The sequence below is a fragment of the Mchenga conophoros genome, linkage group LG7 (assembly GCF_057382185.1).
Source record: "Mchenga conophoros isolate Kocher_MC1m ecotype Shallow Benthic linkage group LG7, M_conophoros_male_GT1.1, whole genome shotgun sequence".
In the NCBI taxonomy this organism is placed as follows: Eukaryota; Metazoa; Chordata; class Actinopteri; order Cichliformes; family Cichlidae; genus Mchenga; species Mchenga conophoros.
The window spans coordinates 58,699,488-58,771,576 of record NC_140532.1 but is presented as its reverse complement, the minus strand read 5'-3'; the positions used below and the strand labels follow the sequence as shown (position 1 = coordinate 58,771,576).

The following is a 72,089-nucleotide window of genomic DNA, read 5'->3' as shown; positions in this document are numbered from 1 at the left end:
TTTAATATTTTTTTAGAATGTAGTGGTTTAATCTTCATGTGTCTGGTCGGTTTGTCAAGATACAGCCTCTTTGCAAAAGTGTTTCGATGATTTCGGAGATGTCTGCCCAGTCTCACGGCAAAGCGTGGGATAGACCCGCTCGCCTCGCAAGCAATCCCACCGACAAAGCGCAGGCCCCGGTACACAGCTGTAGTAACCCCCGCTGACTTCTTTTACTGAGGTTATATTTATCGATGTTTTATTTCCTGATGTTCTTATGTGTCCTACGTGTTTCAGTCGCCAATTCTGAATTATAACTAACATTAAAAACATGTTTAAGGAGGAGAGAGAGCAAATAAATCTGTTTAACATCTGATCTTTGGGTTTTTGTTCAGTAATCAGCGTGACCTGTGTATAAACACATAAAAGAGATAACGTTGGTGTTTCCGTCATGTAGTAACTGCTGGCTTTAACTGTACAAAGGTTGTTCGACACTATGAAACACATACAGACTTCATGATGTTCGGCTAATATTTTTATTGTGAATATTAATCATGCTGACCTCGCTCTGTACACCACGCAGCGAGGTCAGCATATCCACGATATCCTCAGCTCCATGAGTTAACACAAAGTTTCCCAGCTGACTATCTAACTGCCAACTATTCCAGAGACGTGAAAATATACAGCATAAAGAAAAGTGTAAGAGACTCAGCAGCAGATTAGAATAACAGTTATACATTTAATAAATCACCAAATGAATCCAAGAAACGAGCAAACCTGTTCCGACAATTTGAATTTGTATTCCCTCAGCTGCAGACTCGCTGCTGTTTAAATGTTTGAAAAGGAAGATTAGATATAAAAAACGTCAAACATAGACTCAGTCTGCCTTCACATTTGATATGAGGCCAGCACGTACAGTGGCCTCAGCAGGCTATTACTGAAATACACGTGCTATATCTTAAACTATGATATAAACAGGGAGGTCCTATTAACATGTTTAGTTTTAAAGGACACCTTCCTGCCTTTAGTCTCATTCATGAGCAGTATTCGTTTTCTTCTAACATCCAGAAGTCTGCACAATGTGTTTCATAGTTTGTAACAAGCCTTTGACAGGTAAACATAACATGACCGAAAAAGCAAAAAAAAAAAAAAAAAAAAAAAAAAGAGAGAGAGAGAGAGAGAGAGAGAGAGAGAGTGTTGACATAAGAAGAGAAAATGCTCTCAATTATGGAGACAGGCAAATGGTTCATTTATGTTTGATGTGTGTTTATTCCTCCCTAAATATCGTCGGTGAAGTTTGCCATGCACGTCAGATTTTCCTGCGCATTTTTATACCTCTGCCAACAGAGAGAGAGAAAAAAATCACATTCTAACAGACAGCTGGTGCTTAGAATACAGTTGAATAACTATTAAAAAACAGATGATATTTAGATGATAGTTCAGTCTAACACATGTGCCAGTGAACCATTAAACGTCTGTGAAACTATGCAGTTATGAAACGTAACTTTAACCTCAGCCAAACCGATTTGCTCAGTTGTAAATAAAACAGCGAAGTAAACGTGACCCGACAGACAGAACCTGAGTGAATGAAGTCCAGCGTTTAACCACTGAGAGCTAAAACTCAGCTGAGGTTTGAAAGCTGTGTGCTGGTGATTGGACATTAGCCGCTGATAAAGCTGGCTCGCCTATAAAGTGCTCTGTAAGGAAACAAGCTCCAGCAGCTCTGCGCTCGGGGAAAATACTATATTTACTTATCTTGTGCAGTTAAACTGTGACTATCACCAGGTAACTAGGCGTGTTTCTTGAATTAGCAGCAGGTGTTAAACAGCTGACAGATGAGGAGGAGGATGCATGCAGGTAAACTGACTTGTGTCAAGCCAGCCTCCAATTCGAGACTTGCAGTCAAGCCAGCCTCCAGTTTGTTTTACGTTCCCTGTGTATTCAAAGTATTACGGGAATGGATGTGGAAACCGGATTTCAAAATAAAAGCCAACTTCGAGTGAATTAACAGATATGTTAAGAACATAATAACATATAATTTAGGCTTTTTTTTTTTTTTACAAACTCTAATGTTAGATCTATATGACACAGCCTTGTACCCTAATTGTGCCCTGTCACTATCAAGGCCATCTTATTTTGGATTTCAAAGTAAAAGCCCTGTGAATCTTCATTTTTGAACTACTCTTTCAATGATTTAATAATGCTCTTAAAAGCAAAAGTCGTATTTCCAAATACTATTTGAACTTTATATCAACACTTTCCAACCACAGTCTTTTTACAGTGATACCATATCAATATCAAGTCAGTCTGATTTTGCCTTTCATAGTAATGGCCCTTTGAAATTGTCCATAATTGACTTAATCTTCTAACGATTCAAAATGCTCTAAAATGAAAAATTCTTGTTTCCACAGGGTAATTCCACCTTAGATCAACAGTATACAACCTGACGATGTTACCACATCAATATCAAGTCATTCTGATTTTGCTTTCAAAAATAAAAGCATTTTCAAAATGCCCATATCTGAGTTGTTCCTGGAACAATTTCAAAATGCTCTAAAATGGAAATTTCCTGTTTCCACAGGGTAATTCCACCTTAGATCAACAGTATACAGCCCCACAGTGATACCATATCAATATCAAGTCATTCTGATTATGCCTTCCAAAATAAAAGACTTTTTAAATTGTCCATAATTGACCTAACTTTCAGTGATTTCAAAATGCTCTAAAATGGAAATTTCCTGTTTCCACAGGGTAATTCCACTTTAGATCAACAGTATACAGCCCCACAGTGATACCATATTAATTTTAAGTCTGTGGAAAGATGTCATGGTTGGTTTGCAAGCTGTTTTGTAATTTCTTTATTTAGAATGACATCTTTCCACAGACTTAAAATATAAACGTACTATCAATTACAACCTAGTGGCAATTTCAGCTTCCTTTTACATCATCTTTATGATTCAATTCTGTCATAATCAATTGAGTCTGATTTTGCTTTTCAAAATGAAAACCCAATATGTGTTGAAACAGCAATTTTCATTTTTAAAACATTCTGAAATAATTGAAAGAGTATATCACATATGGACAAATTCGACGGGCCATTAATTTGAAAGGCGAAATCAGACCAACATGAAATTTACATGGTTTTACTGTCGGGTTGGATACTGTTGATCTAAAGTGGAATTATCCTGTGGAAACAGCATCTTTCAATTTAAGAGCATTTTGAAATCGTTAAACGAGTAGGTTGTCTACGGGCAATTTGAAAATACTTTTATTTTGGAAGGCAAAATCAGAGTGACTTGATCTTAACATCGTATCTCTGTGGGGTTGTATACTGTTGATTTAAAGTGAAATTATTCTGTGGAAACAGAAAATTTCCTTTTTAGAGCATTCCGAAATCACTGAAAGTTAGGTAAGTTATTGGCATTTTCAACAGGCCATTATTTTGGAAGGCAAAATCAGAATGACTTGAAATTGAAGTAGTACCATGGTGTGGATGTACACTTTTGATCTAACATGGATTCATCCTGTGGAAAGAGCAAGTTTCATTTTTAGAGCGTTCTGAATTCTTTAAAAGAGTAGGTCGTATATCGGCAATTTGAAAAGTCTTTTATTTTGGAAGGCAACATCAGACTGATTTGATATTGATATGGTATCACTGTGGGGTTGGATACTATTGATCTAAAGTGGAATTATGCTGTGGAAACAGCAATTTTCCATCTTAGAGCATTTTGAATTCGCTCCAAGAGTAAGTGATATATGGGCAAATTGAAAAAGCTTTTATTTTGAAAAGCAAAATCAGACTGACTTGAAATTGACATGGTAACATCGTGAGGTTGTATACTGTTGATCTAAAGTGGAATTACCCTGTGGAAACTGAAATCTTCCTTTTTAGAGCATTCTGAAATCACTGAAAGTTAGGTAAATTATGGGCATTTTCAACAGGCCATTATTTTGGAAGGCATAATCAGAATTACTTGAAATTGATATGGTAACATCGTGAGGTTGTATACTGTTGACCTAAAGTGAAATTATCCTGTGGAAACAGCAATTTTCACTTTTAGAGCATTTTGAGTAGGTTGTATCTTGGCAATTTGAAAAGTCTTTTATTTTGGAAGGCAAAATCAGAATGACTTGATATTAATATGGTATCACTGTGGGGCTGTATACTGTTGATCTGGAGTAGAATTATCCTGTGGAAACACGAAATTTCCATTTTAGAGCATTTTGAAATCACTGAAAGTTAGGTCAATTGTGGACAATTTGAAAAGGCTTTTACTTTGGAAGGCAAGATTAGAATGACTTGATATTAATATGGTATCACTGTGGGGCTGTATACTGTTGATCTAAAGTGGAATTACCCTGTGGAAACAGGAAATTTCCATTTTAGAGCATTTTGAAATCACTGAAAGTTAGGTCAATTATGGACAATTTAAAAAGTCTTTTATTTTGGAAGGCATAATCAGAATGACTTGATATTGATATGGTATCACTGTGGGGCTGTATACTGTTGATCCAAGGTGGAATTACCCTGTGGAAACAGGAAATTTCCATTTTAGAGCATTTTGAAATTGTTCCAGGAGCAACTCAGATATGGGCATTTTGAAAATGCTTTTATTTTTGAAAGCAAAATCAGAATGACTTGATATTGATGTGGTAACATCGTCAGGTTGTATACTGTTGATCTATGGTGGAATTACCCTGAGGAAACAAGAATTTTTCATTTTAGAGCATTTTGAATCGTTAGAAGATTAAGTCAATTATGGACAATTTCAAAGGGCCATTACTATGAAAGGCAAAATCAGACTGACTTGATATTGATATGGTATCACTGTAAAAAGACTGTGGTTGGAAAGTGTTGATATAAAGTTCAAATAGTATTTGGAAATACGACTTTTGCTTTTAAGAGCATTATTAAGTCATTGAAAGAGTAGTTCAAAAATGAAGATTCACAGGGCTTTTACTTTGAAATCCAAAATAAGATGGCCTTGATAGTGACAGGGCACAATTAGGGTACAAGGCTGTGTCATATAGATCTAACATTAGAGTTTGTAAAAAAAAAAGCCTAAATTATATGTTATTATGTTCTTAACATATCTGTTAATTCACTCGAAGTTGGCTTTTATTTTGAAATCCGGTTTCCACATCCATTCCCGTAATACTTTGAATACACAGGGAACGTAAAACAAACTGGAGGCTGGCTTGACTGCAAGTCTCGAATTGGAGGCTGGCTTGACACCAGTGTAAACTGAGGGTCTGCTGAGCTGATCGCTGGTTTCGTGAGAAAAATGTCAGCTCGTTCTTTATGTTACAGAAGCACAGAGACACAAGACCAGGCGGAAAGAGACGATCGTTCGGTGAAAATGAGAATCTGCGAATGCAACATGTGGAACACGGAGAGTGGAATATGTAAACAAACCGGTTAATGTACCCCCTCGGTGCGCTCTGCATGCTAACTGTTAGCAGAGCTAGTGAAATCTCTGAAAACATCTGAGCACTTTTGCAAGCATGTTCTATGTTGACAACCTGACCAGACATACGGCGCGACATTCGCGGCTAAAACACTGTTAAAAGTGTAGCTGGTGACAGAAAAACGGGGTATTTTAAAACTACACCACCACCATTGCTGCCTGTGATTTGATCTGCATTCTGGGATAACTGGCTGCCCCAAGTCTACACAAGCAATCGATTATCTAGGATCGACCTGTTTTGACTTACTTTGCACGGCAACCAATCAAATGTTAGAGAAGCTGCATGGGCAGCGTTAACCCCGCCCCCTGAGTTTGATGGGTGAGGCTGACAGATAAAATTATTTCATGACGAGAGCCAGGCGCCAGGACTGCCAAAATGAAATAAATAAATATATCATTAAATAATTAATTAAATGTGTCAATAATTAATTAAATGTGTCAATAATTAATTAAAATGTGAAATACATAAATAATTAATTAAATGTGTCAATAATTAATTAATTAAATGTGTCAATAATTAATTAAAATGTGAAATACATAAATAATTAATTAAATGTGTCAATAATTAATTAATTACATGTGTCATAACTATTTATTTAATTAATTAATTCCAATTTTAATTAATTATTGACACATTTAATTAATTATTTAATGGTGTATTTAATTAATTCATTATGGCAGTCCTGGCGTTCCATATTTGTCCTCCCTGACCCTCAAAGCCAAACCAGCCATGAGAGCTGATGGGACACAATTTGTAAAAGTGACATTATCAGAAACAAAGGGGAGCAACAATACTTCATATTTGCATTCTTTAGAGAAAAGTATTTGAAAAGGCTGTCTGCTGTTTTGGATTGATGTTGTTCTCCAGAGGCTCAAAGAAGTAGGGCAGTGTCACGGGACGGCAAACTGTGGTGTATTTCAGGAACAGTTACATGCCTGACAACTACACTTCTGAACAGGTCCACCTTTTGATTTGCACTCAGAATGATTATATCAAAGAGTTTAGTTAAAAACACTAAAATGAAACCTGCAGACTTGCTTAAAGTGATTCGTATTCATGAGAAACTGGAACATCATTATCATTAAGTTTATTTCTTTCCCTGCTAAGCAAAGCAAGGCAAGGCAAGTTTATTTGTATAGCACAATTCAACAACAAGGTGATTCAAAGTGCTTTACAGAGACATTAGAAACAAAAACAAATAAAAAGCATGATTTAAAATTGATTAAAACAAGCAAACAAACTAACTAACTAATTAACAAACAAACAAACAAAGCAGTATATAAAATCAAAACAGATAAAATCAGAACAGTAGATAAAATCAATAGTTAAATATAAGTTTTGAAATTTAAGCTTAAAAGTGTGGATTTGGTGCTTTATTCAAATGCAGCTGAGAATAGGTGTCTTCAACCTGGATTTAAATAAACTGAGTGTTTCAGCTGATCTGAGGCTTTCTGGGAGTTTGTTCCAGATATAAGGAGCATAAAAGCTGAATGCAGCTTCTCCGTGTCTGGTTCTGACTCTGGGAACTGATAAAAGACCGGATCCAGATGACCTGAGGGATCTGGAAGGTTCATACTGGGTCAGGAGGTCACTGATGTATTTTGGTCCTAAACCATTCAGAGCTTTATAGACCAGCATCAGAACTTTAAAGTCTATCCTCTGACGGACAGGCAGCCAGTGTAAAGACCTCAGAGCTGGACTGATGTGGTCCACTTTTTTGGTCTTAGTGAGGACTCAAGCAGCAGAATGAGCTTCTGAATGAGCTGTAGTTGTCTGACTGATTTTTTAGGTAGACCTGTAAAGATGCTGTTACAGTAGTCAAGCCTACTAAAGATGAATGCATGGACTAGTTTTTCCAGGTCCTGTTGAGACATCAGGTCTTTTATCCTTGAAATATTCTTGAGGTGATAGTAAGCTGATTTTGTTATTGTCTTAATGTGTTTTTCTAAGTTTAGGTCTGCATCCATCACTACACCCAAATTTTTCACCTTGTTTGTGGTTTTTAGGTGTATAGATTGAAGTTCTCTGGTGACCTGTAATCGTTTTTCTTTGGCGCCAAAGACTATTACCTCAGTTTTGTTTTTGTTTAGCTGGAGAAAATTGTGGCACAACCAGTCATTAATCTCCTCGATGCATTTACCAAGAGCCTGTACAGGGCCTTGGTCTCCTGGTGACATTGTGATATATATTTGTGTGTCATCTACATAGCTATGATAGTTTATTTTGTTGTTCTTTATAATCTGTGCCAGTGGGAGCATGTAAATGTTAAACAGAAAGGGTCCCAAGATGGAACCTTGGGGAACTCCACATGTGATACTTGTCTGCTCAGATGTGAAGTTACCTATTGATACAAAGTATTTCCTGTTTTCTAAGTATGTTTTGAACCAGTTTAGTACAGTTCCTGAAAGACCTGCCCAGTTCTCCCGTCGTTTGAGTAATATGTTGTGGTCAACTGTATCAAATGCTGCACTGAGATCCAGTAAAACTAAGACTGACATTTTTCCACTGTCTGTATTCAGACATATGTCATTGAACACTTTGGTCAGAGCAGTTTCAGTGCTGTGGTTCTGTCTAAAACCTGACTGGAAGGCATCATAGCAGTTATTCTGTTTTAAGAAGTAATTGAGCTGTTGAGAAACTGCTTTTTCAATGATCTTACTTAAAAATGGGAGATTTGAGATCGGCCTGTAGTTGTTCATTTGTGTCTTGTCAAGATTGTCCTTTTTCAGTATAGGTTTTATTACAGCAGTTTTTAGTGATTCTGGAAACACACCAGACATTAAAGAAAAGTTGATGATCTGTAACAAGTCTGACTCTAAAGTCTTTGAGACCTTTTTGAAAAAAAAAAGGAACACCAAGTCTTGCCCTGATTGGCTGATATAAGTGACAACAGACCTGTCGCTGTGTCAGTCTGTGTACATAATCCTCACCTGGGTGTTGCTGTTCAGTGTAAGCAATATCATTTGGATTTTATTCCTCTGATTTATTTCTCTGTGGTTGTGCTCGTCTTCAGGGTCCAGAGAGGGACAAAACAGTATCAGTGGCCTTGTCAGTAGCAGAACGGTTTGTCTTGAAGTCTTAGCGAGAAGTAGGAGGTACAGCAGGGGGGATAGAAGCATCTTTAAAAAGGTTGAAAACTTCTGTTTATTGCTCACCATTTGTTAAACTAGGGAAGTTTAAGCAGTGCATGTGTGGATCTGCACACACATGCAGCATTTGCTTGCATTCCATGTATGAGCTAGCCTCAGTCAAAACAGTGACGACACATACATGACTGCCTGCTGTTTTGCATTACTGTGTATCTACTGTGATTCATGCATGCTGTACTGTGACTGAGATAATAGTGTATATGAGACACACTTGACAACAACATTGATCAGGATGTGAAAAAGCTACCAGATACAAGTTGTCAGCAGGTTATGGCTGACTAACCACCCTGCCTTACATCACTCTGGGCTAATACTGTAAAAAGCAATCATTAGTTTGTAATATCAGATCATTTGTTTTGATAAATACATAGTCCAGTATCAGAGTTCATATGAGCTATTTTAGCAGTAATTTTACACCTCCACTGTGATAGTATTTAGCTGTTAATCATGTTAGCAAGGAAGCTCGGGTTTGTTATTCATTCTTAATTTAGCCACGCTGCATGAATTTGGATGATGCGATTTTTGAAAATGACAGTTTCATTTATCAGGCGTTTATAAAATCGAATTTCTTAGGCTGGCTTTTAAGGAAGGACAAAAGATATGTATCAGTTGGCTGGGAAGAAAGATGGAGGTGGAAAGGATGTGCGAGCTATGGGACAAAGTTGTGAGACTAGGTTAAAAAGAGGTGAGGATCAGTGAGCAGGAGTGTGGCTTTGTGCTGAAAAGAGCACAACAGATTGTCTGGAGAGAAGGTGAAGGAAAGTCAGCTGAAGCAAGACAGTTTGTGGAGTTTGTGTTGGACTGTATGTTATGGTGGGAGCCTGGGGATTAGTGGACTTTGATTCCAAGTTAATACTAGCTAGTGTTTCTCACTGGTTTTTGGGTGGTGGAGTAAAAGGGATTGGTTGGTGGCTGTTTCTAATGTTAGCATTTTCTTGGTTTTCTTACAGGCAGGGTAAAGACATGGTGATGAATGAGTGTGTGGGCCGTCTGCTGAGGACCAAGAGCTCAGGACAGTCAGACAGGGGCGTCGCAGCAGGAGTCACTGTGCTCGACAATCCTCTGCTGTTCTGAGATGTCACACTCCTGCCTGCACATACAAACCGCAGTGAAGTCAAAGTTCCACCTGCACCTCCACCTGTTCTTGCAAAAGCATGAAAACTGACAGAGGTGAGACAGCAGAAAAGTTTTTGTCTATTTTTTTTTTTTACTAAGTTAAGGAATTAAGTTAAAAAGAATGATTAAATAAATTGTTTCTTGCATTTTTGATTTAATGATTGTGTTTAGGATTATTTCAGAAACATGTTTAGAGGATCTTTGTAAGCCTGTATTTACTTTAAAAGAAGGGAAGCACTTTTTCATTCTACAGAAAAGGTGACACATTACAGATGAGTTCATAAAAAGTGTCACTGTCACTCTTTCAGGGCTCTGTCACTTTTCCTTTTTTTACTGGAACAGCATGGTAAAGTAGGCCTAGGCTGCCATCTTGTGGCAGTGTGTTGTTACTACAACATATGAAATTGTGTTTTATTGGAAATATAATTCAGCACTACTGAGCTGTTTGTAACTCTCTCAGTTACAAACTGAACCTGTTTTGTAGACATATAAATTACTTTTCTTTTCTTTTTTTTGCCTGTCCTGTTTGGATCTTCAGCCATCAGAATTGTTGTCTGAAGGCCAAGAAAGATGCCAAGTGGATTTAGTTTACCAAGTGGATCATCATGGCCTTGCCATATTGGTCCATTTGATTGCCCTTTATTATAATTATGTATTTATTTTATTTTCGTTTTTTAAAGATGGGACAGACATGACTGGGGGAGAGGGAGAGAAAGAAAAATAGAGGGGAGAAGAGATGGTGAGAAAGGGGGGAAGAAAAAAACGAAAAACAAACAAAACACCTGGATCACCTGTATGGAGATAAAAAACCAGTAGAGAAAACAAACAACAAAGAGCAACATAATAAAAACAACACAATCACAATAAACTAGCTAACAGTAGATACTAAATATTACATGTTATTGTTTTTTGTTTTGTTTTTTTTTTTTTCTTTTTTAATTTCACCTGTTGAGAATGAAAAAAGAAAACAAGCAGAAGAAAACGAGAGCAATAGAACAAACAACATCACGATGATATATGGGAATATAACTGTAAATACTAAATATTAAACATTATTGTGCAGCACATAAGATCGACAGTGCACAGTGTGCTTTGAGGTAGGAGCCAAAAAGGGAGTAGTTTGTGTGTGTGAGCACCTGTGTGTACACTGTGAACATGAACGCACTAGTTGACTCCAGTTATTTATACTGAGGTTTCTTTTATTTGTCTGTTTTTTAATAAGAAGAAATTCCAGTAATTTCATACTATCATTGTTCATTTTGCATTAATTATGAAAGTGCCTTTTTGTTTCTTATTCTTTGGCTTCTGATTGCTTTTCCACAAACTCCTGAGATAACTATATGTACATGGCAAAAATTTAATATGGACTGTTGTCTGGTTCTCAGGACGGTGCAGTGTTTACATTTGGCTCTGGTCAATATGGACAGCTTGGCCACAACTCGTTACAAAATGAACAGTGTCCTCGGCTTGTTGCAGAGCTCTGGGGGGCAAAGGTCACAAAGGTTGCATGTGGGAGGTAACATTTAATTATAATTATATCATAAATACTGTAATTGAAAAAGAAAAGCGTTTACTGCTGAGCGAACAGGAAACTTCAACTTCTGTCTTATATCTTCAGAGTGATCATACTGAGGTCCACCAACAACACAGATGTTTAAAATGTTTTACATTGTGGACTGTCCTTTTCATGCACTCTTTTCTCAATCAGCTGTCACACACTGGTACTGACAGAATCCAAGAAGGTGTACTCGTTTGGGTGTAATGAACAAGGGCAGCTGGGATGTGGAGACGAGACTCAGGCATCAGTGCCACTACCTGTGCAACTGCCACATGGTAAATACATTTATCTGAACAGAAGAGTCGATTCAATTTACAATTTCACAAAAATAACAGTAACAATTAAATAATTTTATTATTAGAGTAATAATTAAGGTGTGTCACATCCAACTGTATAGATAGAGGTTATAAACCTGACAAAGACACACACATATATTCACTATGCAGCAATAAAAAGTGCTACTCAGAGGTACTGCGTCTTCTGACACCAGTGAGGAGCTGCACTGTTGGGCTTTGCACTTGCTGCAGGTGTAACACAGATGAGCCAATAGCCCAATAGATAATTGGGTAAAGCTTTAGTTTAAAATAATTAGTAATTCTGACTATAAGGGCTTGAATATAATCATAGACAAAATGTTTGGCCACGCATCAAATACTGGAAAACTTAAAATAATCTAAAAATAAATGTCATGAACTCACGGCAGGTTTTAGGTTTTCTGCTGTATGTTTTTAAAGTGCTGATAAAAAAAAATAATTTAAGCAAATAAAACTGGACCTGAATTTGATCCAAATAACCGAGTTAACCACAGTTAACAACAAAAAGGTTTATTGCCTAAATGTCACAAATTAAGCCCACTGTAAGAGCAAGTCGCTATATCTTATATTTCTTTCTGGAACTGAAAAACCATCCCATACAGTACAGTTCACTCTTAGGTAGATAATTTCTCATCTGTTTTTATTCTAGACATTTCTAACATCTATGCAGGAGGAAACACTTCATTTGCAACATGCACGCCTAATGAGGTACCAGCACAAATGCATACATTGCAGTAAGGATACCTGTGGGAGGATGTAAACATGGCTTTACCAGTTATATCTACTTGTGAGGTCATGTGTCTAAACCAAACATGAACCTTTGCTTCTTTCACAGGGCGCTGATCATGAGTCAGGCAGTGGCACAAAGAACAAGGTGACAGAACACTCTATTGATAACATGATTGACAAATGGGTCTCTGCATACAATCCAAAGCTGTGGAAAAATCTAAAAGAGTAAGTCTAACACAAAAGCAGCTGTTATTGTTGTTGTATGTAACTGGTTTGCTGCACAGCATGTACACTGTAGTCTTAGTGTTACTGACTAACCTCATGAACTCTTCACAGGGAAATTCACAGGATGCTCACATCTCCATCCTGTATGAATCAAAGCTTTCTTGACAGGAGGTAAGAACACCATTTATGAGCATGATCACGACTTCTTTATATCTGTTGAATTTAACATTTGAATATACACATTTGTCATTTTCTTCATGTCAGCAAAGATAAACATTTCCAAACTTCACCAAAGTACTCCGGTTTGGACTTGTCACTTGCACGGTGAAGTTTTGAGAAGCTGATGATTCGAGATGTTGTTTTTGCAGAGGTATTGAACTGGAATGTGACTAACACACGTTTGTAACCTGATGAGTAATTAACTAAAAAAGTAAGAAGTGGACTTTAATTAAACCTTTAATTAATAATAAGTTGCATCAACAGGCTGAGACTGCTGTTCTGCAGCTGCTTTCATCTGTTGATATGAACCCTGTGGGAGTGGAAGGATTGAGGATCTTCCTGCTTCTCAATGAACGTCTGCATGCATGCATAGAGAAATGCAGATGGCAACAGAGCAAAAAGCTTGCTGATGCAGTCGCTGCTACCATTTAGGCAGACTTTAAGAACTTTAAAACCTTCAGCACGTCTATTAAAAGTGTATTTATTGGATTAGTATATACTGTTTAAATGCATCAATGTATTAAATGATAGCATTTTATTCTAACAAACACTCTAGACTTCTTAAACCATGATATCAGCCAGTGAAGAGCTGACTGTAACTTTGTCATCCTCAGGGGAATGGTGGTCCTCACTGTCACCCTCCGACACGATCAGATATGTTCAGGTGTGAAAGACGGCCCTCTCGTGGATCCCAATCTTTAAGTCTGCTTCTTGCAACGCTCAAGCCAGAAACGTACTGCTAATCCTCCAGCATATGTACTATGTCAGTATCAGAAATGATCAAAAATTAATTAAATGTATTACTGCTCAGCTTTTCAACAAAAAAAAGTTGGATTTTCACACAGCCAGTATAACAAATACTACCACTTCTTGTTTTAAGACCAATGAGATAAACAAGAAAATCCCAGAAACAACTTTTTGCCTCGAGCTTAGCCAGATGTTTCTAAAGGAGGATCTCAAACGTTGGCGAACAAAGTCAAAACTCAAGGTGAGGTCAGCTGACAACAAGTACTTTGAACCTGCTAAGATGGCAGTCAACCCAGAAAATGACTCATTCATGTTAACACACTGTTAAGCTCACTAACTGTTTATGTGGGTTGTTTCTTTGTTTTTCCAGAATGCAGATGATCTGCCTGTGATTCTTTGCAAGTACCCATTTGTGATGGATCTGAAATCAAAGAAGCTGGTTTTTGACATGAATTCTGCATTCACTCAGGTAACTTCACCACCCTGTTACAGGAAAACAATAGCAGAATTTGTAATTTTCCAGTCTGCATTAGTGTGTTTTAGTGATCGCACTTTAAAGCTACACTATTCAGCAGTTTTATATAACAGACAAAACAACCATCTATAAAAAACAAAGGAGTCACAACAGAAAATAAACTAACAGAATACAATCATAAATCAGCAGCTGCCCTCAGTGCTGCAGAAGATTCCAACATTTTGTTGTTTTATTTGTTTTAGTTCTCTCAGCACTCTTTTCACTCACAGTTCAGGCAGGCGTCAGTTTCAGAACCTCAGAACAGAAGCAAGAGCCAGTCTAGCTCACTTGGTTCACCAGCTGCCTTATATACATCACAATTGGAATTTAAATAGAGAATTTATTTTAAAATCATGATACTTTGTTTTGTCGTGCAGAATGAACAGCAGGCGCCTCCACAGATGCTTTTTGTTTTTCCTTACGGATGGATTCCCCAGTCAAAACCCAAATTTTTTAAACTGCAGCTGCAGCGCGCATCACTTTTCGAAAGCACCTTCAGAGAGCTGGCAGCTGCTCCTCACAGCGACTTCAAGAAGCCACCTTGTGGTGAATATTTGATTGATTTTCCCCTGATGATTAATGCATAGCCATTCTTCTGCAACTGTTCTTTCCAGAAGCATCTCTAATATTTCTATTTCTCAGGTCCATTTTGATGAGGACCCAAACACCAAAGATGTCTACAAACGAGACCTTTTTCACCACCTGTTTCTTAAAATGGTGTCAGAAGAATCTGGGATTGTTCATGCTCAATGACTCCAAAACCCTGGCATGGTTTCCCTCCAATGTAAGACTTTAAAACTGAGCCCACCAACTGTATAAAATTGGTTAAAGGATTGAAATTTTAACGATAAGCAATAATAGAACCAAAGTGAACTTTTATTAATGCAGGCAACAGAGGAGAGCAAGAGAAACTTCTTCCTGTTTGGACTACTGTGTGGCTTGGCCTTGTACAACCAGTGTATCATACACTTACCATTCCCACTGGTTCTGTTCAAGAAGCTACTCAGTTTAGAGCCGACACTGGAGGATATGATGGAGTTCAGCCCGACTGTAGGACGGTAAGTATCCATTTCATTTCAGTAACACATGCTGCTGCTGGTCCCACAGCCTGGCCCCGGACAAGCAGAAGAAAATGTATGGATGGATGTATTTTAAGTTGTCGTGTGTCAAAAGTTACAGTAACTTGTGAAACTTGTAAAATGTACATAGTCGAACTTCTTTTAATACAACTTTTTGTTTTAATTTCTTTAAAGGACTCTGCAGACCATCTTAAACTATGAAGATGATGTTCTGGATAATCTCTACATGGACTTTTGGGTATGTGTTTTACTATAGAAGATGATCAGTAATCTGTCTCATTCTCAGGTTTTGCAGCTAAACTCATCTGATTTATAACTAATTTACAGATAAACTGGGATGGAATAGATGTTGACCTGGATCCTCAAACTCCTGGAAAGCCACTGACAAGTCAAAATAAGTAAGCATATAAAACATGACGTGCTTGTGAGGTTCCTCTGCAGCACCTTTGTCTCGGTGAAATATTTGCTGATTTAAAAATTTCCCTCCTAAACAGGAAGGAGTTTGTGGAGGCCTATGTGAATGGTAATCCCCGAACCAAATGGTGGACACCAGAGGTGAAGGGAGCCACCAAGCTGAAGAAGGAGTCCTATCGGGCTTGGTTAGCCTGTGGGACTCCGGAGGCAGCCGACAGGTATCGACAGGCCAAGCGGAATGCGGCTCGGGCAGTGGCTGAAGCAAAAACTCGGGTGTGGGAGGAGTTCGGAGAGGCCATGGAAAAAGACTTTCGGACTGCCTCGAAGAAATTCTGGCAAACCGTCAGGCGTCTCGGGAGGGGAAAGCGGTGCTCTACCTGCACTGTGTATAGTGCTGGCGGAGCGCTGCTGACGTCGACTGAGAAAATTGTCAGGCGGTGGAAGGACCTCGAGGACTTCGAGGACCTCCTTAATCCCACTGACGCGTCTTCCGAGGAGGAAGCAGAGTCTGGGGATGAGGGGAATGACCCGCCAATCTCCGGGGGCGAGGTCACTGAGGCAGTTAAACAACTCCTTGGTGGCAGAGCCCCTGGTGTTGATGAGGTCCGCCCTGAGTTCCTGAAGGCTCTGGACGTTGTAGGGCTGTCCTGGTTGACACGCCTCTGCAATGTTGCGTGGAGATCAGGGGCAGTACCTGTGGACTGGCAGACCGGGGTGGTGGTCCCCATCTTTAAGAAGGGGGACCGGAGGGTGTGTTCCAACTACAGGGGGATCACACTCCTCAGCCTCCCTGGGAAAGTCTATGCCAGGGTGCTGGAAAGGAGAGTTCGTCCGTTAGTCGAACCTCGGATACAGGAGGAACAATGCGGTTTTCGTCCTGGTCGCGGAACACTGGACCAGCTCTTTATCCTCTCCAGGATACTTGAGGGTGGGGTGCATGGGAGTTTGCCCAACCAGTCTACATGTGTTTTGTGGACTTGGAGAAGGCATTCGACCGTGTCCCTCGGGGTGTCCTGAGGGAGGTGTTGCGGGAATATGGGGTGTCTGGCCCATTGCTACGGGCCATTCGATCCCTATACAACCGTTGCAAGAGCTTGGTTCGCATTGCCGGCAATAAGTCGGACTTGTTCCCGGTGGGTGATGGGCTCCGCCAGGGCTGCCCTTTGTCTCCGGTTCTGTTCATAATTTTTATGGACAGGATTTCTAGGCGCAGACAAGTGGCGGAAGGCTTTCGCTTTGGTGGCCTCAGAATCTCATCTCTGATTTTTGCGGATGATGTGGTTCTGTTGGCTTCACCGGGTGAGGGCCTCCAGCTCACACTGGAACGGTTCGCAGCCGAGTGTGAAGCAGCGGGAATGAGGATCAGCACCTCCAAATCTGAGGCCATGGTTCTCAGCCAGAAAAGGGTGGAGTGCCCACTCCGGGTCGGGGATGAGTTCCTGCCCCAAGTGGAGGAGTTCAAGTATCTCGGGGTCTTGTTTGTGAGTGATGGGAGAAGGGAGCCGGAGATCGACAGACGGATTGGGGCTGCAGCTGCAGTAATGCAGACGCTGCACCGGTCCGTCGTGGTGAAGAGGGAGCTGAGTGTAAAAGCAAAGCTCTCAATTTACCGGTCGATCTACGTCCCTACCCTCACCTATGGCCACGAGCTGTGGGTAGTGACCAAAAGAACGAGATCGCGGATACAAGCGGCAGAAATGAGCTTCCTCTGAAGGGTGGCTGGCCTCTCCCTTAGAGATAGGGTGAGAAGTTTGGCCATCCAGGAGGAGCTCAGAGTAGAGCAGCTGCTGCTCCACATCGAAAGGAGCCAGTTGAGGTGGTTCGGGCATCTGACAAGCATGGGCCCTCCTGGGTGAGGTGTTCCAGGCATGCCCCATTTAAGTTAAAAACAGGCGATTCACAAAAATTGCGGAAAAATCTTCACCTGTAAACTGTAAATTGCGAATTCTAGAGCCCCGGGGCAGACCCAGGACACGCTGGAGAGATTATATCTCTCGGCTGGCCTGGGAACGCCTTGGAGTTCCCCCGGATAAGCTGGAGGAGGTGGCTGGGGAGAGGGAGGTCTGGGCCTCTTTGCTTAGACTGCTGCCCCCGCGACCCGGCCTCGGATAAAGCGGATGAAGATGGATGGATGGAAATGAAAGATTCTTCATAGCCTCGTTAAGCCTTTAAAAAAAAGCCCTAATTCTGTTTTTATTATGCTTGTTCAAAGTACAAAAACGTATGCCAAGGAAAGTGGGCCAAAATTCCTCCCAAAGCTATGTAAAGATTCATTACCAGTTATTACAAACACTTGACTGCAGTTCTTGCTGCCAGGATGCTTCCACCAGTTAATACATTTAGAGGTCAATTGCTTTTTCACATAGGGCCAGCTAGGCTTGAATATTTTTTTCCCTTAATGAATGAAATTATAAATTAACAATTGTGTTTTGTATTTACTTTTTACACATAAATGTGACAAATATGCAAAAATACTTTTTCCTGTGATGTGATGATGATAAGATGTATGTAAAAGTTTTCAAAAAAAATAAGATAAGTAAAATTATATTTTCTTTCCATTGTTGTTCTTCAGGGTTCCTGACTGGTTACAGGAGAGCTCCTATTTTTGTCATTGACCAGGTCAAGATGAAGGTTTTTGCTATTCAGAGCGGCACCTGTGATCAGCACTTCCCTGAGTCAGAGACATGTCACTCTAATCTGTATCTGCCTTTTTACTCAACTAAGGAGATCATGTGAGACAGACTGACAGAGGCCCTGCTAGCAGATACAGAATTCACACTGTGATGGTGGATCGTATGCAGCTCTAAAGGAGCGTGCACTGTGTCTGAGCCGAGGAGGAGGGATGAGATTTATTTTTACTCTTGGAACTCATCTTTTTATTTCCTGTGGTACCTCAGGATAATTTACACTGTATTACAATAATATTACACTATAGCAAATGCAAAAAATTCAACATCCCCACATAAGACAGCTGTGTAACAGCATCAGCATCATGAGGCACTTTAGAATTATCTGACTTTTCTTAATATGTCATAATTTATCCAATAATTTAAGTTACTGCTGCATTATAATTCTTATGAATCAAATCTAATTTTTATGCTCAGACAAACATGAACAGGAGAATGTATTGCTTTATAACTACTATATTGCTATAAACATCTGACTATGTAATACAATCCAATAGAGCACTTCTGTATTATTTATCACTTTATTCTTTGTGTTTTGTTTAATTCTGGTGGGGTTGAATTATTTCCAATAACAAATCTTTAACATATGTAACATTGGTTATTTGTTGGAACAATAAAAATGTGTATTTTACACTAAACATTGCTTACCTGGTGTCAGTAAATCCCTAATTACTGCAGTCTGAGGTTTCCTTAACACGATTTGAAGAAGCAAGAGTACAGTAGTACAATAGAGTCACAAGTGATGAAAGCTGGGACATATATTTGAAAAAAAAGATTTCATGCTATAGATAATAACAAGTCATAACTTATTATGATCTAATCTAATAACTCTACATCAGCCTACAAAGGCAGCTGATCTGTAAAGTCAGCTTACAGAAATATATAACTGCATATCATCTACAAAGAAACAAAGCTTTATTACATAAACTCTTTTGTGGCCAATGTGAAGCATCTAACAGAAAGAGGTCAAATGCATATCCTTGAAGCACACCACTAATTTTCAGGTTTCTACACAATGAATTACCATGGGCCAAGTAACCACAGTAAAATATCAGTGGCAGAGATATAAAGCGACCACTCTTTAAACAAAATGGAACAGAACAGTTCATGATTTGACCAAAGTGTGGATGTAAATCACTACTTTTATCTTCCAAACAGGAAGGAGTTTGTGGATGCCTACGTGAATCATGCCTTCAACACATCAGTGGAGAATGTGTTTCAGGAGTTCAAGAGAGGCTTCTTCCTGGTGTGTGAGCAGGATTTGGTGAAACTCTTCAGGCCAAAGGAGCTGCAAGAGGTGATGGTGGGCAAAGACTTCAGTGACTGGGAAAAGCTGAAACAGATAAACAGCTGTTAGTGATACAAAGATGTAATTTGTCTGCAATTCTTTTATCACATCCCATTATTGTGAATGAGTTATCTTTGGTATATCTAACTGTACAAAAGGCCCCGTAGTTATGGTTTTATTCTGTTCAGTTGTTAGTTCACCTGTAGTTTTTAGAGTGGCCAGTAGAGGTCACCCCACCGCTTTGTATGAGAGACTATGTCCAGGGAGAAACGTGGGCAAAGCACCTGAGCTTTTCTGCTCCAGATTACCGGCAGAGAATTGGTTATTCCGTGAGAAGTGTGCATTAATGAGCAACAGACCACACACACACACACACACCCATGCCCACGCACCTAAACCTGTATGCAATACCTGCTCCTCTGACAATCCCTGTTACCTTCAACTGTGTGAAGTCAATACAAGAATCTGCACTATCCTCGGTGTCTTCATTGTCTCCCTTCTGAACATTCATCCGGGCCTTGAGCAGCGTTCTGGCCGACACTCCGGGGAGTGGTAGCTGCAAACCTGAACAAGCACCTTACAGTCCTTCCAGTACAAGCTATGTACCCAACATTAATGGTCCTTCGAGCCGGATATAAGCTGCTTCTACCCTAACAAGATGGATGATATTCAGAACTTCTCAGCTCTTGGTGCGCGCCCACGGCGTAATGTACGTCGTCCCCTCCGCTATGAAGCTTATGAGACTGACTTCCCCGGGCTTGGTGCAGGTTACCAGGAGGAAAGTGGGACAGGAGGCGACAACCGTTCTTCCCACCATCCTCCGTCTGATCCCTCTGATGACGGCTCACACGGCCATGTCACACCATTGAGAGCAGAGTTAGAAGATATACAGCGTGAAAGGTTCCTGTTCCAGCAGTCGCATGACGAGATGAGAGCCGGGCTGGCTAATTTCCAGGCCCTTCATGCTAGTTTGCTGCAGTTGCTGGACCGTGCAGAGAGTCTGCAGCTCAGTCCACCGCCCAGAGCCCCTGCTGTTCATCTCCAGCCACCCCCTGCTGAAGAGGAAGAGGACTGGCCTCCACCACCTCCTCCTGTTGTGTTCAAGGAGGAGTCTGTCTCCAGCCAGGGTCCAGTTGCGGACCGCATCGATACGATGCTGAAAGAGCTCCAGGATCTGAAGAGGGAGTCTATGGCTGCACAGGAGAGTCAGATCATCCCCCCACATGAATCTAGGCCAGGGTTCACTTCTCCTCAGCCAAGGATCACCTACCCTCCAGCGCCGCCTCCGAGAGCACACCCCCCTCCATTGCAACCACTGCCAACTCCACCCCCGTCCTCATCTACTCCTTTCTTGACCTACAGGGGGCCTTGTCCAAGCATTCCCAAGCTCTCACGCCGTGATCCTGGGGAATTTGCTCGTCTAAAGATGGCGCTAGAGAACTTATTGCCCCCGGAGAGTTCAGAGCTCTTCAGGTACCAAGTCTTGTTAGATCACCTACACCTGGAGGAAGCAAAGTTGATAGCGGACGCTTACCTCCATTCTGCCACGCCCTTCAGTGACACTATGAACGCTCTTAACGACAGGCTTGGGCAGCCCCACCAGCTTGCCCTGAGAAGAATTGCTGCTGTCATGGACTCACCTGACATCCGCCGAGGGGATGCAGCCGCATTTGAGCGATTCTCTCTCCACATCCAGTCGCTCGTGGGCATGCTGAAGACTTTAGGCCCTGATGGGGAGGTCGAACTCCAGTGTGGCTCCCATGTGGCTCGACTCCTTAGTAAGCTTCCTTCAGAGCAAAGAGCTGATTTCCGTCGGTGCATGTATAACCATTCTGGTCAGGCTTACACCCTGGATGACCTGGCTACCTGGTTAAAGTACGAATCCTGGTGTCAGGACTATGACGGCCTGCCCACTCCAGCGATCACCAGAGAGAAGCCTGATGTCAGACCAAGCAGACGCTCTGTTGCGGTTCTTCACAGTGGAGAGAGCTCACCCAGGTCACTAGGTACCACTCCAAACAAAGCTAGGCAGCCACCCTACTGCGCCTTTTGCGATAACCGTGCCCATCACCTGAGTCAGTGTCAGGAGGTCATCAAGCTGAGTCGCGAACAACTCACAGACTGGATAAAGACTAACAAGAGGTGCTGGCGTTGCGCACGCTCCCATCAGGCAGCACAGTGTACCCTCAAGAAACCCTGCAGCCTGTGTCAGGGTCGTCATCTGCAGGTCCTTCACGACGTGAATTCGAAGTCCTTGAAGCCACATGGCCCAGTGTCTGCTCCCCCACGAGAAGGTGAGAATCCTACGGGCGTCCTGTACCTCGATCGTCCTACAGAGAGCGGCCAAGTCCTGTTAAAGGTTGTCCCAGTCATCCTTCACCATAATGGCAAGACTTTGAGCACTCACGCAGTTTTGGATGATGGGTCAGAGAGGACTATGCTGCTACCCACCGCTGCCCAGAAGCTTGACCTTCAAGGCATCCCAGAGACACTTCCATTGCGCACTATCAAGCAAGATGTGCAAACTCTGCATGGATCATGTGTCTCATTTGAGATCTCCCCTGGTGGCAAACCTAAGCTGAAGTACAAAGTCCGCAACGCCTTCACCACCACCCGTATCGACCTAGCCGAGCACAGCTACCCAGTGGAGTCCTTGCAGCGGAAGTACAGACACCTCCGAGGCCTGCCTCTCCAGTCCTTCAAGAAGGTCAAACCTCTCCTTCTTATTGGCAGTGACCACCCACAGCTCATCACTCCAACTGAAGCTGTCCGTCTTGGTCCACCGGGTGGTCCTGCTGCTATGCGCACCAGGTTAGGGTGGACACTACAGGGTCCCTCCAGCCTTATAGGTTCCTCTTCGCTGCCACAACAGTGCCTCTTCACGACTGCCCTTCCTCCCCAGGTGAGTGAGCTACTCAAACATGTAGAGAAGTTATGGCAGGTAGATGTTGTCCCGGTGCCAGAAGGCAAGGTGGTTACCCGTTCAAGAGAAGATAACTATGCAGTTAGCCTGCTAGAGCAGAAGACAGTTCGTGTAGATGACGAGGGCATCCAACGCTATGCCACCCCCCTCCTTCGCCGCGGGAACATGCCACACCTTAAAGCTAGCCCTAACGCTGTCGTTCCCAGTTTGAGAAGTGTGGAGAGAAGGCACCAGAAAGATCCAGAACGAGCTAAGATCTACCGGGCGGAGATAGAGAAGTTGGTCCAGGCCGGTTCGGTGGTTAAGGTGTCCCCCTCTGAGGTTGCTCAAGCAGATGAGTCATGGTACATCCCTCACCACCTTGTTAGCCACAATGGCAAAGATCGCCTTGTGTTTAACTGTTCGTTCCAGTTCCAAGGCCAAGCCCTCAACGAACATCTTCTACCTGGGCCTACCCTGAGCGCATCACTCCTTGGTGTCCTCCTTCGCTTTCGAGAGCATGCCGTAGCCATTAGTGGTGACATTAAAGGTATGTTCCACCAGATTTGCCTTCTTCCCGAGGATCGTTCCCTCCTGCGGTTTGTGTGGCGGGATCTGCACCCCGAGGAACCGGTGGCCATTTATGAATGGCAGGTCCTCCCCTTCGGTACAACCTGCAGCCCATGCTGTGCAACCTTCGCTCTGCAGCGCCACGCCAGGGACCACACGGAAGGAGATGATCCGCTACGTCACTCTGTGGGACAGTGCTTCTATGTTGATAACCTTCTCCAGAGCGTGCCAACCCCTGAAGAAGCCCGGGACCTAGTGGACAGGCTAAGAGCCCTTCTGTCTTCTGCTGGATTTGTCCTTCGCCAGTGGGCCAGTAATGAACCCAGCACCATTGGCCACCTACCTGAAGACCTCAGATCCACAAGTGCAGAACTTTGGCTCACTCAAGACAAATCAGACACCTCTGAGCCAACTCTGGGCCTTAGCTGGCACTTCCCCATGGACACCTTGGGTTACAGACACCGCAAAATCAGTTATGGCGCCCCCACCATGCGGAATATTTATAAAGTTCTCGCAAGCCAATACGACCCACTTGGCTTTATCCTACCGTACACCACCCGAGCCAAGATGCTGGTGAGGCGCCTTTGGGATCAACAGAGGGGATGGGATGACCCGCAGCTTCCACCAGAACTACTCCAGCAGTGGAAAACCTGGGAAGAGGAATTGCTGTTCCTTGCACAAGTCCTGCTTCCTCGCCCGTATCTCCCAAAGCACATCATGGAGGCAGTTAGTGAGAGAGAGATTCTCATATTCTGTGATGCATCAGAGCAGGCTTATGGCGCAGTGGCCTACATGAGAACAGTGACAGGTGATGGCAGCTCACATCTAGCCTTCCTGATGGCTCGCTCCCGTGTTGCCCCTAAACGCATTCTCTCCATGCCTAGACTTGAGCTGTGTGGTGCCCTCTCCGGAGCTCATCTTTCCCGTCTCCTGAGAAATGAGCTCACTCTGGACATAAAGAGAATAGTGCTGTGGTCTGACTCCACAACTGTACTCACCTGGTTGAGGTCCCAGTCATGCCACTTCAAGGTCTTCGTCGGCACCCGCGTGGCTGAGATCCAGGAATTAACTCACTCGCACACCTGGCGCTATGTGGACTCAGCCCAGAACCCCGCAGATGATATAACCCGGGGGAAGTCCCTTCTCGAGCTGACCAGACCCAATAGATGGAGTCAAGGGCCTCCTTTCCTGCTCCTAGGTCCAGAACAGTGGCCTCCAGAGCCAAGTGGCACCCTGGCTGAGCCTCCAGGCCCATCTGAGCTCCGTAAAGAGACCTTTTGTGGATTTTCTACCACCTTCGACCCCGCCACCTCGAACTTCAGCAAATATGACACCTGGACACAGCTGCTGGAAGCTGCTATTACGCAGTTGCATGGGGCGGCCAAAGGCGGTGGAACTTCATCGGCTTATGACTATGTTCGAGCAGAGATGAACGTCCTGAGAGAAGCTCAACAGGAGAGCTTCCCTGAGGAGTATCGACTTCTTAAGCAGGGGAAATCCATCAGTCGCAGCAGTCGTCTCCTCGCACTATCCCCTGAGTTCGACCACGAGAATGAGGTCATCCGTGTAGGTGGACGTCTTCGCCGCTCTGAAGATCTCGCCTTTACCAGCTCCCATCCTTTAGTTTTGGATCCGACACATCCAGTCACCCGCCTGTTCATCCAGGACGTCGACAGTCGCCTGCGCCATCCAGGGCCAGAGAGGGTCTTCGCAGAGATTCGGCGCACTCATTGGATCCTGAGAGGCCGGGAAGCAGTTAGGCGTTTTCAAAGGACCTGTCTTGAGTGCCGCAGATGGAGAGCCCGACCAACTGTTCCCAAGATGGCGGACCTGCCAGTTGCGCGCCTCCGCCTTTACAAACCTGCCTTTTATTCGACAGGCGTGGACTGTTTTGGACCCTTTGAGGTCAAAATCGGGCGCCGTGTGGAGAAGAGGTGGGGCATCATCTTTAAGTGCCTAACTATCAGAGCGGTCCACCTTGATGTCCTAACCTCCATCGATACAGATGCCTTCCTAATGGCACTTCGCCGTTTCATTGCCAGGAGAGGAACTCCAGCTGAGCTGTACTCAGACCAAGGGACCAACTTCCGTGGGGGAGAAAGGGAACTCCAAGCAGCTTTTGCAGCCATGACCTCTGACCTGCAGAAGCTCCGGCTCCCGATAAGATCGTCTTCCACTTCAATCCACCAGTGGCTCCTCATTTCGGGGGAGTGTGGGAGCGGGAGATTAGGTCTGTCAAGACGGCACTCTACACTACAGTAGGATCCCAACTCCTTCAAGAAGAGGTCCTCCGCACGGTCCTTGTGGAGGTGGAGGGCATCTTGAACTCCAAACCACTAGGTTATGTCCCGTCTGACATCAGTGATCCTGATCCAGTGACCCCCAACTGCTTTCTGATGGGGCGGCCTGACGGAGCACTTCCTCAAGTGGCTTACCCCAGAGAAGAGCTCCTGAGTCGCCGGAGGTGGAAGCACTCCCAGGTGCTGGCTGACCACTTCTGGTCTCGATTCATCCGGCTGTACCTTCCAAGCCTGCAGCTTCGGCAGAAATGGCGGTCATCCCCCGCAGATGTCACAGAAGGTTCAGTGGTGATGATCGTAGATCCTCAGCTGCCTCGTGCTTCCTGGCTCGTGGGCTGCATCTCCAAAGTCCACCCCAGTCCCGACGGGCACATCAGGTCTGCTGACATCAAGGTGAAGGACCGGACCTTCACCCGACCTGTGGCGAGGCTGGTGGTGCTGCCTGCCCTCCCGGACGAAGACAAAGGACAATCACCGTGACTTTGTTTGTAAAATTGCCTTTTGTTGTGAGCAAATGTACTTCATACATTTGAGGGCGGCTGTACAAAAGGCCCCGTAGTTATGGTTTTATTCTGTTCAGTTGTTAGTTCACCTGTAGTTTTTAGAGTGGCCAGTAGAGGTCACCCCACCGCTTTGTATGAGAGACTATGTCCAGGGAGAAACGTGGGCAAAGCACCTGAGCTTTTCTGCTCCAGATTACCGGCAGAGAATTGGTTATTCCGTGAGAAGTGTGCATTAATGAGCAACAGACCACACACACACACACACACACACACACACACCCATGCCCACGTACCTAAACCTGTATGCAATACCTGCTCCTCTGACAATCCCTGTTACCTTCAACTGTGTGAAGTCAATACAAGAGTCTGCACTATCCTCGGTGTCTTCATTGTCTCCCTTCTGAACATTCATCCGGGCCTTGAGCAGTGTTCTGGCCGACACTCCGGGGAGTGGTAGCTGCAAACCTGAACAAGCACCTTACAGTCCTTCCAGTACAAGCTATCTACCCAACACTAACAGTCTCTTTCACTATGATTAGAACACACATTATGAAGGTGAATAAAGCGCAGACCATCTCACCATACAGATGTTTTGGGAGGTCTTTGATGAACTGACTAAGAACAAGAAGAAAGCTTTCCTTTGTAAGGACTGTATTTCATGTTAACGTGTAAAACAATAAGTGCGAATGTTATTCTTCAGTATGTCCCAAGAGTCACAACAAAGCAACGAATCACAGGAAGTTAATAAAGTAAAATATTGGGGTTTTATGACCTGAGTTTGATGGAAAAAGCATTTGACCAACAGCTGAGATGGTTGAGCACTAATGCCTGAATTGACAGACTGATTTCAGATGTTGTGCACAAAAATTATATATAATAATTATATAATAAATAAGTATGTATCCAGTAAGTATAAAATCCACAAAGCTGCACAACATGGGGTGGTTCATTTCCAAACACAAGTCCAACGTCAGTTTCACACTTTTTTATTATTAGAAATAATTGAATTGTTACATGTTTAAATTTACACAAAATACCAGAAATCTACACTGTCATGAACACTTTTTTCACCAACATCTAAAAAACTATTAAAGATAAAAGGTGAGTGGATGGAACGACCACTATATTACACAGTTTAAATGTAACGTTTGAAAAGCACATGTCAACTGAAAGTGTAATGAAAGAAACAAAACCTTAAATGCATTCTTGGTGGATTTTAATTCACCCAATACGAGCAATCATCGCCAGTACGATTATTTGTGTTATTATGTACTCTGTGTGTTAATGTGTTGTATCATCTTTTTTAGGTTTCCTAGTCATTGTCAGTTATATTAAACACAAAATATAAAAAGTTTAAATCGGCCCTCATCTTCCAAGGTGGAGTGGCACCGTTCCCTCTATGGCTGCTTAAACTCTTAAAATTGTGCATTCATATCAGTGTAGACATGTGAAGAAAATACAGGCAGAACTAAGTAGATCCAGTTTTCATTCAAAAACATTGGTCCTCATTCAGTATGTGTATGGAAACGTTGTTATTCTGTGCAAACAAAAAACACGTGCACACACAAAATTACAGAAAACCTGTGCAAACTTTGTTCTTACCACTGTGTGTTTGTTAATGACTCTGGATCATGCACATACTGTCATGCTTCTACTTCTCTTTGCAAATAAGCAAGTTTACCTCAAGGTGAAGTGGAGAAAGTGATGATGGTGTAAGAGAGACGCCTGCATCGCTAAAGCAGGAAAACAGGAGGAGATATGACTAAAGAAACTGAAACAATAGTGTCACAAGTCAGTGATTCATCTGTATTTCATTACATGAATATGTTTGTGTTCTACACACAGATTTAGAACAAAGGATGAAGGTCTGGTTGTTTTAAAAACTCTTAGTAACATTATTATTATTATCATTATTGCTGTTGTAGTTATCATTTGATCATTAATTACATTTCCAAAACACCATGTAATAAAATGATTGATTGATTACAATTAACTTAAAAGAAAAGTTCTGGAAATGGCTTTAAGGCTCCTGTGCTTTCCTGGCTGGCACATCTCTGCAACATTGTGTGCAAGTCTGGCGGTGGAACACGGCACCAGCACTTTATCCTCTGAAGAACCCCGCATGTCTTGGGGTTGTTTTGTAGCATGTCTGTTCTTACAAACTGAGCATTAGTACAGATGCAGTGACAGCTTGTTTCACATTGTTAGAATGATTCTGTTCATAGAGTTTGAGCAGAATTTCTACGTACGTACAGTGATGTGAAAAACTGGTTCAGATCATTAAACAAATTTAAATATAAGACAATGATAACACAAGTGAACACAAAATGCAGTTTCTAAATCAAAGTGTTGATTATTTATGTCAAGATGCGTGGCAAGAACCGGGACCAAATGCAGGATTTGACCATCAGAGTCGGTGTGTTTATTTACAGTGAGAAATGTGAACAATCGTGAAACAGAAGGAAAGAAGTGGTTTCCATGAACGTGCTCCTGACTCCCACTCCAACACTCGAAATTTACAATTTAAGTTTGTAACAAGACAAGACAAGATCTTCTTCTTCTATAGACATGTTCCCTGTTTAATGGTGCGTTTGGCACCAAACTCAGTATTTAGATCCAGCCGTCAGTAAAAGTGTTTTCACTCACTCCCAGCAGAGGGCATGCAGACATCTCACCTCTCATCTTCATCTTCAGTTCTAAAACAAGCTGAATAAGATTGATGATGAACTGTCCTCCTGAGGTCTTGGCCTTCTCTCTGTCAGTCAGATTAATTGTGTCTATTGACAGTGATCAAATCCAGCACACCTCAGAGCTCCATTAGAGCATACAAAGACTCAATATATTTTATAGAGTCATTCAATTGTTGATCTGTCCTGTTAACATTATGGATTAACTAATCCCTCTCTCTTTCATCCTTTAATTACATTAAATGAGGGTGCTGTACATATTTTTAAACTACTATACAAATAATAAATGTCTTTGTTGCCTCTCAGTCTAAGTTTTATGATGATTTCAGGTGATTAAGTTCAGCGTTTACCCTTAATTATGTGTGACTGTCATCACATGCATCATCCACCATTCATGTCACACCCCTGGCTGAAGGGGAAAGACAGAAATGGACACCTCACTGAAAAAATGAATGTATTTAAAAAACAAAGTCAATGTCTGTAATATGTGAAGTAAATAAAATTCAAATAATCCCAAATGACCTGTAAGAATGAGCGATAGAAACCGAGGTTGCAGACGTCCATATATAGTCTCAGTTGAGTAACTAAGCATGGTGACAAATATTGCTCTAAACAAGCCAGATTTGATTGACCTGACAACATTTTTGATTTGTGCATGTAAAGAAAGTCAATTAAAATGAACAAGAAAAAAAGAAGAAAATGCCCGTGTTATGTAAGCTTTGGATGAGATGGAGATAATAGCTAACACATTAATGAGCCCACTCCTGCAGCATGATAAGTATGAAGGCTTAATTTGTTACCCAGATGATTTCAATGAGAAAAAATACATCTCAGCACAGGACACATGAAGGTGCAGCATGAGAAGAAATACAACAGGAGAAAGATGGTGCAGAGATAATCGTGGACCAAGTAAAAGAAGCAGACAGCAAACTGTGAGCAGACAAAACAAACTAAGAGCTCAAAATTGTTGCGCTGATTGAAGAAAAGTTACATTTGGTTAGTTTGGGCTCTGAAGCTCCAGCTGTGTGGTTAGTTGTTTTGAAGATGAAGATGAAATTAGTTCCAAAAAGAATTGGAGAAATATTATATGTGAAAGTGCAGAAGGCTTTAAAGATCTGGGTGGTTTATTCACAGCAGAAAAAGAAAATAGGATGATCATGACATGATAATGTGGCAAAAAAATGTCTTGTTTCCTTAATCAGCACGACAGTTTAGGTCTCAACTAAAAAAACTTGGAAATGGGTTGCCTTATGCTCAGTGTGTTAAATGTTTAGTCAGTTCTCAGCAGTCTTCCATTGTAATGGTACATTTAATTAATGTAGTTTATTTGAAGAATTGTAGGCCTTAGTGAAATGGAGACACAGCTCCTAAACTCTGAAGACAAACATAAAAAAAAGACAGCTTCTGAAGTCGTTCAATGTTGCTTAGCCCTTTGAACGACAGGAAATACAATAACAAACGTAAAAGAAATTGTAATTTAAAAATAATAATTTCATTTGGCATCTGTTGAATTTGTTGTCACAACGTCTTAAAATGGGTGGAAGTAAAGGATTTTTAAAATTTTATATCAGGAAAAAAAATTATGTTTAGACATGAAAATTCTTTCATAAATGAAGCTGATAAAAAGTTGAAGGCAGTGGCACACCCAAATGTTCACATTGTTTATGGAAAAGTGCCAACTTGGTTTAATCCGTGTGAAAAGAGAAAATGGGATGATCCACACAGTAATGAGTCCAATGTATTATTTTCTTAATCAGCAAAGTAGTTTTGGTCTGTGCTGATATCTTTGGAAAAAACTTTTGACTGATAAGTTGGGATTTAACATGATAAACTTACAGTAGATAACAAAATGTACCACTGGAAGACAGGAGACATTGTTGCTGTAAATGGGCTTTTGTACATCTGTGTTAATATTCCATTAAACCTCATTCATGATTTATGGTCAGTGTTACTATTAAGTGTTCATATTTCTTTAATTCTCTGATTAATTATGTGTTACTCAACATTAAACTAAAAATAATTGTAGTCATAGAACAAGACGTTTTTAATTGTATTTAATTTATTTATTATTAACCCTCTGGGGTCCAGGATATAATTGGCCGCTTTTGACTACTTTTGATTTTACCTCTATATTTCACCTTTAAAATATGTTTTTCTTGCCTTGTTTGGTATCATTATTTTCAGCACAACCTCAAATATCTGAAATTTGAGTTATTTTTTCATTTTGGTATACTATATTAGCACAGTTGATCTAAATTCAGACAAAAAATTCAAAATCAGAGTACAAAAAAGTTGTATTTTTTACTGTAAAACCCACAAACATGTTTAACAAATGATTTTCATAACTTGAAATGCAAATACAAATTGTACATTTCTAAAAAATTATGCACAAGTTTTGCAAACAACAAAGTTATATGGTACTATTTACCTAAAAATGCAGCCAAGGCCTCAGGCGTTTTTTATATAACCAAAATCTATTTACAGAACAATCAGGTGTGCTGCATCAAATAAGAAGGCACACAAATTATTTGTGCCAGTCCAAAAAATGTAGTTTGTGTTCAGTACAGAGGCGGAGCCAGACATTTGAAACACCCAGGGCTTAGCCCTAAAGGGTAGTATGCATGTGGGATTTTTTTTTTTTTTTTTTTGGGGGGGGGGTAGAAATGACTGAAAGATTAATAGGCTGTGTTTTGAGTTTTGTTCAAAAAAGAATGACTTCATATAGGAAAAAAATATATCACATATGCAGGACACCATAAACTAGTTTTTTAATTAAGCAGCAAGGCAGAACAAAATCAGGGCTGTATCAAGACACAGGGACTAAACCCCAATTCAACCAGACCCAGGACTGATCCGGAATTAAAATAGGACTACAACAGTTCAAAATCAGGACTACTGAGGACTTAACCAAGACAGAACAAGAATCAGAACTAGATGATAATAGAACTAAAAATCATCATAGACCTGCACTACACTTATTTTTTAATTCTACCAAAGTCCACTATTTAGATTGAGAAAAGTTTATATAATTATTTAGCCTTGTTGTGCAAACAAGCCTGCATAACTTAATAAATATAGAATTTGAAAAATAACAAACCTAAAAAGAAACACTAGGTACGAGATACATGAGTACCTATGATACGGTGATACTTTTGGTAAACAATCATTTGACTAAGGCTATGTCCACACGTACCCGTATTTTTGAAAACGCAGATTTTTCTATGCGTTTGCACCTTTCGTCCACAGGTAAACGGCGTTTTTGGTCACTGAAAACGGAGATTTTTAAAAACTCCGGCCAGTGTGGATATTTTCTAAAACTCAGTTTTTGCATTTACGTGTGGACGAGAAAAACGCAGAAAACGCAGCGTCAAAGATGTGCGCCTTTTTTGACGTCACAGTGTGCGCCACGTTATTGTTTCGGTGAAATGAATTTCTACAATACTGTTACTGTTAATTGTAGCCTCTGCAGTGTTTAAATGCTTACATATACACACACAGTTACTGTCCCTCCACACATACGACTGGGTTCTGCTTCTATGCCCCAGCTTTGTTTACTTTTTGCCACCGAGGCTTCTAGACTTTCTGATTGGCCAACATTTCTACACGGTTAGGAATCTAGCGCCATCTCCTGCTTTGGCATGTTCCTAGCAGCGTTTTCCTTCATTTCTGCCTTTATGTGTGGACGGGATTATTTTTTAAAACGAAAGATCTCCGTTTTCAAAAATACCCGGGTACGTGTGGACGTAGCCTAAGAGGTCTGTCTCACCTGCTCTCTGTTCTGTCCTCATTCTCCTCTCTCTCACTCTCTGTTCCTTTCTCTCCCTTTTTGTGCTGACAATCATCAAATATACAGTTGAAACCAGATATTTACATACTCTTCAAATAAAAACACTTTTTTAATTGTAACATCAAATCAGACTAAATGTTTATTTTTTTAGATTGATAAATATAAAAAACGTATTTGTTAACTTTAAGAGTAAAGAGAGAAATTGTCTGTATTTCTTAATTGTAAATGGCACCAAATTGTATTCAAAACTGAGCCACACTTATGGAGCTCCACAATTCTTTCCCAGGTGTTTTGGTTGATATCTCTTGATTTTCCCATTTCAGAGAAACAGGCTCTGGCTGTGTCCCAATTAAGAGACTGCACGCTTGAAGTACGCGCACTACTATGTACGGTGCGTACTATGAGGACGAGAATAACCGGACGGACCAGTTGCACGAACCAAAACATGCTAACAAGTGCACTGGGACTGGGAGACACTTCAAAGAAGTGGAAGCGGGGCGGCCAAAGAGTAAACTTTCAAAAGTAAGTTCTGAATATTATGTCACTTATTTATGTGCAAATGTTTAATAATGAAGAACATTAAAACATTACTGTTGGCCACATGCCGGCAAAGTTATGTGACATTAGCGATGTTTGTACTTTCAGCATTTACTTTGTTTTAAAGCCTTTACTTTATACGCCGTTCGATAGTTGACCTTAATCTTACAGAGAATCTGATGATTTTGTGGATAATTAAAGTCAGTCATATATCCACAAACACAACAAGCTGAAAGTCAGTGATGCTGCTCGGTTTGCAGTCCTGAATATCACTGCACAAGCAGGATTCACTGCACTGTTAATGTTAGCTATGTTATATTGCTGCCTCTGTTCAGTGGTGTCGAGCCAAACTGACTTTAACGTGTGTTTGAACGAGCTGACGGTTCACTCGTTAAGCTGAAAGAAAGATGCTTTAATCACAGGAGTCACACATGTGTCCACTGTACCATCTGGGAACTCTTCTTGTTTAGCACTTGTAATAACACAAACACTAAATCCTCCTTCTCTTGTGCTGTTTTGTAGCAGTGTGTACTCCTGAGACTGTCACCTGTCTGTCTGTCCTGCACTCTCTCTCTTTTTCTTTTTCTCTGATTGTGGAATAAAAGTATGAACATGTGTTTATAAGTTACACTTGTGTTTGAATCCTGCAGCTTATCACACATTTGATTTCCATATGTGACAACTGCAAGCAAGGGTGTAGATTTGGTTTTGGCATTGGTGGGGACGGATGATTCAACCACTGAACGCTGCCCTGTTTCCTTTTTTTTCCTTTTCGTCTTTGCTTCTTGATAAACCAAAAAAAAATGGAGACATATACTTGCCTACATATGCTATTCTACATGCTTTTAAACCATTTAAAATGACAATTCATAGTTTTATATGTGAATTATATAATGTTAAGTTTCCCGATTCTTTTGTCCCCATGATAGAACAGAGAAAACCGACTCATAGTGTGTTAAAACATTTATATTTCTTTTTATTCAATCATCTTCTGGAAGAGAGAGACCCCTGCACAACTCAAACGCCAGTTGCAAGAGCTCTAAAATTTTTAGCTCAACATGTGTCTTATGTGGTATTATTTCTGTACTTCAGACGTCACACACAGTTTCAAACATTGCTTATATGAAAAGTTCCTCCTTTCTGTGTCTTTATCTATTAATATGCCTGTGCACTAAAACTTCCTGTTTTTTAGTCTGGGTGATCACTTTGTGAGTCAAAAGTGGCCTTGCTCTACAAGCCTTCATTATTAAAGCACATAAAACAATATAATAGGAAAATAAGGATACCAAGGATATTGATTTCATGACAACAGTCATGAAAATAAAAGAATATGACCTTAAGGACTTAACAACATTACTTCAGTTATACTACACTAACATCTCTTATACATTAGCACTAAGGGAACACTGAATGACCTGGTGGTTTTTGTCCATAAAACTACTCATCTAAGATTACCACAAAGTAACAGATCTCTTAGCAAAATTATGCAACCTTTTAGGCACACTATTGCCCCTATCAAGTCAGTGATCTGGGATGTTTTACTCTAAACATGAACTACTGTTACAGCAACAGACATGGACTACTGGTGTCCCACACAACAACTCAATGTCCACTATGTGAAGGAGCCAAACACATGCCTTCTCCTCTCATTAACTGAGATAAACTGCTGGCATATTTGTTTTACATCTATACTGTCCAGTCTCTCCTGGTGGACATGGCAACACGTTATTCATGGTTACATACAATTTTAGACTGATGTGGGCCAAAGCCTGCCGGGAGTTTGCTGTTCTCCCCGGTTCAGGTATTTGAAGTTTGCACAGCTACGTTCTCGCCTAGAAAGACTAATAAGAGGGACACTGAAATTCGGGATTGTCCGAGAAAAAACGGGAGGGTTGGCATGTATTGCCTTGCATAGCCTGTAACGTTATTATGATGGACAGGTTTTATGAGTGAACTTGACTTTAAGTCACTTACAGGTTTCTTTGAAAAATAGAAAAAATAGAAATATATATATGGTGGATACAATCATGCATTCCAGATGCAAGAATCCATTTGAACTAGCCACTCAGCAGTCTAAAAGCAACACACACTTACACACCTTGGAGGGACGAGAAAGAGAAAACACACTCTGATGTAAGAAGCCAAACATAAAAACAACAGACATTGATTTTTGATCATAACAGCATTCCCCCAGGGATCAATAAAGTATTCTGATTCTGATATTAAGCATGTAAATATGTTACTTGTTTAGGAGATTACAGTGTCCAATTAACATATATTATATATGACCATGTGATAGGATGTTAGGTTGACTTTCTGACTTTACATCATGAAGTCATCGGTTTGTCTGCTTCATCTCCTCCTCTGCATGTATAAATCTTTGTTGGCAACAAATCTTATAGTGTTGAAAAGCCTGTTTGTTTACCTTGAAATGATGCCACATTTGTGTAGAAAATGCATTTGTGGGTTGAGCAGCAGTGCAACATATATGTGTGTGTGTGTGTGTGTTGTTGAACCGATTTCTTCGGCCTGGTCCCCACACAGGGACCTCCAGAATGGGGGAAAAACAATAAAACAATGCACCACATTTGATGAAGTTCAATTCTGAGACACAAGATGGCAGTAGTGAGACTGTTATGACAGTTTAAGTTCAGATTTCCACAAAATCACCACCTTGAGTGATTAATAATAGCGACTATTTCTACTACTACCACTACTACTAATAATAACAAAAAAAAAACTACTATATTGTTGTTGTTGTTGTTGTTGTTGTTGTTGTTGTTGTTGTTGCTGCTGTTGTTGTTGTTGCTGCTGCTGTTGTTGTTTTTTGCAAGTTCTTTCACATGACTCTAATTATTGTATGTATGCCTAGATGAGAAATTGAACCAGCTTTATATGCAGTATAGATTCTCAAAAAAAAAGAGGGGATTCAAGAAAGTTTTTTACAGAATAATGTTTTTAATGCTTTGTCAATGTGGTGATGAAGGAGTGTTGGAGATTTAGTGTCTCTGTCTGTTATATAACAACAATAACAAAAAAATAATGTGATTAATTAGATTAATCAACTAAAGCTATGGAATAAACACAGCAAAACTGATTTCTGATCTGATGCAAGGAAAAAATGCAAATTCTCAAATAGACATATAAACATAGAAATATGCAGCACTTGCTTTCCCCCCACTGAATGCTGCAGCTTGTCCAGGTATTTAAATTTATGGCTGTTATAGTACAACTTGAGTTCAGCTGCTCCAGATGTTAAGATCAGTGCACCTGAAAGAAACTTTTGGTGGACAACATCAGCAGATTCTACCAAGATTTGAAGTCATCTGAAGTTTGGTGCCAGATAGTCACATAAAAACATGAAGTATAGGGGTTAGAGGACAAAATGATGATTGGAGTTCATGCAAAGCAACTTTGAAGCCATGAAAGAGGTGTAAAAATACTACATTGCACTATCTGATCACCCATAATATCTGAGTGACTCTCTATTCATACACAAATGGTGTAAATCATTAATGAAGAGGCCTGGATTAGGAAAATAATTCATCAGCTGTAGAAGTCATTTTAAATGCAATGTGTTATTTAAGTTCTTCTGCATTATAATGGAATACAAAAATAAGGTAATATGATATGGAAATACTCCATACTCAGAGTTCTTAACCTGAGCTGCAAAAAATCTTAATTATGTTTGGGTTGCTTTAATAATGCTTAAAAAACTGTGCTGTGTATTTGAAACAGTTGTTTTACATATGATATGCTGAATGATTCATTGACTCATTGAGGAATGAGTGCACGGGAGCTTTTGCAGAGCAAAGAAATCAACATTGTCTATTATGAACACAGCTGCTCATTTTCTACTCACTGTGCTGCCCATTCCAAAAAGCGAATAGTCAGTGGAAATGCAATGTCTCTTTAAAAGGTAAAAGCAGTTGGAGTCCATCATAGCTGTTTTGTTTTTCTGATGTTTAGCTGCAAATTATTATTATTAGTAGTAGTAGTAGTATTAGCATTATTAAGATGGTGGAGAAGAACTCCCCTACTGGTGGAAGAGGCCTCTGGCAGAATCACACTCAGGGATAGGCAGTCATCTGCACTTTACATCAATCATCACTGACCTGTTATCTAATAAGACTTTAACCTAGTGACTGAGACCATAAACTCCACAGGAAAGTGATTACTGAGGTCATAGATCAAGGGAACCAAGTGCCATTTTCCAAAGATTTCCTTCCAGCTTATGAATGCCAAAAACCGTAATTTTCCATAGTTTAATTGACTGTGGCTCTGAAAGTAAAGTTGGTTGCCTATTAGTTGGAGAGTGAGTAAGTGTGTGATTGTTGGAAAATAGCTCTGCATGATTTGTGTGTGTGTAAATGCGTAGAGAATGTGGCTTTTAGTAAAAGCATTTTGAATGCTCGGTTGGAACAGCAAGTGTACCAGTCTAGGGTACCAGTTTAGGGTGGTGATTAGTGCTGACGCTTCACAGCAGGAAAGTTCTTGGTTACAACAAGTATGTAGGTTCCCTTCAGGTAATCTTTCACCTGTAGTCCAAATTCATGTATGTTATGTTAAATGGAAACATTAAGCGTTTAAATTGTGTAGAATATACAGAATAGAATATTATTTTATGGGTAAATGTGACTGTAGTATTTTAATGCGCTTTGAGTTGTCCATAAGACTAGAAAACGTTATATAAATGCCTGTCTACTCACTCGCCCTTCCATAGTAAGTACAAAATTAACGGTAAATGGAGACCTATAAAGATTATGCTAATCATGAGTACCACATTTTTTATTCTTGGACACTTTTATTCAGTTAAAATAATCCTCATACATCTTCTGCTGTCTAAAGCAAGACATTTTATCTCCCTTCTTTTCCTTTTTAAGGCAACTTTCTTCTGACTGGCTGGCCCTCATAAACAGCGTGAGCCTCTTGAACACCAGGTAGGCTGGGTGGGCGGGGCTTCTGTGCTAACTGCAAGAGCTGGGTGCTTGAGATGACCATATTGGCGATATCTTCTCTCCGTGATGTCACACAGATCTCACTGCTTGAAACTGAACATTAAGAACAGTCTGAGCCCAAGCTTTGGCTCACAGATATTACATGTTCATATAATGAACTCATTATTTGATTATCATATTGTATAATTTTTCTATGATAGAGAATAAGTAAAAACATAATTGGTTCCTTTTAAGGTCCATGCAATAGACAATGTTGCAAAGTGTTGCAAACTTAACTTGTATCTATAATTAATCAGATAGTGACGGCAAAGTCTAATGTATAGTAAACTTTTTGGGTCCACCTTTATCCATTTTATTGATTTAGAGGCAGAACGGATCATCTTGATGACACTGGGTGGAACTTAATCTCTTGTATGTATAGCAAAAAATTTAATTTTGTGTAGTAACTTTTTTGTTCTTGTAGCAATCATGTGTGTTTTGTTGCCAGCTGTATCTACACAGTATGCATGGATATGTTTTGCCCACGTGAGAAAAATCATGTGTCTGTTAGGAAATAGGAGTTTCTGCAAGCTCGGCCAGTAAAGGGGAGGAGGACCTCGCTGCTTCAGCCATTCTGCGCCTGTGTGTTATTCTGGGTCAACCATTTCCCTGGAATGTTCTGCCTGCTGCCAATGACAAGTCACTACAAAGGAATGCACACACAACAGCACAGAAACACAAGGATGACTTAAAAAGGCCTGAATATGAGGACATAGAGCATTTCTCCTGTGACTGCAACCACTGGCAACACATCCAGAATGCTTCCTCTATTTGGCACTTAGAGGCATAAATGTTCCAAATGATACCTACAGTTATGAAATAGGTGTATACAGTATGGATAACCATTTGTGTTAACGCTACAGAATGCTCCCATGAGGATAATTAATTTGATAAGAGGAATGGTTTTAGAGAAGCAGAAGTACGTGTTTTTACCAAAGGCAGAGTATAGCACTGCTTTACCCTCTGTCTCCTCATCCTCCCCATCAACAAGCTTTTTTCATTCCTCCCCGAGCACAGATTGTTGCAGCAAGGATGGCTCTTCTGCCTCACATTCAAAATGGGCTTAATCCTTCAGCCGTATACATTGTCAGATTTGTTTGTGTAGGCAAAGGAATGTGTGTAGGAAAAGGAGGTGTTCTTTGACATTGTGAAGTGACTGCAGTACACTGGAATTGTATGTGATTGTACTATGCGGCAGGTTGTGGGGGGAGGAAGCAGCAAGGCAGCTGCAGCATGAAAGGTGGAGGTGGTGGTGGGGGGGTAATATGGATAGTGTAGAGAAAAATGAAGAAATGGGAAATCCGGGGAACCTGTTTCCAGGGCAACAGAGGTCTGGAAAAATACAGGCAAGCTGGACTTTTTATTCTCCACACTGCACTAGCCCTCTGGCAAGACACTGCAGACACCTCTAATGACTCCAAAACACTCACTGGCCCTGCTGCTAAAATACTGCCAGGCATCAAGTGATATACGCACCTTTTCTTAGTGTGTGTGTGTGTGTGTGTGTGTGCATGCTGCCTAGGAGCCAATACTGTCAAACATGTGCATTGCAGGTGCATGTATGATGGGAATGAGTGAAAAGCACACATGTTGCATGGTGCATGAATCAAACATAAATGATCATTAGCAGGTGACGTCATGGTCGATGATGCCCCCCCCCCCCCCCAACTCCCTCCCTCTCGCCACAACACACACAGGCAACATCGCTCCTTTTCTTGTGTAATGACCTGCTGCTCTGGTCTGCAGTCACTCAGCCGCCAGACTTGTAGGAGGAGGGACGTGAAAATGCCTTTCTCTGTGGGAGACAATGACTCTGTGATCTCATGAATATATTAGAGGGTCACTGAGCAATGAGCAAGGTATACAGAGCAGCCATTCTCTGCCTGCCAAAGCACACTGCAAAAACCTATTGTAATTGACTCAGCTGGAGTCATCGTGTGTATTGACACACACGAGAATAGCTGTGTTAATATATAAACACATTAGTTTACCTTTGTGTGTGTTTGCAATGATAATTGCAAAAATGCATTATAAATCGCCCAACTAGCCTCTGCTCGATAATACGGCCATCAAGCAGCTTTGTCTTAATGACACGACTGCGACACTAGTAGCTAAGCTAACGTTGTTTAGCTAACGTAACTACCTACAATCAAGCGGCTTCGTTGTCTGGCAGCTGGAGCAGATACGGGGTGAGTTCTGCGGGCACTTATTATCAGGAATACCGGTTCCAGGAAATTAGTAAGGCGCTTTTATTATCGCGTGAATAATTACTTAGTTAGTTAAACTAATTACTTAATTAGTTTAGGGTAGGAAAATAGAGTGTTACACAAACTTATCAACGCGAGCTAAGCATCCTCCATTTAGCTAACGGTGCCAACCGGCGGCGTGTTCACATCCCTCCACAGCTCTGTTTCCACTTCTCTGCTGGCATTCACAAGACAGCGATACACGGACTTGCTGCTAGGGTCACAACAGCACGTTGCAGCTAACCAATACGGGACTATTGCATTGTTTCCCCCCACCGTTTCCTTGCTTTTAAATCGCCATTCGGAATCAAAACAACCCGAGTTTGATCATCAGTCCAGGCAGGTCGGTGAAACAAAACATCTGCTATTCTCATCTTGTTTTTTTTTTAAAGTGACGCTTACACACTCGCGCAGAGGTTGAACTCCTCCACACAATCTATGCTGCTGATTTTTCCTCCCGTTCTGCTGCACGTACATTACAGCCGCATGTTTTGTTTGTACTGCGATACTCTTGAGTTGAGTGCTAGTGTTGATTTGCATGTTGTACACGGCTCTGATTATCACCTTATATTCACCTTATCATGTCTAAATGTATGTCACCATTAATTTGCAGTCCATTTCGTTAACTGGGTGTTTCGGGACATTTATAGGCATAGGTGGTCGTTGTTGTTGCGTTGCGATATATATTTCTGAGCTGAGGTAGCCAGTGCCCTGTTTTTTGTTTTGTTTTTCCTTGGCCATGACTTCCTGGATTGTGTGAGGGGTACAATAACATGTTGTTCTGGCATGAAGACAGACTGTTATTTTGGGTCAGCGTTGACATGAAAAGACAGATTCTTACCTTTGTTAACCCCGTTATACGTTCAGAAAAGGCTCAAATGAATATTTATGGTGAAGACTTTTAGCTGCTTTTTCCTGATTTATTTAGTTTTTAAGATGAAGTTGGGCATACATTCTAGTTGGTGACTTAGTGAATGTAATTCAACACTTTTTTTTTTTTTACTTGTGTCTAGGATTGTATTTATGCCTAAGGTATGTGTGCTAACGGAAAAGGGGCTAGTGGAATAACTAGTCTAGTACAGTATAATATAGGATAGAAAAAACCAAACAAACAGAAAACATGAGTGAAGTTTGTTTAGGATTGAGTTGCACTTTGTACTCTGGACTATGACTGCAACTTATTGTTTTCATTAGGGGTGCACTGATTGTGAAATTTTTCTCTAGTATTAATGTTTAAAAACAGCTTTTGTTTTCCTTATTGTTCAGTGGAAATAATTTTTTTTCTTTTAGATTTTTTTTTCAAATTACTATAGACCACTCACACTGGTAAATGCCATATTATTTTCTGTTATTCTGATACCAGTCAACAGGCTTAAGGTTTAAGAAAAAAAAGCTTTGAGCTTTTCTCTACACTTCTGTCCAAAATGTTTTCAGGTTGTTGTCACATGTGATGTAGGTGATATTTGGGAAGCTGACACCAAAGATTCAACCTTTTTTTCCCTTTGGAAGTGACAACTGTTTGTTTTCAAAGTTGCTTGTTAGTTAAATTTATCAATTGTTTCATCAGTTGGTATATATGAGGGGAATAATGAGCTTTTAGCTTGTTTTGGAACTGCATTTGTTTTAATACTAAAGACACAAACAGACAAGAGGCATTATTTCTTGTTAAAGTTGGCCCACAACTTCATCTAGGATTGCTGCAGACAGGCAGACACACACACACACAGCCCGCTTTACTAGCAGTTAAAGTAGTTAACAATAAACAACAGTAGGAGGAATTTGGAAAGGTCAGTAAAGTTTCCTTCTAAACAATATTGTCACATTAAACATTTTCATAAAGGTTAACCTGGCCAGTGTACACACTGATGTTAGCTGCTTAACTATTAGTAGTTACTAGATCGCCACAAGCGTAGTTTCAGGGGCTCAAAAGCTAGTGTACTCCAAGTTCTGGGCCTACACTCTGATAATTCTGAGGGTTGCAGCTGAAGGTTAACTTAAGCTAGTGAGTAGTGGCTATGGCTAATAATAAAAAGCTAATTTTAATTTTGGAGCTACCCAGCAAACATCAGTCGTGTCCGTCTGTAACATTATAATTTATGGTGTTAATTTGACAGGATAACACAACTATTTGTGTCTGAAAGTTATTTCAAGAGGAAAGCTTAGCAACTAGAGCGAAAACTGGTATCTTATCTTACCAGCTTTATTTGATCAGCAATGAAAATGTGAAGCTGAAGTTACTAGAAGCGCGCTTACCTCATACAGTCTAAATATAATCACTTTTATTTTTTGTTAGCGTTAGCATGCTGTCTTCACAGATGCTTGCAAAGAACCAAAGTTGTGTTAGCAGCATAATGCGGTTGTTTTTGTCCTGGATGCCGTTTTCCACTTTACCATTTATCTCGTCCTTTTGTGCAATAAAAATAAATATCCATATGTCTCTTTATTTTCCTCCACTGACACACAAAGTAAAATCAGCTGATTGTAGTGAGAGTGCAAGAACTGATAAGTGGGGTCAATAGGCAAGGAACTGTAAACTGGTTTTCCACAACCACCGGTTCTCGATTCCCATTCCTACTCTTCACCACAGTGAGGATTGCAGCATATTAGTTTAACATTGGTATTTGGTTGCTGCTCTGTATTGGCAGATACTGTGAGCAGTAAATGTGAGTGCGAATGGTTGCCTGTCTCTGTGTTAGCCCTGCGACAGACTGGCGACCTGTCCAGGGTCTAGCCCGCTTCTCGCCTTATGACAGCTGGGGTAGGCTCCAGTGCCCCCCGCGACCCTGAAACGGATAAGCGAAAGTGGATGGATGGTAATCTAAAAGTGCTGGCTGAGTCTGCACTTGCTCAACTTACCTGTTTTGTTAGAACAAGACACAGTCAGAGCTTCCATCCCATCTCCGTCTTGTCAGAACCTTTCTTGCTGATGTGCTAAAGAACAACTTTTTCATTTTCCATCTTTGAATCACACATGTTATCCAAGGTAGAGGAAACTTATCTGTGACAATGCTAAATCACTGAAGCTATGTCCACCAAACATGGAGAGCATAAGTTTTCTAGCGAAACTGAAATAAGCACAGTTTTCATTGACAATATTGGACTGCGGCCACAGAATGGCTGTAATGTAAAGGATGGCTGCACATACTAATTGACAGACAAGAAGCTTTATGATACCGCTCACTGAGATTTAAAAAACAAAAACAGAACATATATTTTTTTCTTATCAGTGTATAGGGGTGGCGCTTTTTGCATTTTTAAAATTTTGGCTTTGAAAGGTATCATAAGTCTCCAGTTCTTGATCTGAAGGTCAAAGTCCCAGAGACCTTGACCTCAAAGTTAAGATCAGAGGTCAAGTTGTCTAAAAGATCTAGACAGTTGGATTTTCAGATACTGTGAATTAGGAGTCAAATGTGTGTCAAATTGTTAAGTGGCTTTTTTTGGAATTTGCATCAGAGGTTTACTTTCTTTTCAGTTGTGTGTGTGGGAGAGAGAGAAGTGAAGTGTTAAATAGGGCTGCAGTTTCTAATTTTTTGTGATGGATTAATAGTGTTTTGTTGAATAGTCCAACTTGCACATTTTCAGAAAAGCAGCAATTATTTGCATTTGACAAGCTTAAATTTATTAATTTTAGGCATTTATGCTTAAAAATTAAAAAAAAAAACTATCTGAAATTTTCTTAAAACGTTCTTAAAAGCAGGAGCTGGAAAGCAGGAATGCAGGTATAGGAGCAGAGGGTCAGTTGTGAGTTGATTGAGTGGCTTTGGTGTTTTGGCTGGCAGTGTGTTGACAGTAACAGAGAAGCAAAGAACATATGGTGAGAAATGAAATGCTGCTAGACATCATTTTGTCATTTCTGTACAGGTAGTCTGTGCTGGTTGTGTTCACATTAAACCTGTGATAAAGTTAGACATCATAGATGTTTCATATTTATTTTTGTGTGGTTTTTGCCATCCAGCTGTAATGAGACAACAATAAGTTGTAAAGTGCTGGAAGTGCTTTTTGATGAATGAGAATTCAAGTATGGTGGTTACATGATCCAAGATTCAACTCTCTCTTTCTTTCTTTTTATACAAAATATGAAGTGTCTGACCTAAATCTACAAAGTGCAAATAGAAAGCCAGAGAAAAGATACAGTGGGAGGGGATGTTCAAGGCTCTGATGTTGGAAAATTAGCATGTCAGTTGGTAACTGTCAGATAAAGAAAATCTTGAGTGGGAGAACCCAGGAGGAGAGCAGTGGCAGAGTAGTGAGGAAGAATGTGCTGGGAAAAAAGCATCTGTCATTAAAGGAGGAAAAGGCACAAATAAAAAAGCAGCGGTGTTAATATATTGACCAAGTCAAAGAACAAGTTTAATCTGTTCTTGCATGTTCTCATGTGGTGTAACCTTTTTTGAACACTGTAATTAAGACATGCTGTGTGTGTAGATTAAAATGGTCCAAGCGTCACATTTGTCTGCACAGTAGAGCTGCAGAAATGTGACATTTCAATTTATGGAGGTTTGATGCTTTTTTTGTCACATATGACAGGGTGTCTTTTACAGATGTACCAATATCAGGTAATTTTAACCTTTTTCTTGTATAATAATATATTGGCAAATATAAATTGCATTTATATTTGCATGGATGATAATTAGCTGTTATGTCAATTTTGCTTTAGCTACATAATAAAAGTAATTGAGTTGTTTTAGGCTTTTAGCTTTTCATCACACGAAGTCTTATTTCTTTATATTGTTCTTCTAAGGAGCCACACTTTCTTGCAGTTTTTCTGAAGCGGTCTTGAGATGGTAGTTCAAAGTTTTACTTTTACAGACAGACATGTCTATAGGAGATGAAAGTCATACATTCTTCACTCTATTGCTAAGGGAGAGGCAAGCCACCCTTGATAAAAACCTAATTTCTGTCACTTGGATACGCAGTCTTGCTCTTTGGGTCACTACCCATAGCTCATGACAAGAGGTGAGGGTTGGGCCATAGTTTGACCGGTAAATCAGTAGCTTTGCTTTTACGCTGAACTCTCTTTCTACCATAGCAGACCAGTACTGCATCACTATAGCCACAGTCCCAACCTGTCTGTCAGCAAGACCATGAGATGCTTAAACTCCTTCACTTGGGGCAGCACCTCGTCCTTGAACCAGTAGACCATGGCTTCAGACTTGGAAGGGCTAATTGTTATACCCATTGCTTCACACTCAGCTGTGAACTGCTCCTTTTAAATCTAAAAGACATGGATTGAAAATACACTATGCTTCAAAATGGATCGTGTTTTTTTTTATTTTTTTATATATATATATATATAATACTTGTTTATTAAGGCCCTCTTAAAATAAATTTGCACAAGTAAAGACAGTGACAAAATCTTTTAGAGAACTGAAATATCAATTGACTGTATATTCAAAACACTAGCATTTTTCTACAATATTACAACTTTGAAATGGCACCGAATAGTAGGAAGGACACGGCAACCTGCTAGTGATCAAAGAAATCAGAACTCAGAACAGCGCTATATATGCCTTTTTAATCAACTTCACACTACCATAAACCTCCAGCAACCAACTGGGAGAGTAATATACATTGTTCCCTATTGTCCCCCAGTTACATGAGCTTAGAGTCCGGGTGGCTTAAATTGATGTCACTTAAACACAACACAGAGATGTTCTGGACATAAAGTTAAAGTGGTTGTTTCTTCACATTCTTTTAATGGCTTGAGTTCATTTTGTAAGGGTTTGGACTCCTTTGAACACAGGAAGCAAAAGAAGTACCTTTTGTATTGGTGCCCTTTTATAACTATGGGCCCTATTGGCTGATGGAGTTAATGGTTAACTCGTGTTTTTTTTTCATTAAAATTTCTTTTAGATTAATCTTTAAAATTACTGTAAATTTATTTATGTATTTATTATTTGTAAAATTATGTTCACACATAAGGTGTGTTCAGATGTGTTACCATACTCAGATGTTTGGGTGACAGCAAATTATTTACCCAGGCGATAATAAATTTGATGTTTTGTTTTGTTTTGAATAATGCTTTTTATTTTTTAATAATGAAAAGCATCAAATTGTCTAATTGAAATATTTTAAACGGCAAATATTTCATCTTTTCATCCTTATGATTTTTTCTAAATGATCAACTAGCTTCACTTGTGTTTTGGATTCAGAAATAATCAAATTGATAGTGATCTCTGTCTTCAAATAAAAATAAAACAGGAAAAAATTCTGCTTAAGCTTTAAACGTTTGTGTCGGTAAGTGACTATTGTACATTGGTGTTCTGAGAGAAGACGGTGCCTCTCTGTTCTCTTAAATTTCTTTTGATATCAGCAGGCTAAATATAGCTCGCAGCACCCCTCCCCCTCCTTGACGAGGTATCAGAGCCAAGAGAGCAGTCAGTGATAGGCTAACATTTTGATGTGCACAGTGACACACACACACACACATTAAAGTGAGTTGCTCAGAGTGGGACGGCACTGTCTTTGTGCACAGAGTACGGGCTACAGTGATGATAAATTGCTGCTGTTTGCGGCACCAAATGAGATTTGAGTATTCGTCTTTTTCTGTGCGTCTCAGGGCTGCCACTGGAGGATGGTGGGGGTACTCCGATGAACCTCCTCAAGTGCATGAAACCCTCCTTGCCTCCACAAAGGTATCCACACACTCACACAAGTGTGACCATAAGCTCAGTGTCCTCAGGTGAATCATGTGACCCTTCACCTGCTAAGCCAAGCAAGAATGAGTCTTGCATTACTAGGCAAGCCACTACAAGTTATAATGGAATGAAATTTTTCCCATTAGTTGTTCACTTATTTAATATGATTTAAATATACAAATTGGTTATTTCATTAAAATTTTCAAATTATTTTTATGTATGTTTGAAGTGTTCTTAAAACTACTCTTTCCACATCATATCTTCTAAAATTAAAATATGAATAACTTAAATAACTTTCATTTTCAAGCAAACGTCCCAAGCATTTCAAGGCTCAAATAGACTAAATCAGTTTTCTTTGGATTTTGGAGAGCAATCCTGCAGTAAGCTTTTTAAAGGTCTTACACCAGATTTGTCTATAACTGATTGGTTGTCTGTGATACCTACACTACGCCTGGTACAATAAAAGAAATAGTTATGTTTTTCAGAATTTTGAAAGTATGGTTTATTGTGAAATTCCCAATATAAAATCTTTCTTTTATGGCTTTATGCCTTAAAGGGACATTGTCATCTCCAGTTTCATCAGTGCCGTCTCACTTGATGGGGAAGATGTTTTTTTTGAGACACAGGTTCAGAGGGAGAGTGAAGTCAGCGCTGCACGACTTGTAGTGTCAAGCGATAGGAGTGTGCACTGCGTGTGTTAGCTATTCTGACCAGTATCAACCCTTCTTCATTCTGTCTCCTCCTGCACTCCATGGTCACATTTTGCTGTTTTTATGGAGACAAATTCATAACACATATGAAATTATGATAATTTTTATTATGAACTATTAATTTAACAAAGTTCCTAAACATTACATGTTAAGCAGTCATTCGTAAGCAGTCTGTTTTGTGCTGGCTATAGCTGATGTTCCCCTGCAGGCCTTTCCTCATGCAGTCATGGAAAATCAAAGGAAGAGAAGTCCAATTGCAGAACCATGCTGGCAAATATAAATCAATGCAGATGGATAGAGAATGGATGGAGAATCTTTTGACTATAGACATGCTCAGTAAGTGTATGTGCTGCACCTCCGACCAGGAAGAAAACTTGGATGCATGGATCTGTAAATAATAAAGGAAAAAAAAGAAGCAGATAACTGAATTCCCTCCAGTTTGAACTATTAAAGGGAATCCAGAGTGTTTTCTGTTAAGTCTTTTTGGATGCATCTGGATTCGCTTAAGCCGAAACAGTCTTAATTGAGTGCAGCCATACAGCTTGATGACTGCTGTTTCACTACAGAAAGAAGTGGAAGAAATGTGTAGGCAGCTCAACAACAAGCAGTAATGGTTAAAAAGGGGGAAAATGGGGAAAAAAGTTACAGAAACATATTGAATCTGATTATTAAGTGAACAAATGCCAGATTAAACTTCTATGTCTTTACCAAAATATGGAAGAGTAATTTAAAAATATTAAAACTAAAACATCCATAATGGTGTTGAAGGTTTCAGTGTCAGTAAGCCTTTAAATATTGTGCTCTGAGACCGGTGCTGTCCTTTCCAGTAAATGGTTTTCAAGGAGGAAGCAGAAACCTTAACTGTGAGATAAATAAACCATGTTATGGTTCATCATTAGCTCGCCAAAGTAAAAGGTGCAATGATTACCTTTTACTCACGTCCTTGTGCTACAGCAGTAAAATGAGCTGTAATAAGGTCTGTTTTCATCATCTATTTTCGTTAGGAAATAATAAAGTTATGTCTGATATTCTGACATTTAATGTTATTGATATCTAGATGAAAGCTCTCTCTGCCTCTGCTGAACCTCCACAACTATCCCAGTGACTCGTATTCATATCCTCCTGCAGCATTGGCGGCTCCTTCATAAATGAGCCAGTCTCCTGGCAACCAGGCACCAATCAGCACGCAGGATCTCTCTCTGTAGTAACCACTGTGTGGGGTGTGACCAATCACACACACAATCAGGTAACACATGACTTGGTATCCTGGGTATCCTGGGACATTGTTCTCCTCCTGTTGGCTGTAACTATACAAAAGACTAATTTCAGAAGTATATACAAAGCCTGGGTTTAATTCAGAGTATAAAATCAAGGGCTGCTATTCTGACTGAGAATCTAGAAGTGAAATATTTCCCTTTACTAAAAGGGCTAGATTTTGTAAGAGGTACTTGTGCATATTCAGTTTGTTAACTAAAATAGATGGTAGTCAGGCAATCCCCTGTTTGGAAGCTTATTGTAGTGGATGGGGTCAGCAGCGAAACGGATGTCGGCCCCTCCAAAAAGAGGAAAAATCTGGTGTAAGTGCACACTGTGTATGAGATTTTCAGCCCTGTTCAACAGGGGACTAAAATAATTGTATTACTCTCCTTAAAGCCACCAGAATCACTTGACGAAAACAGTAATTTTGCCTTGCACGATATGAGAGCTGCTCGAGCACCAGTGTTTCAGTGTGTTGCTCGGTATTTTTCATCATGATTGTTTTTTTGTTTTGTTTTTTCATAAATGTCCCGTAATCTACTATTAGAAAAGTAAAGATTAGAAAACAATAAAGTCATCAATGGGCTAGCTGCTTTTCTCTGAAAGACTTTTACTTTCAGGACACTGATATGGCTGAAGTTGAGCTGCTCTCAATGGTTACATCCACATTTCATTGTTAAATGTCCTATTCCTAACCTACAGTGCTGTTATAACTTTCACAAATACTGTTTCGTCCCAAAGACCAAAACATGTTTGAGTCTACTTAGAAGTACATGTGTAAAAAAATTACTTAATTATTTTAAAATAAACTGTCTCTCTTTAACTTTCAGTTTGAGTGTTAAGAGTTAACCTAGGAAGCCCACACTTTGGTCTAATGAATGTCTCCCACCACCTTGTCTGCCTTCATATCTTCCCGTCACTTTATGGTTTATATGACTGTTTGGGGTGAAATTATTCCTCCTATTCCTATGTAGGTGTTTGGTGCACCCATGGGCCCTGGCGATAGCTCTGGCAGTCACATGATGCCCGGTGGTAGCCCTGGTATGGGTCCTGGGATGGGCTCCCAGTTCATAGGTCAGCAGTCATATGGAGATCCTGTCTCGAAAGGTTATGGCCAGCCAGTCATGTATGGACGTCCCAGCACTGCTTACAACCCAGCCTCCGCCTACAGTGGAAGGTATGCCATCCTATTGTTCTGATTATTGGCCAGTCTAGTTGGTGCTGTGAAACCACATTTTTTTATGCTCAGAGAAAAGGCAAAGAGAAACTACTAGTTGTAGTAAATTATGATCACCAGTTAATAGGTTAATATGCTTTTTCATGTCAAGTTAAAAGACATTGTAGATCCTTCAACACCAATTATTAAAAAGATGTAAGTGAATGTATGTATGCATACATTTTACCTTGAACGTCATTAAAAGATATATGCTGTACAGTCATTCCACCCTGGAAAATGAACATTCAAAGAAATCATGTGTATTTTAGTACTGACTATTTACACAGGCACAACTCCCCTAGCTTGCTGACTACATCCCATAGAGATGGTTTTATACTGTCCGACTACCAATATCACCGTAAGCAACTGAACTCATCTTTATCATTGCCAAAGTAACCTTACAGGGAGTGCAGAATTATTAGGCAAGTTGTAATTTTGAGGAATAATTTTATTATTGAACAACAACCATGTTCTCAATGAACCCAAAAAACTCATTAATATCAAAGCTGAATGTTTTTGGAAGTAGTTTTTAGTTTGTTTTTAGTTTTAGCTATTTTAGGGGGATATCTGTGTGTGCAGGTGACTATTACTGTGCATAATTATTAGGCAACTTAACAAAAAACAAATATATACCCATTTCAATTATTTATTTTTACCAGTGAAACCAATATAACATCTCCACATTCACAAATATACATTTCTGACATTCAAAAACAAAACAAAAACAAATCGGCGACCAATATAGCCACCTTTCTTTGCAAGGACACTCAAAAGCCTGCCATCCATGGATTCTGTCAGTGTTTTGATCTGTTCACCATCAACATTGCGTGCAGCAGCAACCACAGCCTCCCAGACACTGTTCAGAGAGGTGTACTGTTTTCCCTCCTTGTAAATCTCACATTTGATGATGGACCACAGGTTCTCAATGGGGTTCAGATCAGGTGAACAAGGTGGCCATGTCATTAGTTTTTCTTCTTTTATACCCTTTCTTGCCAGCCACGCTGTGGAGTACTTGGACGCGTGTGATGGAGCATTGTCCTGCATGAAAATCATGTTTTTCTTGAAGGATGCAGACTTCTTCCTGTACCACTGCTTGAAGAAGGTGTCTTCCAGAAACTGGCAGTAGGACTGGGAGTTGAGCTTGACTCCATCCTCAACCCGAAAAGGCCCCACAAGCTCATCTTTGATGATACCAGCCCAAACCAGTACTCCACCTCCACCTTGCTGGTGTCTGAGTCGGACTGGAGCTCTCTGCCCTTTACCAATCCAGCCACGGGCCCATCCATCTGGCCCATCAAGACTCACTCTCATTTCATCAGTCCATAAAACCTTAGAAAAACCAGTCTTGAGATATTTCTTGGCCCAGTCTTGACGTTTCAGCTTGTGTGTCTTGTTCAGTGGTGGTCGTCTTTCAGCCTTTCTTACCTTGGCCATGTCTCTGAGTATTGCACACCTTGTGCTTTTGGGCATTCCAGTGATGTTGCAGCTCTGAAATATGGCCAAACTGGTGGCAAGTGGCATCTTGGCAGCTGCACGCTTGACTTTTCTCAGTTCATGGGCAGTTATTTGGCGCCTTGGTTTTTCCACACGCTTCTTGCGACCCTGTTGACTATTTTGAATGAAACGCTTGATTGTTTGATGATCACGCTTCAGAAGCTTTGCAATTTTGAGACTGCTGCATCCCTCTGCAAGATATCTCACTATTTTTGACTTTTCTGAGCCTGTCAAGTCCTTCTTTTGACCCATTTTGCCAAAGAAAAGGACGTTGCCTAATAATTATGCACACCTGATATAGGGTGTTGATGTCATTAGACCACACCCCTTCTCATTACAGAGATGCACATCACCTAATATGCTTAATTGGTAGTAGGCTTTTGAGCCTATACAGCTTGGAGTAAGACAACATGCATGCAGAGGATGATGTGGACAAAATACTCATTTGCCTAATAATTCTGCACTCCCTGTAGAAACACTTGAAGAAGTAGGCTGGAAGCCAACATCAGTTAACACTGGAATGATGATAGTTGATCTAACTGTGGTACAGAAGGTCATCATGAGAGATAGGTCCTGCATTTAGTAACCTTTTACATAACCTCAGTAAATATTTCTTGCCCACAGTTGCTAAACAACTGCAAACAGCTATGCAGCCCACCACATTTCTTTCTTTCCATTTCTGTTTTGTTTTGATTCCCTGCTATAGTTTTTTCTGCCTCAGGCTCTTCATATATCGGATGGAAGAGGGTGATCTCCCAAATCAGAGCCATATCAAATATAAATATCTTGTTTTGACTCTAGTGGTTAGGACTGAAATGCTTTTTTTAATTACATGCATGTAATGTAATATGGTTGCTCTCACCCACGACTCTGACTCATGCTAGTGACAAAACGTCACATAGTTATGTGTAGTTTACTAATCCCACTCATCTCCCAGTTTTCCTTTCTCTCCCCACAGTTACTCTGGAAACAGTGGAGGTGCCGGTCTAGGCGTTCGTCCACCCTCAGATTTCACTCAGGCTGCTGCTGCTGCTGTTGCTGCCGCCGCTGCCACAGCAACTGCCACTGCTACAGCGACTGTTGCAGCAATACAGGAAAAACAGAACCAGGAGCTGAGCTATGGCCAGGTAAAGGTCTCTGAGAAAAATATGTGCATCTCTTTGTGTTAGGGGAGGCATGCAAGAAGAGAAAAGGGAGAAGCTGCACATAGCTTTCATGGTTCAGGTGCAATCATTTGATGTAATTAGCTGATTTTATTTTCCATAAATGATAGTGAGTTGAACATCTGAACTCTGCGTTGGATGTTACCAGATGTTTCTGGTAGTTGCAGCTCTAGTTTCAACTTGTTCGTGTTGATCCTGATTGCCAAATTTTTGACTTTAGCATCCAAGGTTGGACCTGTTACATGTCCCACTCTCTGCCTATAATCTCCTCTGAAGTTATTAATGAAGACACAAAAGCACAAAGAGAGCAGCAGGCAGTGATCATGTGCATCCTCTTTTAGCTTAAACAGACATGTCAATCAAGTATTTGCAATAAATGGCAATAAGTCTTTAACATCACTGTGGAGGAATTTTGGCTCACTCTTCCTTACAGAATTGTTTTAATTCACCTACTGTGGTGTGTTTTTGAAACATTCAGATGTTGACTTGTGTATTTAAGATACGTCTGGTGCATGACTCAAGTGTGTTTGAGCTTCAGGATTTTCTGGTAGAGAGCAGAATTCATGATTACATCAGCTATGGCAAGTCGTGCAGATCCTGAAGCAGTAAAGCAGTCACAGAGAATCACACTACCACCATCATGTTTGACTGTTGGTATGATGTACTTTTTCTGAAATACTGTTTCATGCTGAATGTAATGGGTTGTAAGTCTTCAGAAAAGTTCTGCTTTTGTCTTGGCAATCCACAGAATATTTTCCCCAAATTTCAGGGAACAACGAAGGTACTTTTTTTTTGGCAATGTGAGATGAACCTGACAGTTCTTTTTAGTCAGCAGTGATTTTTACATTGAAACTCTGAGCAAAAATTGCAATCTGTTAATATTTTGTCATTGTTGAATCATCATACCTAACTGAGGCCTGCAGTTTTTTAGATGTTGTTCTGGGTTCTTATGAGACTTGTGTGACTTCTTAATTACACTTGGAGTAATTTTGATAGGCTGAGCAATACTGAGCTTATTTTCCTTAAAAAATACACTTTAAATAAAAAAAAAATGCTATTTTTATTTACTTGGGTTATCTTTGTCTAATATTAAACACTGTTTGATAATCTGAAAAATGTACTGTATCTGAAAGTGTGACAAATATGGGAAAAAAACCCAAAACAAAACATCAGGTAGGGGTCTTTTGATCCACAGCACTATATTGATATTGATTAGACTTAAGTTAAATGGGATTCCCATTTTAAGTTACAGGTTGTATTTATTTCAACTACCAAAACTGCGACTGGGCAAAAGTAACTTTCACAGCTCTGAGTTGCTTAATAAATGCAGACCCTGACTCGCTGTGACTGAACTCTGTGAACCGTCAATGCTGTGGAAAAGATCCAGTTAACTTTATAACATTTTTGTTTTTTTCTCCTTTCCTTTTCAGTTGGGCGGAACATCCTCTTACAGCACCCAATTCCTATCTCATGCGGGCCCCCGTGGCCCTCCAGGGATGAACCCTGGCGGGATGATCTCTTCAAGGTCTGGACTTCCACCTTCCACCGGAGGCTTGTATCCTTCTCACCCTGCGCATATTCAGAGGATTCCACATCAAGGAGGCTATCCAGGCGGACAACAAGGACTCAAACGGCCTTTCCATTCCGAGGTCTGTGATCCCACCAAATGTTTGCTCAAACTCAAACTATATTATAGTATATTGTCCTCCATCCATCTATTTTTTTCTGTATATGTTTATCAGGGACTTGGGGTGGGGTGGGGTAGCTACCATATTCTAGCTACCATAGGGCAAGGGTCAGGGTACACCCTGGATTGATCGCCAATCCATCACAGGGCTAACAAAGAGACAACCATTTGCACTCACATTAACACCTGTGGGCAATTTATAGTCACCAGTTTAAAAACATCATTTCACTTCCTATCCCCACTAATTGTCTTTGGACCGTGGGAGGAAGCCAAAGTACCCGGAGAGAACCCACGAAATCATTAGGAGAACATGCAAACTCCACAAAGAAAGGCCCTGGTCAGATGGTGGAGTCAAAATCAGGACCTTCTGTTAGGCAACAGTGCTAACTACCTCTCATCTGTCCTATTTTGGTTTATTCAAAAGGCAGAAAGAATTAGATACTTACTTGATAACTCATGCAATATCATACTTTCCCATTAAATTATGGATTAAACAGCTCTAATTCCACTTTACCGTCTCTGTCTTTTTCCAGGGTTTTTCTGGACCACAGTATGGCTCTGGTGGGATGTCGGGGTACACTAACCAGCCTCTGCAATACCCCTCTGGTTCGCAGCAGAGATGCGCCACCTCACCCTCTTACCTCTCCAGCCGGATGCCTCACGTGGGACACTACTCTGCTGGATCACACAATCCAGCACAGTTTTCCCCTGGAGCTGGACAGCCCAATCCTCCTCAGTATTATAAGGTGACCACAAAACAGAGCCAAGCAGCTTTGGGATGTTTGAGATTAACATAATTTTTAAGGATGTTTGACTATCTTATAAATTCCTAAATAAAACTTGTAATGTACAGAATAAAAGCAGATGCTGAAACTATTTCACCTGGCACAACTATATCTAGAATGTTGGTTATTGGCTGGTAGTTAGATGGTGCCAGTACCTTCTGGGGGGGGTCCTTGGGAATCAGAACTATCTGGTTTTCAGTTAGCCTGGGTCTCTCTCATCAACTAGCAGGTGGTTCATTTGTACTGCCAGATGCTCATGGATCGCAGTCAGCTTCTTCAGCCAGTAGGCTGAATCATGTTGGGGCCTGGTGTTGTCCAGTGCTTCATACTGGAGACCCTTTCTTGGATGTCTGCCATTGTAATGGTTACTGAAACCTGCTCGGGGAGGTTGCTGTGGTCTGCTCTTAGATCCGCTAGCTAGCCGGTGATACATACTAGGGCTGCCACGATTAGTCGACTAGTCACGATTACGTCGACTATTAAAATCGCAGACGACTAATTTAATAGTCGAGGCGTCGTTTGAAGCTTTGTAAGATCCCGAAAGACGCAGGAATAAGTAGTAGGATTTAAGAGTGTAATAACGGACCGAAACAGAAGATGGCAGCACTGCATGTCCAGGGATGCCAGCTGCCGTTAAACCCCGAAGAAGAAGAAGCAGAAGCAGTTAGGGGTGGGTTTTGATTATCAGTTTATCAATTAAAATCGATTCTAGCTTGGATAACGTGATATCGATTCATTAAAATCCTGAATCGATTTTTTCAATATAAATTTATTTTGCCCAAAACGCCAGAATCTCAGGTTAAACCTCACAAAATTTCAACAACCACCAAAAAAGCTAAAACAATAAATGAGAGCAGGTACACGGATTCTGCACAAAGACGTAAACACAAAGCAAGGACCCGCTGACGCATCAGAATCAGCGAGATGTCGCCTTTCTCACCCGACGGCACGGACACAGTCGGGCTGAAAGCCGACAGCTCGCTGATTCTAATGTTTTGGCGGGTCCATGCTTTGTGTTTACGTCCTTTTTGCGCTAGATTCTGAAGCTGTAGGTTTTATCTCTCTCCAAACAATATTGATTGAACCAGCAGCAAAAAAAGATCCAAACTACCCTTCACATAAACATCGTCATGAATTTCCTCTTACTTTTGCTGTTTTGCTTCCACCGAGATAAAATCACACTTCATGCACAGCTTTCTCTCTCTCTCTCTCTCATAGTACACTTCAAGAACAATTTCCGTCTAAAAATCTTTTTTGTGCATTATTCGCTTGCTTATTACGCACAAGTCTCCTTTTACTTACTTCCGGAAAAAAAAGCCTCATTTCTGTTGTTCAATAGGCTTCTGAACAAATGTAAACTTTTTAAAATTATGCAAAATTGCAAAACGCTTAGCTGTGTCTTTAAAACCTCTATAACTTTGCCCTGCTTCACCTCAGCAGCATCGGGTAATGTTCAGATGTTGATTAATGGTTTTCTTTCGTTTTTGATCTACTGCTGAATGTTTTTATAAAATCGTTTTTCTGTGTTTTATCCTCAGCTACTTTGACACAAAGGCATCTGTGATGCTTACACCTTTGATAAAGTCTTGCAAGTGTCAGCTTTCTTTTTATAGATATAAAAGCATGGAAATGTACTGGTGCATGATCTGAATTATAATATTTCTGAGTGTCTGAGCAAGATTTCCCCGAATCGAATTGAATCGAATCGTGGATTGAATCGATTCGGGACGTTGTGAATCGGAATCGAATCGATTCTAGTAATCAGTGACGATACCCAGACCTAGAAGCAGTGTCCGGTTTCATAGCTGTCCAAATTTAGCGGCTGCATCCTCCTGTGCCCGCATTTGTAGGCCAATTATGTTACAGCGATGCGGTGAAGCCTGTCCAAATTCGAAGACTCCCCCAAATCCGGCCGAAAAATGCGTCCTTCATTTCCCCAGATTTGAAGGATGGGTCGGGTGTATCCTTCGTGGCCCAACCTATCTCAGAATTCATAGCGCAGCCCAGCCAATTCCAGTTTGCAACAATGGCGGCAGCTACTTCGTTTTAATATTGCTCTTATTACTCTTTCTGGGTCACAAAATAAACTTTTAACATATTTTCAGGCGAGAATGTAGCTGTGTAAACGTCAAATATCTGCTCGATTTATCAAGACATCACATATTTGCAAAAGTGCGCCGACGTTTTCGGAGACCCATCGATAGCTAGAGGGTTGAAGGCTCACTAGAGCCGGCGAGAAACGCGAACTCCCGGCACATCATGTTCAAACCCCCCGCCGTTTTACTCTACTCAGGTTGAACATGATATATAAGTCACTCAGATAATTTAAAAATGTTATTGTTTGGCGTGTTTTATTTGTTCCTGAGTAAATTGGTTTGGCTGAGATTAAAGATATAGTTTTTACACAGCTGAATAAATGTCAAACAGAAGTGTGAAATGGTAGAGAATTTACTCCAGTGTCCTGTTACTAGTCCACTATCAAAATAATTGTTTGTGACTGCCCTAGTACATACAATGCATGGTATGGTTTCTCTTGCTCCTCTTTCTTGGGTTTCTGCTCACTGAGCACGTGGTCGGTTATAGCCATCTTCCTGATGTACTCGTGGATGTCTGTTGTCTTATCCTGGACTGTGGTACTGACACTCACTATGCCCTGGTCTCCTTCCTTCCGCTTAGTGTACAGTCTCAGGGTGCTGGACTGGGGTGAAACCCTCCATGCATGGTCAGGAGCTTTCTCGTCTTCATGTCAGTGGCTTCTATCTCCTCTTTTGGCCAGCTTATTATCCCAACAGGGTAACTGATCACGGGCAGCAGGTAGATGTTGATAGCCCAGATCTTGTTCATACCGTTCAGCTATCTCCTCAGGATTTCTCTGACCATCTGTGTAGTTGGTGGTTGCAGCTTTCCTAGCAGCCTGTTTGGTGTCCATTTACCTGTGGGATTTCCAGATATTTGTAGCTGTCTTTGGTGTTTGCAATTTTGCCTTCTGGTAGTACGATCCCCTCAGTTCTGACTACCTTCCCTCTCTTTGTTACCATGTGACTACACTTCTCCAGTCCTAAAGACATTCCATTGTCCTTCAGTCCAGGTGTGGGGCATCAAGTCATAGGTCTTGTAGTCACAGGTTGGTCAGTCTGGTCTTGCAGTCTAGGGCGAGTGCTTTGTCTACTTGAACCAATTTATTTATTTTTTACAAAACAGAAATGAGAGGACAATTGAAACCACTTGGCTGTTTTTGTTAAAATAACTAACTGAAGTTTATTGAGTTATAAAGATGAACTATTTAGAGTCTAGTTTTGCCTCTATATAACACCAAAGTGGATTTTAAACAAAATTGAAGGTACAAGCATCCAAGCCTGACACCCTGGCGCATGTCCAGGAGGGTCCTGGTCAAGCCGAGCTACAGCTCCTGCGCGCTGTGAGTAAGCAGATTCACGCGATTATGCGTTTTTCCTGTTGCCACTTGTGTTGCCCTTTAATATCATCATAGTCTTTAACTGCACTAACTAAATATCATGTTGAGCAGATGAAATCCCTTGAAGGAGGGACTTGCCTCCATTTGCCTGAAATTGGTAACAAATATACAAAATTTGCAGCCAAAATTTCCCTTTAAATTAAAAAGGCTGGCTTCCTGTTGGGTTTGGGCTATAGTTCCATGAGACTTTTTTCTACAGCTTGAGACATTACATCAGGGTAAATGGTAATGGTAAATGGACTGGTTCTTATATAGCGCTTTTCTACTCTGTCTGAGCACTCAAAGCACTTTGTACAACTAATTCATTCACCCAATCACACCCATTCACGCAAGCATGTCTAAGCTTAAGTGCTAAGTATCTAACATTCATACACATTCACACTCCGATGGATGCATCGGAGAGCAACATGGGGTTAGTATCTTGCCCAAGGATATTTGGCATGCAGACTGGAGCAGCCTGTGATTAAACCACCAACCTTCTGGTTAGTGGCTGATCTGCTCTGCTACCTGAGCTACAGCCACCCCAGGGTGTGCCATTAAATAAAAGTGTTCACACTGAAGTGTCATCAAGGTCTGATTTGACGTGAATCTGGTGAACCAGTATTTCAAAGTATATTACATGACTTTTCCTGTTCCCACTAGGTGGCACACCAACTTTTGCTGAGATTTGACATATCAATGTGTTCATTTCTGGACTCTCATGACCCCCGAGAAGCTTAGGAGAGACAGTGTTATGTTGGACAATGTGTCTTTGAGTTACAGCAGTTTCGTGCTTCATGGCAAAACATTTAAATTTGCCAAGTTGAAATGATAAAAGTGGTGCCAAAATTTATTATCTTTGATTCAAAATGGTAGACTTCCTGTTGGGTTTAGGGTATCACTCCTAGAGGATTTTATGTGTGTCTACAGATGCTACATGTCTGCCAAATTTCATACATGTACATGAAATACAGCATGTGGGCTCATTTCTTTGCAATTTTTTAGGGGTCACTACAGAGTTATTTTGCTCTGTCCATGTCCCAAAACCAGTAAAATACAGACATTTTCACCAGTTTTGATGCATGTGCAAAATTGAATTCGTTTTTGAGTATGTTTAGGGTTTTAAATATTCTATTCGCTTCACAGAGTAGATAGAGTAGGGCCTTCACAATTTTGTGCTTGGACCCTAATAATTAATACAATGTGAGTGAAGTGCAGACTCTCACCTTTCATCCAAAGGGTTTAACAACAGAATTGCATTAATTGCAGATGTGTTTTCTCCACATCTTTGTGTCGACATACCTGGGTACTCAATGTCATGTTTGGTTTCTGTGGTCTTCAGTCAGAGCCTTTCAATGGTCAGGGCAGCATGGCAACTGGAGGACCAGGAGGATACAATGCCTTCACACAGGCTGCAGTGAACGGGGTAAGTCCTCCATGCACTCACCCCATGCTGTCAACACTGAACACCTAAGCTCAGTTTCTCTTAGTTTTGTTATACTAAAATTCTATGGCTTCCTATATTTTATGAAGATTTTAATATCTAAAAGTTAGAAGTTTAAGTATTTTTTAATGTTTGAATTTAATTCATGCTGTTTTTGATTCATTCTACTTAGAAGTCGTGATGTTTGGTTGCAGGACTGTGTGAGGATTGTAAAGCAGAAGCTAGTTTTCTACTGCTTACAGTATCTAATGTTCATCATGGGGCATCATATAATTTGATAAGAATTTAGTAGTTTTAATTCCATTATCGATATCACTTTTAGATTTGATTCCTTGTCAGTTCGCATTAGGTTCTCACCAACTCTGATTTAAGAACAACATATGAAAGTCATTACAGTCGTGCAATTATTTGCATGCTGTCAAATTTTTGTGCGTGATGGAGATGTTGCCCCTGTTTGTTATGATCGATGTTGGGGTCGTTACTCCAAAAATTTATTACACATATTACAAAGAGAAATTTTTTTTAAGTTATGCAGTAGTTAGTTAATTACACACTGAAGAAAGTATTTTGTGTCACTACTCGTTACATTACTTTCATGGTTCTCTGTAAAATTATCTGAAAATCACTGTCTCATAATTAGCATTTAACAATATGAATCTATAGGCTACAGTCCCACACACTAACATAAATCCCTTTCCTAATGAGGACACATGATTTGTCTCTCAGTATTTACACAAGCTAACAGTATAAAGTAAAGAAGAAAACCAGTACAAAGACGCTTCAAAGCAATCACCGCAGTGATTCTACTGTAGAAACATGAACAGGGAGAAAGGTATTCAGGCTGCAACCTGAATGCTCATTCTTTTGTTGCCTGTTGAAATTCAGCGTCTGGCTGCTGAGGTTAGAATTCAGTTAGCTTTAATATTACTCAGGGTTCTTGACTAGCTTAGCATTAGCATGCTGTCTGTACAGGTATTTACAAAGAGCCGAAGTTCTGTTCTGAAGTGTAATGCAGTTATTTCTGTCCTAGATGCTTTTTGAACTTTTCTAATGCACTTAAGTTAAAGTACTTAAATTAAAGAACAACATGTGCTTAAATTAGATAGGGTTGTGCATGTAGAGAGGTGAAAAATCGATTTAATCCATTTAGTAATAAGGTTGTAACATGACAAAATGTGGAACAAGTGAAGTACCGAAAATACTTTTTAGTTAGGTTTGATGCTCTAAATATTCCTCATCCTCGTCTCTCAGCCAGTTCGGGGTGGGGTGCTTCCTGGGTATCCCACCTCACCAATGGGAGGGAATCCTACCCCTCCAATGACACCGGGGACCTCCATACCTCCCTACCTTTCTCCAGGCCAGGAAACCAAACCCCCCTACCTTACAACAGAAACCAAAGCCAACATCAACACCCAGCAGCCCGTTACAGGTGAGACTCAGCTGCCACAGAGTAAGTACACTGCTAAAGATGATATACAGATGAAGTTTGACTGGAAATAACAAATTACTTGAATTTAGGCTCTGTAGCATTTCCTTAATCTTGTGATGAATGGCACTGAAAACTTGCCTCTACCTCAGCTCTCACAGTGTTAATAACAGAGTAGAAGAATAATTAACAATTGAGAAAACAAACAAACATCAAAATGTTTAATTAAAAATTGATTGAGTCATAAACATTGTATCCACAAAAGAACAACTGATCACAAAAAAAATGTAAATGAGAACACGTGCAGGTCAGAGGTTTTTAGTATTCATCTAAAAAGGTACAGTTACTTTTGTTTCCTTTCAGACTCCTCTCAGGATAAAATTAGGCATAAACAAAAGTGTCTGTTTTATTTGAAAAAATGGGATCACAACCTCGTGCTTCAATTGTCTGTCAAGGCACCAGATAGACCTTGAATTCACTGATGCATCAGAAACTGCAACTTTTCATTCAAGGTAACCCCAGTGACGACCTGCGTCTGACTTTCCCTGTACGAGATGGTGTAGTATTGGAGCCTTTCAGACTGGAGCACAACCTGGCTGTCAGCAACCACGCCTTCCATCTGCGAGACTCTGTCTACAAAACACTAATGATGAGGTATAAAGACTGACACTGCAGTCACATGACGAGAGCAGAACAAAGTGAGAAACAGTGTTTGGAACAGTTTGAACCCTGAGCTTTGGCTTACATAGATTACTTGTGCATACACTGACCATGTTTAATATCATCCACCATTGGACCAGGATATGACAGAAAAGAAAAAAATGTTATAGGTTCTTTTTGAAAATATTTGAGGGACACTGTGCTTGACTGTGGTGTGATATGTAAATAAATTGCTCTCTTCCTGAGCAATTTAAAACAGCAGAAAGAAAACAAATGAAGAATGTCTGACAGCCCCACCCAGTCTTTTCCCCTGACAGCTGTTTTGTGTCTCCCTCCACAGGCCAGATTTAGAGCTGCAGTTTAAGTGTTACCACCACGAAGACAGACAAATGAACACTAACTGGCCTGCCTCTGTGCAAGTAAGCATCCATATCTGTTATATATTTGTGGACGTCAATATACACACGTATGTACGTTTGGCTTTTTGTATGGACATTTATTATCAGTGCATTCATATGTCTGTTATTCATAGGTTTAACGATTAGACTAAGCACTAAACTCTGACCCTAAATCGAATTGTTACTTTAAACCTGAAGCCAAGTCTGAACCCTTAAAGAGGCATTTGAATGGCTATGAAAGGGGAAACTTTGTGTCATCACACTGATGGTCTAAAACTCAGTGGTCTATAATAGAGATAGCTGGATATGTTTTGTATTTATTGGTTTGGTTTCCTGCGACTAATTATAAACAGTTCTTGAGATAACATTTTGAAGAGGTAACTGTCCCCACATTTCAACTTTAATTACCACCTTTAGAAGGGATCTTCTAAAGGTGGTAATTAATTTGCCAGGATTTTGTTGACATTTTCTCTTCTTCTCTCTTCTTCATTTTCATCAGGTCAGTGTTAATGCAACTCCTCTGTCCATTGAAAGAGGTGACAACAAAACCTCCCACAAGCCCTTGTATCTAAAGCAAGTGTGTCAGCCAGGGCGCAACACTGTACAGATCACAGTGACAGCATGCTGCTGTGTAAGTTCCTCGATGTGACTGTTTCCTGACTCAGTCACAGAAATGCAGAAAATTTAGTACAGTATGTTACATTGAACTAATGAATTAACCTCATTTTGTACTCCTGTTTGCCCCTCATGTCTCTTTGTCCCCAGTCCCACCTGTTTGTTCTACAGTTGGTGCACCGGCCATCTGTCAGGTCTGTTCTGCAGGGTCTGATGAAGAAGAGACTGCTGCCGGCCGAGCACTGCATTACAAAGAGTGAGTTATCAACCTCATCAGTTATAGCAGGGCCCACTGGTTTCCACTTAACACTGTGCATTCATTCAGTGAAGCCCTGTACAACTTGGTATAGTGTGTATGTGTATTTGTATTTTATGCAACACTAGCTGTGAGGTCGCATATTGATTACCAAGGTTCTGTGACTAAGCCTCGAGTTGAACAGTTTTGGTAAATGGACTGGTTCTTATATAGCGCTTTTCTATCCTATCTGAGCACTCAAAGCACTTTATACAAGTAATTCATTCACCCAATCACACAAGCACTTTTTCTAAGCTGTTAGTGCCTATCTAATATTCATACACATTCACACTACGATGGATGCATTAGAGAGCAACATGGGGTTAGTAAGGATAATCGAACCACCAACCTTCCAATCAGTAGATGACCTGCTCTACCGCCTGAGCTACAGCCACCCCAGTTTTACCATAGCCACCTTGGTTTTTTAAAAGTATGCAGGATATGTGAAGAAATAGATTTGAAAAGCAGAGAGACAATAAACACTTATAGTCTAGAGATATGATAATGCTAATCATTGGACACGATAGTTTATGAACCGAATTCCTTATTGTATTCAGTATTGGTGAAAAGTAGCAACTGGCAAATGGACTGGTACTTGCATAGCACTACTGAGTACTCAAAGCACTTTGTACAACATGTCTCATTCAACATTCATACAAGCACTTTTTTCTGTCTAAGTGCTTTCTATCTAACATTCATACTCTGGTGGATGCATCAAATAGCAGCTTTGGGATTAGCAGCTTCCCCAAGGATATCTGGCATGCAAACTATCATAGTCAGGGATCAAACCACAAAGCGTTTGATTAGTAAATGACCCATTCTACCTTCTAAGTTACAGAGAATACAAAATGAAGAATGAAGGAGCTAACTTTGTAGACTTCCAGTTGTGAAAAATAAAATTCACCATTGAAAGAAAACTGATTTGGGGATTTATTGAAAGAAACTTTGCAAGGGGATCAGTACAGGACAAACAGTCTTCACACCAGCATTGATACAGAAAAATCTTTGTCTATTTCGGCTGTAGAGTTTTCTCCTCAAAGGAGTACTAGGAGCACTCGGGTAGTCATCTTTTTCTTTTTTATGGTCATTTTGTTTCAGTAAAAAGAAACTTCAGCAGTGGCACCATTCCTGGAACCCCTGGTCTGAATGGGGAGGATGGAGTGGAGCAGACGGCTATTAAAGTTTCTCTCAAATGCCCCATCACATTCAAACGAATCCAGCTGCCAGCCAGAGGCCATGACTGCAGGCACATACAGGTAAGGTCATGTGTGCACTTATTACTTACACCTCCAGATAAATTCGGTGGAGTTCTTTCAACGTGGAAATCTTTGATCTTTTTTGTATAGTGTTTCGATCTGGAGTCCTATTTGCAGCTAAACTGTGAAAGAGGGACCTGGCGATGCCCTGTTTGCAAGTAAGTGCATTAACAATGACTTGTTGCCCTTTTTTCATAATCAGTAATCAGCATAAAGTTTTCACCAGCTGTTTGCTCCTCTTGTTCACAGTAAAACAGCTTTGCTAGAAGGACTGGAGGTTGACCAATATATGCTTGGGATTCTTGTCTATATCCAAAAGTAAGTGTTGTTACTGTAAATAGTTACTTAACCAGTGGTATTTCCATACCACTGGGTCATGATACTCACCCCCCAAGCAGTCATGGCAGATGCTTGCTACTCCCCCAGCCTGGTTCTGCCAGAGCTTTCTTCCTGTTAAAAGGGAGTTTTTCCTTCCCACTGTCACCAAGTGCTTGCTCCAAGGTGGTAGTTTGATTGTTGGTGCTTTCTCTTTATGTCTCTACAGTCTTTACAATATAAAGTACCTGAGACGACTACCGTTGATATATACAAGTAAAATGACATTGAATTTAATTGATATACGCACTTCTGTACTGCTGTCATTTTTAACAAAAAACAAAGTAATTCTTTATTTGCCATAATCCTGAAAAATGATAAACTGCTATCTAAAGAGCTTGCCAATTTTCAGTTCACTACATTTTTGTGGTTAAAAAGAACAAGGTTCACAATAATGCTATATACACACACACACACACACACACAACAAAAATGTTGAGTCACCTTTTATTTCTTTATATTTTGCTTCCAATTATTCTTTTAAAATCTTTTAAAGTTTTGCTTTTTCACATACTTTTTGCCCAGTCTTTACTTGACCATTTTCAGAGGACTATTTTTTGTTCGGTGAACAACTTAGCTCTGACCTTTTGAATCATTCAAGTGTAAAAAAGGCACCCAACTCATGAAATGAACTAGTCTTGTCGCTACACATAACAGAAAACTTAAGCCAAGAACCAGTTTTAAATAGTATTTTTAGGTACTTTAATAGCAGACCATTGCAAACACACTTAATTAGTTCACATTTTAGTTGAATTTATGAGAAATGACAAAGATAACATAGTTTGAAAGACATAAAATAGTTTTTTTTTCACCAACAATAGGATTCCAAAAGCGCTATTAGCAGAAATAGCTATTATTGGCATTTCTTAACATGCTGTGTGGTGTGTCCTTAAAAAACATGAGGAAACAGAACAAGTGGAGGACAACAAGTGATGGATCTAAACAGGAGCATTAGTTTCCATTCATCACTCCAGTGTTGTTAATTGGGAATCATCAGATGGTTTGGGTTCTCTCTTTAATATTGGAAGCTCATCATAGTATAAAATGCCTTAAAATGACTGTTGCTGGGAACTGGTGCTATATAAGTAAAACTGCATTTAATGAATTATGGACACATGATATTAGAAATGGACAGAATTTGATAAAAGCTCCACATTTTATTTATTTTTGTTATTTAATGTCCTCAATTTTCATGTCTCACCCTTCCCTCCCTTCCTCAGTTCAGACTATGAGGAGATCACTATTGACCCAGTATGTGGTTGGAGGCCGGTGCCTGTTAAACCTGACCTTCACATAAAAGAGGAGCCTGATGGACCAGTCCTCAAACGCTGTCGCACAGTCAGTCCAAGTCACATGGTCTTACCAAATGTGATGGAAATGATTGCTGCTCTGGGCCCAGCATCATCCCCCTACCAAAGTCTGAATGCAGGAGGCAGGAACACCCCAGAGTACAGTCGGCCAGGTATGAAAGAGGACTTTTTTTTGTTGTTGTTATAATTTGAAGAGAGGCGGTTATAATTAACATACATAAAATATAATGAGATTTTTTTGTTACAGTTTAAGTCTGATTCCATTTTATTCACATTCCCTAACCCACCTAACCTCCAAGATCAAAATGTAAAAAATAATTACGGAATACTTCTTGGAGAAGTAATCCGTAATTAGTATCTAATTACGATTTTCAAGTAGCTTGACCAACACTGGTTGCCAGTATTTCCACTGCTGCACAGCAAACAGCAACTGTTGTTAAGAGCAAACTTTATTTTCGAAATTATAAACAGATACATTTTAAAACAACACTTAAGTTGCTGCCATGGTGTAACTCTGTTTAATGCAATAACCTCCATTAAAGTGACCAGTCACTTTAGGACCCCTCTTCCTTTGGGCTCCGCATCCAGACAGTGAAAAGTCTGATTTGAGCGAGCAGCTTTTAGCGCAAAAGCTACTCACAAGAGTGTGAAGCTGCACCCATACACACAAAGCAGACTCACGTGTGCAAAGGCTTCTTTGTGAGTGTAGCTGCTAAGTTCTATTCACACAGGATGTTGAATTTGCACACAAGGAATTTAATTGCGCGAGTGGCAATGAATACCTGCACCATGAAATGAAATTACCTTCTCAGATTACTAGGAGGCTGAGTAGCACTGGCGGCTGCCTGCATGTTTGATTTTAGTGTCACGGTTTCCTCATTAGATTTGTGTTATGCTTTTTTACATTTTTCCAGCCTTAATAATTGGCTCGTTTTCTGCCTACCTATGATATAGCATTCTTGGTCCTCACTCATTAGTCTGTATCATTTACAAATTGTGACAGTTATCTATTATCACGATACCAAGGAGGAAAGATATCAGCCAGCAATGATTTTAAGGTAGCAATTGTTGCTATCTGTCTGTCCGTCCGTCCGTCTGTCTCTCTCTCTCTTTCTTTCTCAGAAGGGTTAAAAGGCCTTTTCCAGACAATTTGAAGCTTTTCCCCAGTAGAAAACAGACAGTTTGCCATCTTTCCAGGAGTGATCGTTCCAACAAATTTCCCCCAAAAAGCCAAGGTCATACAATGCTCAGAGAAATGGCACCATGCCCAAGAGCTACATCTGAGATACTACAGAGCAGAGTTAGCATGTTAACGTTTATGACAATCAGATTAGAAAAACACTGCACAAGTACAGAAAGCCTCATCTCACTAAAAAGAGCATGGCAACACTACTTCACTTTCCAAATTTGCATTTGAACAAACCATGAGACTTCTGGAACAATGTCCTGTGGACAACAAGACCAAAGTTGAGACCTTAAAAAAACTGTGCATAAAGACATGCCCACAAACTTCAATTAACCGATGCAACACTGTTAGAAAGTGTGGATTGATCCCTGGATACTCCCACCTACATGTCAACCTATACTTGAATAAGATACTGAACCCATGTTGCCCAGATACATGTTTAAAAAAGTGCTTTGAGTGCTCAGTACAAAAGCCCTACATACTGTACATACCATGACTGTAACTGTATTAAAAATAAAAATTATAAAATGATAAATAACAATAACTAATATGCTCCCTCAATCAAATAAGGTCTGTTTAGTACTCTGTTAAGTCAAATGAGTTAAGGTAGCAGCTTATGTGTCTTCATTTATTTTTACTGATGTAAAAACACAAAATTACTTGATGTGAAACACTTTCCCAAATTCACTTTACCACACCGGTCCATTATCATACCAGTAATCCATACCCTGTGGTTTAAGGGATTATTATAGGGATTACACCGCTAAAGAGCTGTATACCAAAAAAGCTGTCTTAAATAGCCATTTCATGTCAAGATTTTTTTTTGGTTGAGATTTTAAATAGGTCTTAAGAAAAACGTAATTTTGATTTATAAAATGGTTTAAGAGCCCTGATCTGATGTGGAACCACTGATTCTAATCAGATGGATTTAAAAGCCTGACAAATGTATTGCTGGATCTACTTTTTTCGGTGCAACTTTCTTTGACAGCTTTTTTTTTTCTTTAATTGATACCATTTTAAAGAGGACTGTTTGCTTGGTCAGAAATGCCCAGAAAATGAAGTTTCCATGGTTTCCATGCTATCCCCACTTGTAACTCATGATATATATTGTGCATCATTGCAGAAACTATAGACAAGCATAGAAGATAGATGTGAGGTGACCTAAGTAATATTACAAGCACTGCAATAAAGATATGCTCTTTGACTCTTCAGCAGGAAGTTTTCTCTCTCCACTGTTGCCTTGAGTACTATTATGCAACAGGGAAAAAAAGTATCTACTGGCCCATTTTTATTTGCTCAATGGAAATAATGTTTGCTATTATTTTTGTTGTAGGGAATCAGGGATTCTCCAACCAGCCAGGATTTACAGATTTCCCCAACACTCCTGGGACCCCAATACTAGGAGAGTATGCACCTTCTGGACCACCACCTCCACTCCCTTATCAGTCTGAGCAGGTTGGATATCTTTAATACCCAATTAATATATATGTAAATAAACGGGCAGGAAAAAAGAGGGACCTTATGGCCACAGCAATGAGAATTAGGGTCAGTTTCCTCAGGTATTTTCCTTTGATGCTAAGTAGACTTCAGCGATAAACAAGAATAAATGCACCACAGTCAAAGGCTTCTTATATACTGTACTGTTGTTTATGTAACCCTAATTGATGCAGTCCATTACTTGAAGAAGCACACATAGTAGTTTATCTTAGGGCTATCTACTAGAAGCTACTGGAAGTCTGACTTCTTGTTTCAAATTATTTTGTCTGTTATGTTTTCTCAACTGAAAACCTCTATCTCAGAGATTCCTGCTCTTAAATCCAAACTTTTTAAAAAACATTTAAATCTTCAACGTAATGTTAAGTCTTATGTGTGATTTGGCGCATCTCAAATAAATAAATAAATGAATAATCCAAAAAGTAGCTATATTAATGCTGAAACAAGGTTAAAATATTCCCTCCAAACAAAACGTATAAATTCTAAATGTGCAAATCAGTCCGTGCATGATTACATTGCTCTGCCTGTTAAAAAGTCACTTGCACAAATCTATCGCCTGTCGTCATTTACTGGATTGACGATTGGAAAAATTTTACGTCGCCCAACCTTAATGTCCATGGGGGAGAGCTTTATCAACAGGAAAAGCTATATAAGATATAAAAATACAGTTAAAAGTCCAAGCTTGATACCCTCCTTTAGATTTTCTAAAGCTGTTCAGTGGGGGAGATTTGAGTCTTTGTCAGGCCAGTTCTGACCCTGGGCCTTATGTTTGACGCTTCTGATTTAGATTATGAACGGAGTAAACGGCTAACCTAACCAATGAGTGCTGTAATTGGATGTTACTGAGTGGATATTGTGCACTGTTTTTTCTCACCCACACCGTTTGGCAGTGACCCCACTTCTCCAAAAGTTGATTCTGTTCATCTGGACGTAGCGTTTTGTGGGAGAAACGTTTCATCACACATCCAAGTGACTTCTTCAGTCTCAGCTGACTGCAGGTTTCCCCAATCTTATAAACGGTACATTTGCATAATGACTGAAACCAGCCAACTGAAGGAACAATGGGCTGGGAGGTCAGTTCCTTTATCATAATTATGCAAATTCTCATGACCATTTATCAACAACCACTGATCAATGGCCACGAGTACCATTCACAGAGAGTCGGGGAATGGCTGCAATCACAGCATTGTAAAATGGCGAAAGATGTACCCTTAGGCCCCATCCTCAATTCAGAGATGGTCTTGTTTTGCAAAGGGCAGCCCATCAGAAATAATGTGGGCTTATGTGGGAGCATGGCCTTAATGGGCTAAAATGGCTTTTTTTCACATAGAGGATGAACTGAGGTCTGCACCAAGCCCCAATATAAGATAGATGAGGATTATTATTAACTGTTAAGTAAGCAGAACTGTTATGGTAAATTTAAGTATATAAAGTCTTTTATGGTCTCTTAGAGCTCCTGGGTAACACACTGTTCTCTCACTGCCTCATTAAAAGTGAGAAAAAAAAGAGTGTTTTGTAAAAGTTTAATGTTCTTTATTTTTGGAGAGCAGTTTTCTGATTTTAGACTTCAAAATAATGCACACCTTTCATGGTCATGAAAGTGCTTGGCAAAATAGACAAAATGTAAAGTTTCCCCCTAATATTTTAAAAGTTATCAATTAGCTTTAAGAGTGTTTGCCTTTTGATTGGTTAGTTATTTGTTTTGGTTTGAATCATTTGGCATCCAGCTTATAATCATGCTTCTCTGCGCTTGGCTGTCATCAACAACATGTTTGCTCACACTTACAGTCATCGGCCACTAAAACAAATCCTGTCACATGCAGCTGCTTCGTTATTGTATTATTTGTGGTGAATAATGTTGTCCATGTGATACTGTAAAATAAGCATTCCCTTCTTGTTTCCTTTTTTATTTTATTTTTCCTGTCAGACGGCTCATTCTGGACAAATTGACCACTCTCATAACATCCTCCAGCAGCATGGCTCAGGTGTGCACAGTAACCTGAGTCTGTGTGACACTAGCAGCCCTCTGCCACAGCGGAGCACCAATACCCAGAATACCCTCGGACAGAGCGAAGGCACCTTTGGTCTGAGCGGCCCGGGACTGCCTGTAGGAGAGGGGACAGATCATACGCTAGATGTGAGTAGAGGCCTGTTGATGTCGTACTAAATTTTCAGTTTAAAAAAAAAAAAAAAAGAATAGTAAAGAAATCATAAAAACGTATAAACATAGTGTAGCAAAACATTTCCCATAAAGGAACAGAAATATGAACATGATCCACAGAAAGAGTGGGGTAAACAAGAAGTTTAGTTCTTGTTTGTGTATATAAAGATTTGAATACAGTTTTAATAAGATTGCTGTATCTCAAACTTTCAGTGTTTATTTAATTTTAAAAACATTTTAAGTGTCTATTTTTTTTCCTTAATTATCTGTCATCAAGCTTCTTCCTGAGCTGACCAACCCAGATGAGCTGCTGTCCTATCTGGGCCCTCCGGACCTTCCCAACAACAGCAGTGATGATCTGCTTTCTCTGTTCGAGAACAACTGAGTCAAACTTCCATTCCAACCTCTTTCTCTCTTTGCTGTAGCTCGGCTCAGTTTTCACCAACTTCTTTGTGTGTGTTATGTTGTTTTTTGTGTATCAGTTGCTCTGAAGTGTCCTGCTGCTGAAATTCTTTGAGTACAGTGTTAAGGTGTACGTAGGAACACTCTCGAAATGTGAACACTATTATGAGTTTGAAGAATGCAACAGTACACAGGCATTGACTCTACAGACCAGCATTTGAAACTATAGCACAAATCACTGGCTGGAGTATTTTGTATTTAATGATTAAATTGTTTTTTGTTTGGTTTTTTTTATTGGTGTACATTCATAAAGGAGTTCCCAAAATTTGACTGGGGATTTTCATACATTAACATACACTTCTGCACATCGTGAGTGCTGCAAATTGTCTGCAGATCGTTGTATTGTAACTTGTCCACATGTTAAGTATGATAATGGAAACAAAAAGTTTCATGCAAGAATATTTTTGTATTCTTGCCTTAAAATTAGGGTTTTCTGTAAGGTTATTATTGGCTTATTTTTAATGCCAACTCAGCTTAAAAAACATATATATTTATTTATATATACAATTAATTTGAATTTCCTTCCATTACATAGCACCTTTAGTTTAAAGCACCCCTATTATGCTTTTGGGATTTTTCTCATTCTG

At 40.2% G+C, this 72,089-nt stretch overlaps 1 protein-coding gene and 1 pseudogene across 8 annotated transcripts; both read left to right on the top strand.

Annotated features, from left to right (window-relative positions):
• The first annotated feature begins 10,983 nt into the window (after nucleotides 1-10,983).
• On the top strand, nucleotides 10,984-26,427 carry LOC146571318 (E3 ISG15--protein ligase HERC5-like; annotated as a pseudogene).
• A 13,186-nt stretch (nucleotides 26,428-39,613) lies between these two features.
• Nucleotides 39,614-71,769, top strand: LOC146571317 (zinc finger MIZ domain-containing protein 2-like). 8 transcript variants are annotated; one of them, XM_085280479.1, is made up of 21 exons: nucleotides 39,672-39,959; nucleotides 46,576-46,651; nucleotides 47,556-47,700; nucleotides 48,493-48,610; nucleotides 49,596-49,798; nucleotides 52,290-52,458; nucleotides 53,925-54,143; nucleotides 54,715-54,927; nucleotides 59,763-59,846; nucleotides 61,116-61,293; nucleotides 61,803-61,944; nucleotides 62,291-62,369; nucleotides 62,848-62,979; nucleotides 63,114-63,219; nucleotides 64,357-64,514; nucleotides 64,605-64,672; nucleotides 64,764-64,832; nucleotides 66,110-66,351; nucleotides 68,719-68,840; nucleotides 70,807-71,016; nucleotides 71,318-71,769. In XM_085280479.1, the coding sequence occupies exons 3-21, from the start codon at nucleotides 47,666-47,668 to the stop codon at nucleotides 71,423-71,425; spliced, it is 2,655 nt and encodes an 884-aa protein (XP_085136605.1). In that variant the 5' UTR covers nucleotides 39,672-39,959; nucleotides 46,576-46,651; nucleotides 47,556-47,665; the 3' UTR covers nucleotides 71,426-71,769. The 8 variants fall into 8 exon arrangements, with proteins under 8 accessions (XP_085136604.1, XP_085136605.1, XP_085136602.1 ...); XM_085280478.1 differs by lacking the exons at nucleotides 39,672-39,959; nucleotides 47,556-47,700 and adding an exon at nucleotides 39,614-39,629; XM_085280476.1 differs by lacking the exon at nucleotides 47,556-47,700.
• The last annotated feature ends 320 nt before the right edge of the window (nucleotides 71,770-72,089 follow it).

What these genes read in the sequence shown, in the direction of transcription:
- LOC146571317 (XM_085280478.1), top strand. Translation starts at nt 46,608, where the DNA reads ATGAACCTCCTCAAGTGCATGAAACCCTCCTTGCCTCCACAAAG. An exon ending in ATCCTCCTCAGTATTATAAG is followed by an intron (nt 54,928 to 59,762) that starts GTGACCACAAAA and finishes TGTGGTCTTCAG; the next exon opens with TCAGAGCCTTTCAATGGTCA. An exon ending in CGAGCACTGCATTACAAAGA is followed by an intron (nt 63,220 to 64,356) that starts GTGAGTTATCAA and finishes ATTTTGTTTCAG; the next exon opens with TAAAAAGAAACTTCAGCAGT.